Below are 72,089 nucleotides of genomic sequence, written 5' to 3'. Positions count from 1 at the left end.
GAATGAGACTAAATGAATCCAGGAAAATGTGCCAGCGTCCACTTATTAGGAATGAATGGGAATGCTAAATAATGTCAGCATGTCCAGAGGCAAAAGTGTCAAAGCACAAGACTGTGTCATTGCAAGTGTGTGTGTGTTTGAAATGAAGGGTGCTGGTGAGTAACTTAAACTAGACACAATTCTTAAACATTCATGAGCACCGCCATGTTGACATCATATGAACAGACAAGTAATGCTTGCTTTATCTAAATATTTCCATAAAATCAGATGTTTTCAAGCTGCTGAATAAATGAATCAAGGCTGATGCCAATAGTACATTTTTACAAAGACATCGATATCAGAGAAGTTGAGTTTTTGCATGATGCTGCATCTACGCTCTTAGGTGTTTGCAAATGTAAACACAAAATTTACTCAGTGCACCTCTAACCAGCGCAACCAGGTAACCAATATCTTAGCCAAGGTAGCCAAACTTTGCATTGTGCAGAACATTCTGGAATAATGTTTAACAATAGTAACAGTCACTTCTTTGCAGCCTGAACTTGATCAAAACGTTGAATCTTTGTGACACCTGTGCAACGAATGAAATAGAATGCAGGTGTCTGCGTTTTTGAAAATGTTATGTTCCTTTTAGCTTGACACGGTGTTTAAAAATGTACTGGTCCTGCACGAGACACTGTAGAAACCACTTCACTACAAATAGTGAAGCTATTAGCTTAACTACATTTCTCAGTAGCAAGGTGGTAGCTTCACTAGTTTTTAAATCAAGTAGCTTTTCAGTAGCGAAGCAATATTTTTGACTAGGTAGCGCGTAGCTTTGACAAAAGCTACACCACTACATCATATATCACACAGGTGTTTACAATCGGCAGTTTTGAATCAGAACTAAAGATGTCCGACTCACAAATGAATCGCTCATCTGAGTCGGTTCTTTACAATGAATTGGTCACACATTATAGCAAAGCGGTCTGAATTGGTTTGCAATTCAGTCTGAAAGCCACAGAAAGCTCACATGCGTGCTGCTGAATCATTTGGTGCACGCTCTCACTTGCCACTCATGGAATATTTTAAAACACGCTTGTTGCAGTGGATCTACAATCAATTGAAATGTCCTATCATTTGTCATTGATGAAGAAGGTCTTTATTAAGTTCAACACATGTACAGCTTGGATGGTACTGCAGGTAAAGATTTTACCATCAAAAGAGTATCAAAAGACTTTGTAGCCTACACGAAAACACATAAAAAAGTACCATGGCATTATCATGTTTTTTGGACATGTACCATTACCTGGGAGCACCATGTTAATACATTGGTATCCGAATAAGGTAGTCATATAGTGAAGTACTATGGTAGTACCAGGGTATTCTCTGCAGTACTTTGAAGCACCATGTAAATACAGAATAGTACATAAATATGGTAATTGTATCTCAAAGTAACATGGTATTACCATCTGATTCCATCAGATATCTCCCCAGTTATCAGATATGATCAGTTATTGCCCAGGTGTGCAAACACACAAGAAATTTGGCCTCTGATCAGAAGTTTCCAGTACATACAGAAATACAACAGCAAGACACAGAACTACAGGACAAGATGAATAGTATATGAACAGAGTTTTTATACAGGAATGTGCAAAGAAATGTATGTTGAAATGGGTATGGGTTTGTAGAGGTAGTGGTATAAATATGAAAAATAAAAATGTAAAAAATTGTCATTATTGATTTTGAACACGTGTTTGTTGAGGTTGTAGTATAAATATGAAAAAATGTAAAAACAGTGATTTTTTTCACTCTCTGGTTGAAAAAAAATATGTAGTAGCTTAAATGTAGCAAGCTACTTTTGGTGTGTAGCTTGTAGTGTAACTTGCTACTTTCTCTGAAGTGTAGCTTTTAGCTTAGTGTAACAAATTTTTCTGTTGAGTAGTTGGTAGCTTAGCTTGCTAAATTGTTTGAGTAGCTTGCCCAACACTAGTAGAAACAGCGAGACATGGTGCAACAGTCAAAGACATTCATCCAGCATGTGTTTACCTAGGAAAACAATGGGAAAATAGAACAGACGCATGCAAAAACATGTTCAGTGTGAACGACCCATAACTCGTCTGTTCGCACGTCTGTGAAAATCTATCTATTCAGAGCCCAGAATGGAGCGAGGATTTAGAAGGGGGAAAGGGCACCAAACTAGTCATTCCCAGACCTTCAGTTCTGAGCTGGATCAGGCCACCACAGGACACAAGTCAAATACTCCTGTCATCTCTCTCTCCTCCTGAAAAATTCAGTTTCATTCTACTAGTTCGGTCAAATACTCCACTTCCCCTGTCTTTTCAATTTACTCATCTTTAAACCATTAAAGAAAAACAATCAACTGCCTTATTATAAGCACAACAATGTCTAACTGTTCATGTATTTTACATGTGCTTCTGTTTAGAGGAACATCGCACTGATAACATAAAACTCCACAGAAGGATTTTTTCCTACCTTCAAACGCACCTGTATTTTAAGTTGGAAAACAAAAATGCCAAACCATCAAAAAACTTTGTTGTTGAGAGTGTTCTAACGAAAGGCCTATTAAATGGTGATGCATTAAAGGCTCCAGAGTGTCTCTCAAACCTCAGCAGATTATTGATTTACGGGATGAGGGATTCTGCGGTGCTCCTGTTCCGTCTCAATGAAGTGTCCTGAGGACCGCACTCTGTGTTAATGCCTCAGACCACTAACAGCCCCCTGAACAAACAGAGCACAGCGAGAGAGGATGAAAGAGAGAGAGACTGAAGGAAAAGGGAGAGAGGAGGAGATGAGTGCTATCAAAAAAGAAAAGAGTGGACTGGAGATTGGATTTAAGACAACAAAACTAGACTCCCGGAAATGTGCCCACAGTTTTTCTGATAAACGTTTGGAGCGGTGGACTGACACATTCTGATCTGTTGCTACTCTTCTCACGTCCACATAAACAGAGGATCAAGCCGCTGTATGAAACACATTTCGCTCAGCTCACAGCTGGTCTGTTTACCTGCTTGACACACATACAGATTAATACTCCCTTCCTTTCTCTGCCTATCTTATCTCATAAACACATGCACACACACAGAGATTAATGCGCTCTGTTTTAATATCTCAGCTACACACAGAGTTCACACTAATATTACATTTGGTTTAATGTCTTGGGTGTTAGAATGATTCTTAAGGTGTTAAGTCACAGCTGTTGGCTCTGCACTCTTACAACTGTTGTGGGAGCAACTTGTAAAAATGCTTCATCCAATATAAACCATAATGACAGTAACATCAGGTCTGACTTGAGACCAGGTAGAGCAAAAAACTGGTTTGACGTCTGTGTCAGGGGTGTGTGGTTTGACCTCATGACCAACAGATTGAACAGGATATCAGTGATTGATTAGCTATTGGTGTAAATTTGACAAGCAATGACTCTTTACTCTTCACCTCTTGGATTTACAAACATAAAGGCTGCGAACATAAAAGGTTCGGCTCCAAATTGTTGTAACCAGGGAATAAAGGATGGGACGTGTTTGAGATCAAAATCAACATATTCTCTCATAAAATAAATAAATAAATAAATAAATAAATAAATAAATAAAAAGAGTCTGCTTAATTAGCAAGAAACAGCTAAATCAAAAGCCAATAATCCTGATATGTGTCTTAACCCATGTTTTCTGGGTTTAGTCTGCTGCTGGATTTACATCCCTTTAGGATTAGTTTTAATTCCCATAATTTATTGTTGTGTCAAAAATAAATCTAACTGGGGCTAAATATGAACTAGAAGCTGATTGGACACAGCTGACCAAAATGGCAGGAAAATGAGATCTAAAATGTAGAATAGACATCTAGAATATCCATTACTCACAGAGCTGCTGGTAACATTTGCTTACCATTAAGGCCGATACACAATATACAGTATACCTTGTAGGGGAGACAGGGGAAAGTTGTCACACAGGAAAGTTGTAGGGCTGTAACGATACACAAAATCCACGGTTTGGTTCACACCTCGATTTTTGAGCCACGGTTCGGTTCATACCTCGATATGTTTTTTCATTTATTAATTTTTTTTTTTTTGGGGGGGGGGGGGGTGATAGAATAATAGGGTTCAAAACAGTGTTACTATGAATGCAAACTTTAATACAGTGAAAAAGACACTCTATTAGCATAACATAAATATATATATAAATAAATAACAATTTCCAACATTATTTTGAATGTCCATGTACTAAAATAAAATATTTGATGCCATGAGTGTACCTTCATTTACTATTACTATTACTTTGAATGGCCATGGAAAATGAAGCAATGTGATAACAATTTTACCTAGTCGCAAAAAGTAGTCCGTTAATTTACCTGATGAACTTTCACCTTTTGCTAATGTGTGCTTCTAAATCACTTGTGTCTTTGTTAGCAACTGACACAGAAGTGCCAGCTTTACATGTCATACATTCTGCTTCCCACGGATCTCGACCTGGACGAAAGCATGAGAATTTTTTGTGCAAATCTTCTGTAAATTTGCACTTTCGTTTGGGCATTGTTTGATGCCGAACACAACAGCGGAGAGATTGACAGGCAGGAATTTGGCCAAAGAGGACATGTCCGGGAAAAAGAGGACGTATGGTCACCCTAATTTTACTGTAGTGTGTGTAAAGAGCTCAAGGGGCTGCATCTGTAACCGATGGCAGGTTGCTGGGGTTGGAGTGGGGCGTGTGTCATGGTTCGGTCTTCTCGAACCGCGACTCGGGATCGTGGATGTTTGTATAGTGATTTCGGTTGCGGTTCGCGTATCGTTACAGCCCTAGAAAGTTGTTATAAGTGCTGTTTCTCAGTAACAATATGAGATGCCATCAGAAATGTGTCTTTTCTCTAGCAGTGGTTTTCTATGTTGGTTTCATAAAATGTTCACATGAAACCTACGCCACTGGTTTAATGGCAGGTTCCATTGTGAACTTCATTAGTGTGTCAACATGCCCCAACATGTCCGATTACTGTTGTGGTGTCATTTTCATCACACCAAACATATTAGCCTCTAACAAAGGTTTTTATTTTTTTATTTTTTAAAAAAAGTTAGTGTACTTAACTAAGTCAACAAAGTGTCAGTGGAGAGCATATTTGAGATGACTAATGATACTGTTTGAAGTAATGTTTGAAGAAAACAAAGAAAATTCAAGGTAAATATCACTTGTGATTATTTTTATTGGGTGTCAATTCCAATCACGCTATAAATTTGAAGTTTGAAAATATTATATGTATTTAGGATACATACAGTGAAACTATCAAATTAGCCTTGGCAAGACAAAGGAGGCAGCCATTTTCGTTCAAAAAAACTTTACAGTCTACACTTACACTTTACAGTAAGGTTTCATTCATTAACATTAGTTAATGTATCATGAACAAACAATGAACAATATATTTTTACAACATTTGTTCATCATAGTTAATGTTAGTTAATAAAAAATACAATTGTTCATTGTTAGTTCATGTTAGCTCATAGTGCATTAAATAATGTTAATACAACATTTTATTTTAAAAATGTATATGTATATGTTGAAACTAACATTAACCAAGATTAGTAAGTGTTTACATCCTGTTCTTACCAGTTCTCATTATGCATATACATTAGTGCACAACCTGTCTACATTAAAGTTTATCATTACTGTACACCTGCATATAATCTTACCACTGTATTATATTCAATTTTATTACTATATTTTAATTTATGCACTATTTTATGTCTTAGATTTTTTTTTTTACTTAACTTGCACGTTTCTCTTTTCTATACATATTGTTTAAGCATTGTTGGAGGGAGCCTGAGATTTAAGATTTTCTGCTTCACTGTAATCGTTGTGCTCATGACTAATAAAGAACTTAAGTAATGATTTCATATATATATATATATATATATATATATATATATATATATATATATATATATATATATATTTTTTGTTTTTTGTTTTTTTTTTGTTTTTTTTTTAAATTTATTTATTTTATTTTATTTATTATTTTTTTACTGGCGTGAAAACTTCACCCCAAACTGCAACTCTAGGGTATGCAGCTGGTATTTCCCCAATGGCAAAGCTACTGGGCCATCGTGATTTGCATGGAACAAGGGGAAGATTTACCTTCGCCAGTGACCTGTATGGTGGGAGTGCCTCAGACAAGGCAATAACAGCTGACTGTGGACTTCTCCAACATCTACAACCAGATGATATGGTTATGGCAGACAAGGGCTTCACAATTCGGGACATTTTGCCAGAGAGATTTTGCTGAACATCCCACCTTTCCTTGTCAGTGGACAGTTCACACAGAAGGAAGTGAACAATAACAGTCTAATCTCCAGTGCTAGGATACACGTGGAGCATTCCATTCAGAGGCTGAAATTGTTTTGCATTTTGGACCACATCCCATACCAGTTCTAAAAAGCATCAACAAGAAACTGAAAGTATGTGAGTGTCTTACAAATTTACAAACACCCATTCTCCACTAAATTGAATGAATGAACTGACTGTCAATGTGTGCTGAACATTGTTGATTAACACTGATTCATGTCTATTAAGGGAGAGAGAGGTGTGATTTGCCCCCTTGAGGATATCTTCCCATCTTCTGACTGATTTATTCGTATTTGTTTTGCAGAAAACTTTTATTTAAAAGTTGTTTAAAAATGTTTTACTCTTTTTTTTTTTTTTTTTATTTCCAGAAAAAAATAAAATGTTTTTGTCATAAAACATGTTATTTTGTGAAGTGCCAAAACTTCATTTATTATAACTGTCACAATTAATTCAAAGGACATTAGTACAGATCATGAATGCAGGGTAATTACAAGTGCAGATATTAACTTACAACTGTGACAGAATGTTTGGTAGGAAACAATCTTTATAAAATGTTTCCAGAGTGTCTTACACCTAGTTTCTTTCCACTTTTTAGCTGTTTTGTTTTCGACAAAGTAAAAATGCGTAAAAAAATGTTTGCGAAATTTGCCGTCTTCTGCTCATTTCCAATCAAATGGCCTTTTATCAGTAAAAATGGTGTGCGTGATGACGTCATGCTTAAAAAAACACTTTGTCGCATAAGTTTTGGTTTATCGCAAAAAAAATTTGCCCTTAAGCTGTTTCCATGCAGAAATGTGTGTATATCACCTTTCGCTTCCCAGATGTCCCTAATTTTTTTTCCCCAAAGTTTCTGGTAAAATGGGGAGAGTATTGAGACACTTCACTGAAATTAGCCAGCTTACTGTCATTTTAATTTCACAAATAAATGCAATCAGAAGATGCGGAACTGCAATCAAAAGGGAGCAGTTGCTCTTCTGACAGGACTTTAATATTGGTCCTGATGTTGCGCCTATGGCAGGTTGCCCCCGGTTCCGACCCGAAAGCGAATAGTCATGGCCCTGTTCAAGCTGGCAACCTGCACCAAGTACTGGGGGAACATTCGGTCTTAGTATAAGGACCATCCATCGATGTGTATATGCTGTGTGCACAGCTATTAAAGAAACACTGATGCAGTGTAATATCAGGGTTTACATACTGTATGATACATTCCTGATATTCAATAGGCTATTTTGAACAATCATCTAATCTAAAGCATTGCCATCACAACTGCATTATGTCCCGTATATTTGTCCAGCAACTTTTAACAACCAACTGAACTTGATTTTAGCATCATAATGCAATTTACATTTTCTGAAGAAGCTCAGCAATTGTGATCCAAGGTAAAGAGGGTTAGATTTAAAATATTTAACATTTTTAACATTTTCAAAAGCTAGTTTTCTGAAAGTGAACTCTGCATTGGACAAATAGTTCTGATAGTTTATAGTCTTGAAAAAAAGTGTAGAACATTCTGAGAATGTCATTCAGCCAACTTTTTTCGTCTACAGAACAGGGTAAGGCTAATTTAAGTTTGTGTAAAGAAAAGGCATGTATATAGGTCTAACAATATTATTTTTTCGTTCTGTACTTTATTTTTTTAATTAAATGCTTTATTCGTTTGGTAATTTATTTAATTTAATACAGGGAATTTTGCCAGCATTTTTTCAAAAGTAAACTAAATAATTTAATAGAATTTGGCTGTTAGTGTTCATAAAAAGCACACTGAAGCTTTTCTCTTAGTATTGTGTATTTATTTTTAATTTAAAACATCTTTGTGGACAGAAACGTTTTGTTTTTTGTATTGTGGGCTAATTTCATGACTGTTGACTATTATTTTGAATGGTGTGGTAAAGCAGCTTTAATAAATAAACGGATGGCTATTGCGTTTAAATTAATCACAAAGAGTGGCCATTCATTTGTTCTCCGTGCACTTGTCGATGACAGGAGCATGAGAGATATTTGTGTTGGCACTCCTGGAAGTGTCATGACGCAGATGTGTTTGCAGCATCGGATCTGTGCAGGTATGCCGTTAAGACCAATCCATAACAGTGTGAGTATTGCTTCATGTACAATAAATTGGCTTTCAATGATGTATACCTTGTCATCATGATTAACACAGGCTAACGATTGGGGTAAATTCTGTCATGTGACACTACATTTTTGTGTTAATGCCCATTTTCTCGACAAAATGTGTTTCCAAACCAGTTTTCACAACATTTGAAGTATCGACATAGAGTTTATGTGCTAAAGTTATACAGAAAAATATTATGTGAAATTTGAGCAACAATTTGCGTTTCCATCAGCTATATCGGTAAACTTTTTGATTCGCAATAAAAAACCGTGGATGGAAACAGTTAATGTTAACACCACATTTTTGGGCGGGGGACGTGACGCCATGCAAGGAGCGGACGTGTGAGCGACGAGCTCTGCGCACTTTGCTGAATTTTCGATTATTCTCATGTTATAATCTGGTGAAATTTGATACACCCAGTTACACATTTGCCCTTTGTTGCAAAACATGGCAAAGAAGTCAAAATTCTCGGGCTCTGGAGACATTAAAAGACACTTACATGTTCAGGATGAAAGGTCCGACAGGCCTACAGACTGGGGAATCGATTTGGATGGCGCGGCGGGAGAGGAGATCCAGCGTCTGTTGTCCAACATGTCGGTGATGTTAACGAAGATTCTTGCTGACTTGGAGGATCTCGCTGTAATATGTCGATCGATTACGGCGATGGAAACAAAATTCTCTGAGTTAGCTACAAGAGTGACTGATGTTGAAAAATGAATCGATTTTCTGGAATCTTCAGAGAGGGAATTAACCGCTAATCCGCCCGCGACCAAAGTTGATTTGGAACATCTCCTTGAAAAGCTTGAAGATCTTGAGAATAGAAGCCGCAGGAATAATGTTCGAATTGTTGGAATTCCTGAGCATGAGGAGGGCAGAGATTTGGTGAAATTCCTAGAGAAGTTTTTCCCGAGTCTGCTCGACATAACAGGCAACAAGCTGGAAATCGAGCGAGCTCACAGAGTGCCGGCTCGGAGATCTGCTGAGGGAGACAGGCCCTGATCAATTCTGGCCAGATTTCTAAGATCATCCGATAAAGATCTTGTGTTGCGCCAGGCGAGGAGCAAAGGGAAGCTTTCTTGGAAGAACCATAATATTTTCTTGTTCCCGGACTTTGCGAGTTCGACAAGAGAGAAACGCGATCGGTTCAAGGAATGCAAAAAACTCTTACATCAGAAAAAGATCTCGTTTGCTCTGTTTCCTGCCAAACTGAGAATAGAACATGTCCAAATCTGGCAATGTCTTTTATAGAATCAATGTCTGAGTAAACCACTGGCTGTTTCTCATGTGAGTGGGCCAGACTCACTATACTTACTCTTGAGGAAGCTGGGCGACATTTTAGGTTTTTTGCGTTGGCTCCACCTAGCGGCTGGAGCTTGTTTTGTGAATAACACTTTCCTTAAAGAAACTTTTGCATTGAAGTTCCCGGACAGATTGAGAGTGGACACTATGGATGACCGCAAAATATCTACATGCTCACACAAAGGATGACTTTTATAAAGCTGACAGATTGTGTAAGTCATGGTATATACTTTTATGCAGCCTCTGAGTGAACTGACTCGATCATCTGGAGAACCGGGATGCCGGTTTTGTTTCTTTTTGTATTGGTTCTGCCTAGCGGCTGGAGCTTGTTCTGTTGAATAACACTCCTTTGGAACAGCTGTTGATTCATCTGTTTATTCTTCGTGCTTATTCCTCCTGCTGGCTGTAGTTTGTTTTGTTGAGTTTTTTTTTTTTTTTTTTTTGTTTTTTTACAAGACATTGGAATTATTACGTCATCCGTTGAACTCATAACAGCCGGCTCACTGAACATTCATTTGTCTGTCCAAGGAATCTGAACGGTTTTATATCAGCTGGAATTTGTTTTGTGGAAGATCACACCTTTGAGACAGTTCTGTAAATGAATCTACACATTCTTAGTGTTCATTCTTCCTATTGACTGGGTTTATTTTACAAACTATTTTCTGTAATGTAATTAAATTGAGCAATCCGATGGCAAAGTTGTCGTGGGCTCTCGTGGGCGTTCATGGGCCTTTTGAGTTTAGAGGGATTGTCGCCGGATGGTGCTGTCGTGTGTGGGGTTAATGCGCACGTTTTTCTTTTTCTGTTTGTTTTGTTCGGGGGTTGATTTTTTCACTAATGGGGAATGTGGTCTTCATAATTTTGTTTTTGGCACACAATTTATTTTTTCTATTATATCAATATGTCATTGTTAATATAAATGTACTATCTCTCTCCACATGGAATGTAAATGGGTTGGGGCACCCCATAAAAAGAAGGAAGGTTATTTCTTTTCTTAAACGTAAGAAATATGATATAGTGTTTCCTCAAGAAACACATCTCTCCCCGCAGGAAGCTGAAAAATTGGGGAAGATATGGGGTGGACATGCTTTCTTTAGTGCTGGCACATGTAAGAGCAAGGGAGTCATTATATTGTTTAATAAACATTTACAATTCAAATGTCTCAAACAGATTAAAGATAAATTAGGGCAAATTCAAGGGCGAAGGTTGATTTTGGCTAATATTTACACACCTAACGCTGATGATCAGGGCATTTTTATAGATCTTGAAGGGATGTTGCAAGCCGCTGGCACCCCTCATGATATAATATTGGGAGGAGACTTCAGTCTTTTGATGGTTTCAGTCCCTGATCATAGTGAAGCAAAAATGTGTAAGCCCCCTAGAGCAACACTGACACTTCACAGGATGTGTAAATATCTTGGTCTTTCGGATATTTGGAGACTTTTGAACCCATCTGGTAGGGACTATACATTTTTTTCATCAGTCCATAAGATTTATTCTAGAATAGACTTTTTTTTATATCCAAATCCCTCATTTCATCTGTTGTTGATTGCTCAATTGGAAATATCTTAGTCTCAGATCATGCCCTGGTGAGTTTAGAGGTGATGCCACATATAGAGAAAAAGAAATCATATGGTTGGCACCTTAATGTGTCCCTTCTGCAAAATCCTGATTTCCAACAAATGTTAAAGACTGAAATCAATGTTTATATGGAGACCAACTGGTCCTCAGTATCCTCTGTGGGTGTGGCTTGAGAGGCACTTAAAGCAGTTCTTAGGGGCCGGATCATACAGTATGCCTCATTCATCAAAAAATCCAAAGCACAAGAACTCTTGGAGATGGAAGGAAATATTAAAAGTGCAGAGGCAGAGCTGAAGTGCTGTATGTCAGCTGATGGCCTCAGAGAATTGACCCGATTGAAATATAGATATAATACTATTTTGTCACGGAAAGCGGAGTTTTGGTTATTCAGGGCAAGACAGTCATACTTTGAGTCGGGGGACAAAGCAGGGAAGCTTTTGGCTAGATATATAATTCCCTCAGTGAAATCTGCTGGTGGTGAAATATTTACCTCAGCCATTGATATTAATAATGCTTGAAAAGAATTCTATATTGATCTTTATAGTTCCACGTCTTCGTCTACTGATGAAGATATTAGAAACTTTGTGGAACCATTAGATCTTCCTAAACTGACGATTGAGCAAAAAAAACTCTCTTGATTCTGAGATAACCTTGGAGGAGCTTGACGAGGTAATTAAGTACCTACCTACTAGCAAGGCTCCGGGGCCAAATGGTTTTGCCGCAGAATTTTTTAGATCCTATGCTACAGAACTGGCTCCAGTTTTGTTAGAAGTTTATACTGAATCATTAAAGAATGGAAAGCTTCCTCCAACCATGACACAAGCCCAGATCAGTCTGATTCTTAAAAAGGACGTAGATCCAAGCGAGTGTAAAAGTTACCGTCCAATTTCCTGATCCAACTAGATGTAAAAATATTGTCAAAAATTTTGGCTAATCAATTAAGTAAAGTTATGACATCTCTTATACATATAGATCAGGTGGGGTTTATTCGGGCCGCAGCTCTTCTGATAACATTAGGCGTCTCATCAATATCATTTGGTCGGTGGCGAATGATCAATCTCCAATCGCTGCCATCTCACTTGATGCTGAAAAGGCATTTGATATGGTAGAATGGGATTATCTTTTTAAGATTTTGGAAATGTATGGGTTCGGGAGTACATTTATTGGTTGGATTAAGTTACTTTATAGACACCCTGTAGCAGCAGTACAAACAAATGGATTAATCTCAGATTATTTTACTTTGAATAGGGGCACTCGGCAGGGTTGCCCTCTTTCCCCATTATTGTTCTGTCTTGCCCTGGAACCATTAGCAGCTGCGATAAGAAAGGAGGATGATTTTCCAGGGGTGGTGGCAGGAGGTGTGCCGCATAAGCTTCTGCTTTACGCAGATTATATTTTATTATGTGTCTCTGAACCTACTAGATCTTTGCCTTGCCTCCACAGAATTATTAATTCCTTTTCCAAGTTCTCAGGATACAAAGTCAATTGGGCTAAATCCGAAGCTTTGGCTTTGACAGTGTACTGCCCAGTAATGGCTTTTCAGCTGGGCGCCTTCCAGAGGCCCAAACAGGGCATTAAATATTTGGGGATTTTATTCCCAGCAAATTTGTCTGATTTAGTTAGTATTACTTTTATCCCTTTAATAAAAAGGTTTTTGAGTGATGTCAGCAGGTGGGCTTCATTACATTTATCGATGATTGGCAAGGTTAATGATATTAAAATGAATTTTATTCCAAAACTTAACTACCTGCTACAATCTCTCCCTATAGATTTCCCCCTCTCTTATTTCAAGGAATTTGATAGCATAGCGAAGTCCTTCATTTGGAATGGTAAACATCCCAGATTGCATTTTAATAAGTTACATAGGCCGATAGACAAAAGAGGGCTAGGCCTACCCAAGATTTTGTTTTATTACTATGCGTTCAGTCTTAGACATTTGGCTCATTGGTCACTTCCACCTGAGAGAGCCCTTCCCTGGTTTGTTACTGAACAGGCAGTTCTTGCCCCTATTTCGCCATTATAAAGCATCTCTATCAAACTAATTGGAAAAGTTAAGTTACACCCCATTATTTTGCATTTACACTCGGTATGGACTAAAGTGTCCAGATTGTTTAAATTGGACACTTATTTAAATGTTGCCTCGAGTATATGGCAGAACCCAAGATTACGTATTGGCAAGTCCCCTTTCTGCTGGCCAGAGTGGATTGTGAGGGGGGTTGCTACACTCGGTGACCTATATGAAAGTGGAGTGTTGAGATCATTTGAAAACTTGGTCCAACATTTTGGGATCCCCAGACCTCAGTTTTATAGATATTTACAATTGCGCCATCTACTTTGTACTATATTTGGGAGTAGCACACATCCCCTATGGAGGCAGATGCTTTGCGTGAGGTAATTGCGGCTTTTGGAAAAGGTCATGAGGCATCAGTGTACTACTCCCTGTTAATTCAGAGTATGGGGACGGAGCCTTAACTTCTATTAAGAGATTATGGGAGAAAAATTTGGATTTGGTATTGGAGGATGGAGTGTTGACTAAGATTCTGAAAAATGTCAAGTCTGTATCTAGAGATGCAAGAGTTCGCCTTATTCAGTTCAAGATTTTACATAGATTCTATGGACCCCCTCTAGACTGTATAGGCTTGGTCTTAAAGACACACCTACCTGTTGGCGATGCCAATTGGAGGATGGAAATATAACCCATGTTTTTTGGAGGTGCGTTGAGATCCAGGGGTTTTGGTTGAGAGTTCAGAATTTTGTATGTGAGGTCTCGGGCACTCGGGTTTCATTTTGCCCCAGACTCTGTATTTTGGGAGATGGGGCAGAAATTAATGTGGAGAATAAACATGTGGAGGATTGGGTCCTGACCTGTGTTATGGTCGCCAGGCCGGTGATTTTGAGGGGTTGGAAGTCGGTTGGAGCACCCCCGTTTCAGGAATGGTGCTCGGAGATGGGGAGAGTGGCAGCCTTAGAGGAGGGGTCTTATAGAAGACTGGGGAATCCGGATCTGTTTGTGGGAAAATGGGGTGGATATTTAGCATTCTTGGAGGGTTCTCGGGTGGAATAGTGGAGAGAGAGGGGTAACTGTCAGTGTGTGTGTTTTTTATATTTGTATATATATATGTATTTTTATTATTATTATTATTATTATCTTTTTTCCTCTTTTAGTTGTTTGGTTTTTGTTTTTGTATTATTCTATATGTGTTCATCTAAGACCACAGAGATGTTTGTTGAGGTTTGGGGTTGGGGTTGGGGAGGAGGAGGGGTGGTAGTGGGTGTTAGCACGACTGTTAGCTCTGGTCAGGTGTAGGTTGCCCTGGATCTGATGCCAGTAGTTATGAGTTTGTTTTAGTGTCAGGGAACCAGCCACTTCATCCAACTCCAGAAAAAAGTCCCTACTCTCTGCTGCCTGCAGGATAGTCTTGGTTCTGGCTGACAATGGACACTTCACCTCAACAATGCAGTCACCAGATACTGTCACATCTGGACATCCACCGAGCAGGCCGCTGTCAGACAGGAACAGTCCCCTCTCCTGGATAACTACACCAGTGTGCACCATGTATTGCTGCTTTGCCCTCATCTTGGGCATAACCTGGGCTAGTCACCAGCCCATCAAATGTCTTGATAGGAAAGTCTAGATTTGAAGTTAAGCACATAGTGTCAGATATTTACAAAAAAAAATTTTTTGATTTCCTTGTAAGTCAATGAGGTTTCAGTAGGTGTCCACATACTTTTGGCCACATAGTGTATACAAAATTCCTTTAAATTAAAACGGACAGTCAGATGTCTGTGATTTGCAAGGGTTTACATACATATATGTGTAGTTTACATCACGTGTCAAACCACATTTGTCATGGGCCTAAACTAATGTTTGTTTTTAACTACACATTACACCAGTTTGAATCCCCTTGTTCAAATTATGAGAAATTATGAAACTTTTGACATTGTACAAAATTGTTGAGTGTGGGATGACTTTAACCTAGCTGAATTGTCACTTATTAATTGTTGTTTAATTGTGATGTTTCTGGTAACATGGAGGGCACATCAAAGTACAAAAGTCGTACCTGAGGTGTTCATGGACTCAAAATCCACCTCATCCCAGTAAAACGCCCAAGTTGTGACAAGGATGCCGATTTTATGGCAGGTCTTTTGGAATCAAAAGACCTGTCACCCAGGAGGACAAGGAGCATTCACTTATAGCACACCTTTAAGCTAAGCTTTTAAAAACTCGCAGTGTACAATACAGCCTCCGGGCTCACGGTATCCTAGATGCCAATATTTTAACACTTCAGAAAAGATGAATCACTGTCTGGCCATCTAAGATTTCAGTAAGGAGATAAAGCTTAGGATCATGATTTTTCGATAGTACTACAGCACACTATGAGTGTATGTTAGCACCATTTGATAAATACGAATCATCTTCACATAATACAATGGCTTTAAACCACATAACGTTAAGCAAATAATTCAAACCACGCAACAACATCAGCATCAATTGCAAATTATTTATTAACCTCGTGTTGTGGATGGTGTCATCTCAGACACCCTCTTGGCTGCAATTTCTGCCATTTTCGGTATCTTCGCCCTCTTCCACACGCATTTCACATCACGCAGGACACATTCCAGCTAGCTTAGTGCTAACTTCTAACTCACCTCAACCTCATAAATCCTCTTTTTCATGGATGCCTGGACTCTATCTATGCCTTGATTAAACCACCTGAGAGAACAGCTACACTAATCACTCTATTGGAGTTGAAAGAATTTAGACCATTTTTTACCCTCAATGGTGCCTCACTAAAAGTTCACAGGTTCTACATTGTTGTTTGCTTTTGGGATCTGAAGGAGCGTTTGGACCCGGAAATGGCTATTATGTCACGTGTGACATCAGACATAACAACCGGATTCTAAAGTGGTACCAAATTGTAATTTCCATCACAATCATTTCCACCACGTAATTCTATTAAACACAATACAGAACATGATATTTGGTGGAAATGACACTGCTTTGGGAATTTTTTTGAATGAATCTTAGCATAAATCTCCAGTGATATATATACTGTACATACACTACTGGACATTGTTAGTAGACAAATTAAAAAATATATATTGTGAGTGTGGAAAATGTTTTAATGAGACTTTAATGCCTGAAATACAAGAAATCCACAGTGCTAAAAATACCTGCAGTTGAAAAAACACCTATACATTCATAAATATACAACTTGTGCCTTACCTTCATCATCCCAGTGCACATTTTCACACTAAGTATGAAGGGGTCTATATAGGAAATCAACAATGTGCAAGAGCTCAGCGTGTCAATCTACAGATGCCAAAAGCACCTTCTGGCGTCAGTTTTACAACGTATCCGGCAAGTGTGTTCTTTTCAACGAGAAACCTTTGAATGATGCGATGGGCATCAGAATTTTAGCATCGTTTAATTATACAGTGGCATAAAATTTTATCATCATGACATATGTTGGAGGTATGATTTTCATTTAATTTGAAATCAGCAACATTAATTCACAGTGGTTAATATTTAATCTGTTGTTTATCTGTCTATTTAATCTGTCTGTACACATCCTGCACTGCTGAAATGACCCGTTTAATTCCTGGAGTATTCAGAGGCTTACAATAATTTTATGTGAAGAACAAACCTAAATGTACGTTTTTTTGTCACCGATCGCAGTCACCCAGCATTCACTGTAACACAAGTTTCGTTATAACACATAAAAAATTTGCTGTCTCAAGCATAATGACATGGGTTTGACGCCAGAGACTCCAGAGATTACGCCATTGGCTCTAGCTTGTCTTGTTACCGATTGTCACGAGCAAGTATTTACCATTGGCTCTTGTGTGCCTTGTGACCGATTACAATGACCTCAAGTTCGGATGTACATATATTTTTTGAATCAGATGTGCTGGTAGAATCAAGATGATACAGGATCAGGATGTCTTCAAGGAGGGGGAATATTTTTACCGATTAAAACCTTCAGTTTCACTCTGCTACTCACACAATGCCATCGTATTGTTTGGAATATTATTATAGTGTATTTTTTATAAATAACTGATTGTGACTACTTTATCTGCTTGTTACGTCTTTTCTATTGTTGAGAACTGGTTGAGTTTAGGCATGAATGTGTGGTTGGGTGCTTAAAAATATCTATAATAGTGTAATATATATCAAATTATGAATATCTAAGTGTCTAATGTTTTATATTGTAATTATCGGTTAGGTTTAGAAATGGGGTTGGGTTAGGGGATCTAAAATATTTGATTGTATACTGTAATATCACACTAATATATTTATAAGTATTATAAAACACTGAGGTTAAGCACACAAAATAATATTAAAAGATTGATAACTGACGACAAAGTTTTCTCATTGAAAACAATGGGGTTTCTCACTGCGTCAATGAGAGGACGCCAGGGGGCACCTTTGGCATCATCATGCAGATGCAGACGGCTTCTGCACAAGCGTCAAAATTGGAAGCTTAGGGAGTGAGAACGGGCTGAGGGAATACATAGGTCTTGTGTTAACAGCATTCTCTTTAAGTACCTCTTTTAAGACACCAACATAACAGGAGGATAGAGCTCTGGCAATTACATATTTCCTTCAAAAGTGATGGTGTATGTGTGTGAACCTACAGAGAGACCACTAAAAAAAAACAGAAAATAAAGCACCAGCAGAAAAGAGCTGTGTGGAGCCCCGAGCACAAAGCGAGGGAAACCACTGTGAGACAGATAGGATAAGACCTGAAAAAATTTCACAATGCCTGTTACAGGAAAAAACTAAATGTCAGAGGTCATGTGATGAGACATGATTTGGGTGTTCTACATTCTACTGAAAACTGCATCCAAATGTCACAGTATGCACTCATATATAATCAGTGTTCAAATTGTGTCAGAGCTATTGGGGAGTCTCCTTAACCCCTAATTTCCTTCTTCCCTATCATTAGGGATGGAGCCAGGAGTTTTTCACAGGGGTGGTCAGCGATCAGTCTGTGGTGGGGGGTGGTGGTGGGGGTTGTTCATATCGTGGGATGAGGGGTGGGGTATGGTGGTTGTTGGTGTACAAAGACTAACTAAATTGTGCCCAAGACAAAAATGATGAAAATGGCAATTGGGAGTGGGGTGGCCAATGGGGGGGCCACCCCTGGCCACCCCCAGCTCCACCCATACCTATCATATGTTCCAATACACTGCTTTTCTTTTGTCGCTGTCGTTTATCAACATGGCCTGCATATTTAAAGATACTGAGGGAGGGCACATTTGTCACAGGCACAGCGAAATAGATGGACAAAGATATTTGGGCTACAACAGCAGAAGACCATGTCGGGTTCTACTTCTGTCAGCCAAAAAAATAAATCTGAGGCTACAGTGGGCACAGGCTCACCAAAACTGGACAGTTGAAGACTGGAAAAACACAGCCTGGTCTGATGAATCTCGATTTCTGTTGAGGTACACAGAGGGTAGGCCCACTGCAGTCTCAGTTATCTGTTCTTGGCTGACCGAAGTGGAACTCGACATGGTCTTCAGCTGTTGTAGACCATCCACCACAAGGTTCGACATGTTGTGCATTCTGAGATGCTATTCTGCTCACTACAATTGTACAGAGTTGTTAACTGAGTTACCGTATCCTTTCTGTCAGCTCAAACCAGTCTGGCCATTCTCCGTTGACCTCTCTAATCAACAAGGCATTTCCATCCACAGAACTGCTGCTCACTGGATGTTTTTTGTTTTTGGCACCATTCTGAGTAAACTTTAGAGACTGTTGTGCATGAAAATCCCAGGCAGGGGCAGACTGGGAAGAAAATTCGGCCCGGGATTTTACATAGAAACTGGCCCAAAAGTTGTTGAGCGCTGCCCCCTTCCGCGCCGTTTTGTGGCGCATTCTGCATAACGTGGCAGCCCATGCGGCCCCATTTCACGGCTGGCCCACCGGAAAAAGTCCCGGTTCTACCAATGGCCAGTCCGCACCTGATCCCAGGAGATCAGCAGTTACAGAAATACTCAAACCAGCCGTCTGGCACCAACAATCATACCACGGTCAAAATCACTGAGATCACATTTTTTTTCTCCCCATTCGGATGGTTGATGTGAACATTAATTGAAGCTCCTGACCCATATCTACATGATTTTATGCACTGCACTGCTGCCACACAATTGGCTGATTAGATAACTGCATGAATAAGTAGGTGTACAAGTGTACCTAATAAAGTGGTCAGTGGGTGTACAGGTGCATCTCAATAAATTAGAATGTCGTGGAAAAGTTCATTTATTTCAGTAATTCAACTTAAATTGTGAAACTTGTGTATTAAATAAATTCAATGCATACAGACTGAAGTAGTTTAAGTCTTTGGTTCTTTTAATTGTGATGATTTTGGCTCACATTTAACAAAAACCCACCACTTCACTATCTCAAAAAATTAGAATACATCATAAGACCAATACAAAAAACATTTGTAGTGAATTGTTGGCCTTCTGGAAAGTATGTTTATTTACTGTATATGTACTCAATACTTGGTAGGGGCTCCTTTTGCTTTAATTACTGCCTCAATTCGGCGTGGCATGGAGGTGATCAGTTTGTGGCACTGCTGAGGTGGTATGGAAGCCCGGGTTTCTTTGACTGTGGCCTTCAGCATCTGCATTTTTTGGTCTCATGTTTCTCATTTTCCTCTTGACAAGATTGACAGATTCTCTATGGGGTTCAGGTCTGGTGAGTTTGCTGGCCAGTCAAGCACACCAACACCATGGTCATTTAACCAACTTTTGGTGCTTTTGGCAGTGTGGGCAGGTGCCAAATCCTGCTAGAAAATGAAATCAGCATCTTTAAAAAGCTGGTCAGCAGAAGGAAGCATGAAGTGCTCCAAAATTTCTTGGTAAACGGGTACAGTGACTTTGGTTTTCAAAAAACACAATGGACCAACACCAGCAGATGACATTGGACCCCAGATCATCACAGACTGTGGAAACTTAACACTGGACTTCAAGCAACTTGGGCTATGAGCTTCTCCACCCCTCCTCCAGACTCTAGGACCTTGGTTTCCAAATGAAATACAAAACATGCTCTCATCTGAAAAGAGGACTTTGGACCACTGGGCAACAGTCCAGTTCTTCTTCTCCTTAGCCCAGGTAAGATGCCTCTGACGTTGTCTGTGGTTCAGGAGTGGCTTAACAAGAGGAATACGACAACTGTAGCCAAATTCCTTGACATATCTGTGTGTGGTGGCTCTTGATGCCTTGACCCCAGCCTCAGTCCATTCCTTGTGAAGTTCAACCAAATTCTTGAATCGATTTTGCTTGACAATCATAAGGCTGCGGTTCTCTCGGTTGAATCGTTTAGTCGACTAGTCTCGCACATCCCTAATGAAAACTGGGACAGATAATGTTGTGTTATGTCACCGCAATAATATGGAAAGAATTTTAGTTTTCTGTTTCTAGTATTTTAGATTTGATGAAACACCAGGGGACCCACCCCCCAAGTGTTTGGCCTTAAACAGGGTCCCTCAACTCTTTTGGGGGGTCCTACACTGTACATAATAAAGTATTCCTATGATATTTTTGTGCTGTTATTCGTCTCTGGTTTCTCCAGATTTTCAAGAATGGATGAATGTCCATGAGGAAGTGTCAAGTGAGGTGATTTTCTGAATGAAAATGAGATGAGATACATTCTATAGGTTGGGGACCCACATTAGAGGTGTTGGTGTAAAAATTACACTCCTTTATCTGTGTTTGACATACTGTAATAAAGAGAGTCAGGCTGTTTATGAGACAGCAGCATCCTGTGAGACAGTTGTGTCCTGGATATAAAAAAAAAAAACAGTGTGCCTTTTCTTTGTCCTTTAATCTGATTTCTGCTCAGCTTCGAATAAGAAATATCAAGTAAATTATGTTCTTATTTAGCTTTTTTAACTACATAATTAATGATAAATATTTTGATACCATCCAGCTCAGGGGATAATATTTGTTCAAACTCATCTCTATATATTCATTAAACATCTTACAGTAGCAGCTTGAATATTATCTGTACGAATGAATAACCGAAGTCAAGTGTGTATTCTAACACTTTTAACCATAGTAATAGTGACTGAAGTAAATCAAAGATGGTGACGTCCATAACATTAGCAAGTTCTCTCACAATTGACACCACGTTATTAAATAAAGAAGTCCAATCGAGGCGCGAGTTCATCCATTAGATCTGAAATTAACAATCAGCGGCTTTGAATGCTTTTTTTACCAATTGTGCATCTCGCTCCCAGACTATAAAACTTATGCCAGCAACTCCGGTGGAAGACAGCAACTGGATCATCAAGTGACACAGAAAAACTCATATCTCAGTCTCTGTGAGTTAACTCAATCCCATATCCGATATGATTAACACAAAACATGTGCTTGTACAGTGCAGTGTAGCTCTTGCATTATATGACATGACTGACAACCGTTTACACAGCACTAAACCCTAAACCCTATATGACAAGGAGGAGGGCGGGGTCAGGCCCCGACTACACACGCTCGGCCCCCAATCGGGCTAATCAGCCGAGGAGAGGGATAAGTGCAACGAGATGCAGCAGTTCGGGAGAGAGAAAGCTAAAGGCAGCTGCCCTGTATGCGTTTATGTTTGTGTGTTTTTGTGTTTGAGTTTATTAAAACATTACTTGGACGCTTTGTCTGGTTCCCGCCTCCTCCTTTCCATTGAAACCTGTTACACCCTATTTAGGATTCTAAAACATGTCTGACAACCGTGTTCTGCTGATGCGTGAATGTGGTAATTTTGAAAATGAATCACAGCAGTTACTTGCTTTGATTGGCTGGTGAAAAGGGATTTCTGTCAACACAACCATGTGCAATATTCAATCCAACCATCCCTACTTATATCTATATCTCATTTATATTTTTTAACATATCCTACCTCTTCTTCAATACATTACATCACTTGCACATAAATGTATATCTGTTTATAAAATATTCAAACAACATTATTGCTCTATTGTATATTTCTCTTTTTATTTATCTGTTATTTCTTATTTTTTATTTTTATGTCACTATATGTATATATGTTTAAATGTATATGTTTGTATTTATGTATATATGGTTGCATTCTCTTTGCACTGGAAGCTTCTGTCACCATGACAAATTCCTTGTGTGTGTAAGCATACTTGGTAATAAAGCTCATTCTGATTCTGATTCTGAAAAGTAATGTCAAGCAACCACAGCCCCCTTAAGCCTGATCCTCTGTTCCTATTAAAAGAAATTTTTGGTTTATGTTATTTGTGCATTAGCATTTTACAGGTGTGCGATTATCAAAACAAGCTAAATAAGGTTTATGTTCATCAAAGTCATTGATACATATTATTTAGATGAAGTGTATGTTTATTATTAACTTTGTCAATCTCCCTCGGTTCGGACATGTTTGCATGACATCATGCACACCTGCATCTCAGCAAAATTCTGATTTTCCACCCTAGTTTTTAAGTTGAAAGTCTGACTTCAAGTGGCGTTCCATTGCATATTTCCAAGTAGGAAGCTGGAATTTACGACTTTGAGTTGAATGGAACGCAGCATTAAGGGGTGGTCACACTAGGCTTTGAGCACAAAATTTTTTTTTGTACAATGCAACAGACCAGGATATGATGTCACGCAGGAGGTCTTCTGGTGTAAGTAAATAATACATCACAAATAACAAATAATATTATATTGTAAATGTTAAAATATATTGTCTACTCACTTTCCTACAACAATAAAACACACGGCTTTAAAATATGTATTCTTTGTATTGAGCCAAGAGGTCAGCGTGTGACGTTTCGATCTTCTATTGTTCACGCGTCCTTTCATCGTACGAATTCACGGTTCGGAGTTCACCAAGCATGAACTTTGGTACGCAGCGTCGTACAAAATGTATTTGCATGAGGTTGCGTTTCCAGTCTCCCATACTCGGATACATTTGAATGGGAATGAATGGAGCATGAAGTGTAGTGTGACACCTAGGTATGGATGCAGCATCACCCAAAAACAATAGTTTTCAGTAACAGGTGTATTGTAGAAATGCATGATTCTCAAGATAAAACGAGTAATATTCGGCTGCTCATGTTATCTCAACATGGCAGCCTCCAATACAATCTTGTATTAGGCTACTGAAATGACTGGACTCATGTATACTCAATCTTATGTGAGTGTACATGATTTTTTTAAAATGTACTATTAAAAGTATTCTTCATTTCCTTAGGGGTAAAACTTTTTAATGAGGAAATAATTACTGAATGCACCTTTAAACTGGGCCATCTTGCAACACATAAGAGCCCAATTTCCATCAGGCGATGCACACAATGATTCTGTTGATGATTTGTGCAGCATACATATACAACTCCACACCTTCATCACAATGCTCTTCACCCACCACACAAACTTTTTTCAGCATGTTTCATCACCTCTTCTCTACACCTCTTCCAATGTCTTTTTCTTTGCCTTCCTTTGCTTTTTTTTTTTTTTTCTAATTCCAACTGAATGTAGGAGTCTGGATTGCCTGTCTGCTTGTCTCTGTGTAGAAGGAAAGTCTTACAGCTCTGTTCAATCAGTGCTCATTCTCCTTCTCCTCCTCCTCCTCCTCTCTCTCTCTCTCTCTCTCTCTCGCTCTCTCTCCCCCATTTCTGTGAAAAGGCTCTCTGAAGACAGGTAGAAAGTACATATTGAGACAACCTTTTTTTTCTACTCACAGGCTAGTCCGAGCACATAAACGTGTTTATTGCCTGACAGCACCAAATTAAAGGCTGTGTTCTGAAATAAGGATGGACATTCAATTTCGCATGACAATTACACCAGTACAGCAATACTTGGTAGCACCCTGAGTCATAAATAACATATCTGGGCCCATTTTTCAGGATAAGTGGGTACAACATCAGGCCCAAATAAATAACTAAGGACCTGGATCAAGTGATCAGTCGTCTATATCTTAGTTTTGTAATTTTTTATTTTATATTTTTGGATATTTATTTTTGTAATAAAGATTTCTTCTATTTGCCATATTCCTGTCTGCCACTGAGTCCTGTTCCCCAATCTTTGATACAAACGTCCCATTGGTATTATCCATACAAGTCTTCCATTCCTCCATTACCCAAGCTAGGATCAAACCTGTAAGATGGAAGCATTTCTACCTTCACCTCCTCTATAACAGTCCTTTTTAATTACCCATCAATCACTTGCTGGACTTTAATCATTCTTTGTTAAAGGTGATATTTGTTTTTTCAACGTTGAAATACATTCTCCTTTCCCACTTAAGGTGGACAGACAACTAAGTAAGACATGTTTAGTTTGATTTAACCAAAAAAGTGTAACACTGTAACTCTATGGTGCTTTCCAAACATTGCATTGTTAGTTTAGCATACCGACCAGCCCGACACACAAACACTGGCTCAAACAATGACATGATTGTGTCTCACCAATGGTAGACAGGGAGAGTTCAGAAAGCACTGTTTGAAAACAGTCATTATTTTTGCAATTACATATGATGACATTACTGGTGCAGAAATGGCACCATGAACTGAAGCAGTGATTTAGGTTATTTGTCACATGTTAAAGGGGTGGCACTGAATTTTTTTTCTACCAAATTAGAGAGAGCAGGAAGACATCTGGATATAGCCACACCACTATGGATTATGGGAATTGTTTAGGGACTTACAGGAAACTTAAGTGTCCCTAATTTTTTCTATTGTGTTGATCTCGCTGGTAGCTATTGACTCAGAGTTAGGCAAGAACTTGGTTTTGAGGACAGATTTTTAAATGAGGAAACCTCAGAAGGATACCTTTATAAAAGTTAATAAAGTCAATATATTAAACTAACAGAAGAACTGAACAGGAGAAAAACTGTGTTCTGGTCTATGGAGGAGATTTTTGCCTGATATCACAATACTACAATGGAAATAGAAATGGTAACCGTGTCAACATGCCTGAATCTGTATGTATTAAGTTACTGTTTACAAACAAACGCTCAGCGACATCTCTTCCAGGTTCTTTTGGCAGCACAGAAAAGAACAGTTGTCAGTGAGCACTCAGATTCCTTGCTGTTTGTGTGGTTGAAACACCCCGTTTCCTACAATTTATTGGAGATTTGGGCTTCTTTATCTTTTCATCAGGGTCAGTGGATCAGGACAAACTCAGGATTTTACATAAATTATGATATTTCACAGATCACTGTCATTGTTATCGTGTCTCCTACATTAGACAAAATTGACCTAGGACTGCTGTTGGTAAATGTTAACTTTTTTCAAAGTAATCGCAAATACTCTGATTGCAAACGGCTCTTTTTAATTTCCAAGTGCAACCGCTGAGATAGATATGAGGTCAATATGATCTAACGATGATCCTATATGAAAAAGGCCACCACAGAAGATCTTACAGGATGAACAGGACCCTGTCTTTACCACTGCAGCACATAGGATACTGTACTCAAAAAAAGGATTTTTGCAGGTTGCTCAGTTTACTAAAAATTAACTAAAGCAACACAATTCTAGAACATTTTGTCACAATGAAATGATTTCATTGCATTCTATCCAATTATATTTGTTAAATTTAAGGGTAATTAATCCATTTGAGTTGGGACTACATGAATACTTTTTGTAGCATTGATGAAATTGGGCAGGGGATATCCATTTCCCAGCATGTTTTGCATGGGGCTGGACAGGGTAAACAAATGTTGAAATTAAGTGTTATTTCATGCATTTTTGAGCAAAATGAGAATAGGAGAAGATTTATTAATGTACTGTTATATTGGTATTTAAAAAGAATGTCTGTTAGGCTGGATTTTTGGGGGGTTACCATTGTGGTGAAGATTGACGCTTGTGCTTAGGTTGAGGATGGACTTTAAAATTCAAGTCATGTTTGATTTGAATGCTGCTTAGCTCCATAAACACCAAACTGACAGTGCAACAGTTTCACTGTCCTTATGCTTGCTCATCCGGCATATTCTTATGATTAGTAAAACAAATTATGTTGGACCAACATAAGAAAATGAATTAGATTAAACATTATTATATTGAGTTTAACTAACCTAATAAAGTTGAGTTAAAACTACTATAGTACATTTATTTGCCCTAATTAAACTAGATTATGTTGGCTCAATGAAAATGACTTATCTGAATGAAATTAAATTGCTTGTAAACACTTTCTCAAATTCAATAAAGAGTAATGACTTCATTTCTTGAGTTTTTTGTGAAAGGATATGGAAATAAAAATAATTTAATACTGTTTAAAATATGTCTTTGCATTTATTTTGAATGCAGTAACTTGTTCAATCAAAACCGATGGTATAAAGTTTGAATATGGAATATGATGACATTGAAGTCAAATATTAATATTTACTGTATGTGGGTTAGTAATTTAAGCAGTGAAGATGCTTATTGCATGTATCATTGTAGTTTTAATTTTTATAAGCCACATTTATCAGTCTTTATAAGTGTGTTAAGAATGTAAGGATGTGTATTCATCAACCTGTAACATGTCCGACATTGAGGCATATTTAACCAAGTTAAAATTTGTTTAGCCGATAGTTCAGAAAAAACCTACATAATTACTTTACTGTAAACCATAGATATCCCTTTATAATACATTTTATTAACAGACATAATTGCATTACATAATGCTTAAAAGATTATTACTGGAGTACTGCTTATATCCACCATTGAAAGTTGTTGCTCCAAAGAACCCAGAAGCATGGTTGCGTTCGGTGTGATGTCACAGCAATTTAATCTATTGAACAGCTTGATTCAGCAACAGTAAGCATTCGGCTTGATGATTGAAAGACGCTTTTAAGTGGAATCAGGACCAGAATCATTCAATTCCTTACAATTCCCATCACTAATAACAGCCCAAACCATTAACCACTAGTCTACACCAAAGAATGCTGCACAGAGCAGTAAAAACAGTTATTATGTCACCATGAAATAAATGTACAGGATGTAGTACAAAGTGAAGCACCATACCAATAATGGTGTTTTTTAGAACTGAGTCAAGAAACAAAAGAAGAAAAAAAGATTTTATATAGTGCACTGTGTTGACACATGTTGCTCAAGACAAGGCAAGCATACATTTTTCATGACTACCCCATCTGGAGTGCTTTAAAGCACACTTATCTTTTCAAGGAAGGTGTGAAGACTGTATTTAATTTACAGTAGATCCGATCTACAAAATCCCAAATGTAATCCTATTTTGTGAGATGACTGAAAAAAAGGATCATTAAGAAAACCAAAGCACACAGTTGGATCAGCCTACCTCACCCTCAGGGAAAGGATATTCAAACAATGCTAATGTAGGTGAAGATTTTGACATAGCACTTATTATTCCAAAACAAACGGCCAATAGAATAGCTAAACTCAGCTGGATGAGGAGAGTATGTTTAGAGATGTTCCTTTGAGCTGGATGCAGTTTGACAGACAGTCATAATCTTTATCCAATCAGTGGAGACGTGGTCATCAAAGGCTAATCCGAGCTCCAATCACATGCATACACACAATGGGACACGGAACAAACACTTGCATATATGAAACTACTGCCATGACAATTTTACTGCCACAGGGCATAACTTTGCCTGAAGCATTCCTGTAAAATTATTGAGAACATAAGAAACTCACACTCAAAAAAATGATTCCTTGCTTCAGCAAATATTGCTTATTAAAATAAACAGATTTTACTCAAAACGTAATGCTGTCAACTTTCTTTAATTATATGCTATATTTGTGACACAAGATATTGAGATTATGCTGTACTCATTATAATAAAGAAACTTTGCTAATTATTTTGAGAGAAGCAACAATAATCTGAATTTCAGTAAGGCCAGCCTAATGTTTTAAGATTCCATGGGAAACCATGTGATGCAGAATGTGATTGAATTTTAAGCAAGTTTATTTGGGGCTGGCTGCCATTTTGGATGAGGAGAGCTCGTGGTGGACAACACAAAGTTTTTGCCAAAATAAATTACATTAAACATAGTTGAAATCAGTAGAGTTTTTTTTTTTTCTTTCTGTTGCTATCAATTTTCTGTGTATTCAAGTTTCTATTCGCTTAAAGAAGTTGTTAACTTACGTTACGTTTGCAAATCTACAGTATATTAAACGTTTGTCTGCATGAGGCTAATTAGATGTGTACATTCACTCGAACAAACACAAAGGAGCCCGCGCATTTTTTCACCAGGCAGATACTCTTCATCTTCAACCGCTGCTCAGGGCCTTCACCTACAACTCCTCACTCGCATCGCAGAAACTCAGCAAACAACAGGTAATTCCAGTAAGTTAATCGCATTTCTACACCAGTTTAAAATAATTAATGCACACTTCAAATTGTACATCTTGAAACCAGCTAACATTTTCTGAGTGTTGGTTTATATTCAGCTTCATCAATTGCATCTACAGTTTTAGCGTTCAGTTAGTGTTTGAGATTTCATGAATAAATACATCAATATCATGTGAAGCATAAATTTCGGTCTCTGTAATGAGTTTCACTGTTGTGGTTGCCGCTTGCCTTAAATGACATTGAGGTTGTCAATGGCAATAATTAATATTCTGTATGTGGCGCTTACACCATACTTTTCTCATGGGAAAATACTGTGCTTTCTCATTGTCGGGCAGTGGCAGAGAATTCCCGTGGACTTTTTCACCGGAGAGACAGTTCATATTCAACTGCTGCTCAGGCGTCACTCACACGGCAGAAACTCAGCAGGCAACAGGTAACTCCAACAAGTCAAACGCTTTTCTACATGTTTCATTGCAAATGTCTCATTGAACCCCTTCCTCTTAAACTGAAACCAGCTTGCATTAGCTGAGTGTTGGTTTATGTTCACTTTACAGCTTAATCAATTGATTTTAGTAGTTCACCCCAAAATGCTATTTCTCTTGTCATTTGGCCTTCTCACCCCTTATGCTTTCTCAAACTCGTATGACTTTCTGTCTTCTGTGGAACACAAACCAAAAAACCAAAAAAGTCATATGGATTACATTGATGCTGCCTTTATGGATCTTGAAAGTTTTTAACCTCACTGACTTCCACTATATGGACAAACACACATCATATATCCTTCAAAAATCTTTGTTTGTGTTCCCCTGAAGAAAGTCAAATGAGTTTGACATGGTATAAGACTGCATAAATGATTAGAGAATTATCATTTTTGGTTTGCCTCAAGGAGACACCCTGATATCAACATGTGTAAGTTTGTTTGTGAAAAAGAGTCACATTATAAGTATAATACTGTTGCAATATGTCGCAGGGTTTGCAGCGGTTGAAAATTGTCTCAACATGAATCTTGTTCAAATGTAAACTAGCCATACATGTTGCTTATCTTGTCATTTACAAAAAAAAAATTTGTCTAACAGGATAGGGTCATTTAAATTATAGTCCTGGCAGGTCTACAACTATAACTGAAAGAAGAGTCATCAGAGGTTTTCAAGGCAAAAAAAAGAAAAAATAGAAAAAGGTAGGAAACACATTTGGATGACATTATTCATATTTATATAGCACCATTTTAACATATCCACTGACATTCATATAAAAATATGCATTTGGTACAGTGGATGAATAGCTGTGTGCTTCAAATGAAAATTCTCTCATCATTTACTCACCCTCATGCCATCCCAGATGTGTATGACTTTCTTTCTTCTGCAGAACACAAACAAAGATTTTTAGAATAATATTTCAGCTCTGTAAGTCCTCACAATGCAAGGGAATGGTGATCAGAACTTTGAAAGTACAAAAAGCACATAAAGGTAGCATTAAAGATATGAATATGACTCCAGTGGTTTAATCCATGTCTTCAGAAGATAAATTATAGGTGTGGGTGAGAAACAGATCAAAAGTCATTTTTAATATGAATTTCCCTCCCTGCCCAGTAGGTGGTGAAATGCACAAAGAATGTGAATCCCCAAAGACAAGAGAAGACAAATATGAAAGTCAAAGTGGAGATTGATAGTAAAAAAAGTATTTAAATATTGATCTGTTTCTCACTCACACTTATCATATCACTTCTGAAGACATGGATTCAACCACTGGAGTCTTATGGATTACTTTATGCCACCTTAATGTGCTTTTTGACCACCATTCACTTGCATTGAATGTACCAACAGAGCTGAGATATTCTTCTAAAAATCTTTGTTTGTGTTCAACAGAAGAAAGTTCTACACATCTGGGATGGCATGGTGGTGAGTAAATGAGATATGTTTTATTTTTGGGTGAACTATCCCTTTAAGCATCACTTTTCTTTTTACTCTGTAATTATTGATTTTGAGGATATTTAATTGTGCAAATAAATACAATTCAAAAGAATATTTCTTTGCATTTAGGAAGAGGAGCTTGACCAAGCACAGAAAGGAGCAGATGCCATCAATGTTTTGGAGCAGGAAGAGCGAAAGTTGCCTTTCAACGCCTTGGATATATTGATTGTCCTTGAAAATGAGCTGGGGACATTTGTCAAAACTTAGGTCAGTGTACTGACTTTTTGGGCTACTTTATGCCCTTCACATCAGCTACTCAAAATGCTGACACTTTATATTTTTGAGGTCATACAGTAAATAGCGTTGCATCTTGATGATGGCAATGTCTGGCCAAGTTGAAAAGATCTTTTGAAAGAATAGTTTCATTTATAAATACAAATTGTTTCTGGTGTTTTTGTTACAGTATTAGTTCAGAGAGGTTTCTCCTACCTGCATATATTTCTGCAGTGTGCAGTCAATTAAAATGCATTTTGAATTGCGTTTATTTAGATTTACTGAAATTCTTTAAGTCATTGCATAGCCCACTTGTTTTTATGTTTTTTTGTTTATCATCATGATTTTGTTACTATTTTTGTATTTGAAAACATATTTTGGTTCTAGGAGAGCATGAATATCTATGTTAGATTGTAAATTTGTAAACAACAATAAAAACCTTTGACATTCACCAGTTGTCTGTTATTTCTTCAGGTCATTTTATTTCAATTAAGTTAATTAAAAGTAAATGAACAGAACCTAGAATTTGAAGCACCTAATAGCACTTACAATTGAGCTAAATGAGCTTAAAATGCATAGTTGGTTAAACAGAGACTCTTAGGGTTAAAAAACCTTAAATGTAGTAGCTGGCATGGCATAGTATTTTAAGTAAAAATTTTTGAGTGGAAGCTCATTAATTTGGCCATAGCCAGCTACATTTTTTTTTAGGTAACATTGCTTAATATTCCTAGTGGAATTTGCTTAAAAAGTGGGATGCAAAAATGATGCACTATATTTTTAAGCAAATCCAGTACATAATTTTTTTCAGTGCAGAGGAGCAATACATTTCATTTCAGTAGCCCTTCGTCCTCCGCAGTTAAATTTAATCTTGCTCTGAATGCATTTAGTTTCTTTCACAGCAAACAACCCCACCCCCACTCCACCCTACACACAAGCATGCACACACGCATTTATGCGATACATGTAAATTCCTAAACAGTATAGTGCTGTCTATCCCATACTGCCCTCATATCCATTCATTGCTGTGTAATCCTACCTCTTTCACCCCTAAACATCTCCCTCTACACAGACACAGGCATGTCTATTATTTAGATTACTTAGGTCACTCTTTACATGGATGTCATATTACCATGTTATTACATTTTAATTACTATGTAATACCAATGAACAACATTTACTTATTGTGTAATTTTGTGAAATGCTTGAAATTAATAAGGGTAATTATAGTAACATACAACATATAGACACTGTATTTTATGATTTATTATGTAACCATACACATGCACACACTAAACCACCACACACTGCCTTTACAAAAAAGTACTATGGTGGTGCCATGGAACCATGATGGTTAAAGACAGTAAATACCATAGAACTGAATAGCCACTTTTCCACTATCGGGTCAGTGCAAGCCAGGGCTATCAACTGGCCAGCTGGGGCAAATAGCCTACGACCTCGAGCCACGAGACCAAAATAAATCAGCGTTCCCACCATCGGGCCAATAGCCCCGCAGCATTGCCCTAAAATCTGCCCTTAACTTACAGCCCTGGTGCCAACGTCACACACCCCGCTCATTTCACAAGAGGAAAGCTGATGTATCATATTACCTAGTTATCTAGAATATTGAGTTTATATTGTTTGTAAATACTATCTAGCTTGCAATCCCCAGTTGGCCTTGTTTGGCCCAAGGGTAATTGGCGGGCCAAAGGCCATTGGCCCCAAGAAAGCCCAGAGGCACGATGAAGCCCCAGAAGTGACAGTGGGAATGCAACTGGCCCTGGCACGCACTAGCACACCCTCATTTGGACTGATAGTGGAAACGCAGCTAATAATTCCTATATTCAAATATCACAGTATTTCAGACTGATCTCAAAGTGAAATCGAAAACAGTAGGTTGACTTTTCATTAGCTAAAATAGGTCTGTACTTACACAGTAGCCAAAGCGGTAAGTGTTGTTGGGCTTATTGGCATGTGTGAGCTCAATTTACCGGATGTAATGTCTACGGAGGTGCACCAAAAGTGAGTTGTGAAGCGTGTTGTTTTCAGCTGAACAGGCTGTAACACAGTGAAGCATATTTTACAAACTGTACCCCTCAACCCAAACACCAAAAAAATAAAAATATTTCTATGGTACAAAAAAAAGTTGTAGTACCATGGTAATTTTGGGTGCTTTTTTGTTAGTGACATTTATCAGTACATTGACATATCCATGTATGACACAATGCATATTTGAATTTTTGATGGAAGGACGTCAGCTGAGCAAATGTTAAAAACACGTTGCACAGCACCTCTGTCTTTCGAAGCAAGTGCACAACAGCAAGGCCAACAGTGTTCCAATTAACGTGCTGGACGAAGTCGAGCTACTGATCACGTTATCTAGGTCTGTTAGTCCGATTTCGCAAAAATTTAACTTGTACGATTTTAGTTGGAATAAAGCATTTCTTACATGAAAAAAAACATTATTGTTTTAGTCTGACTGAAATCAAACTTTTAAAGTGCATGTAAATATACTGAATAAGATTCTCATACACACTCACAACTGGCACACAACTCTGGTCACAGTCTATCTACCTCTCTTTTCCACTGCCACTCCTCAGCACAGTTGTTATTTTGGAAAAGCAAAACATGCAGAGTCCTGTCTCAAATGAAGACAAAAATGAATGTTTTTGTGTCCCGAACAGGAGTATGAGAGGCACAGAACAAGAGAGAAAGAGAGAGAACTGAGGAAAAGAATAAAGACATAATAAGAAATTCTTCACTTTTAAAAGTATCAAACAGGAAGTAATTGAGTCAGTGCAGCAGGGGAGAATGTCTGCAGGTGGCTCCTGAGAGCACAAAATCTTTAGATGAAAATCTAACTTTCTTAACCCAGACAATTGTCTTATCGTAGATTTCTGACTTAAATAATCCATAAATGCAGCCCTGAGCTTCCTTCCCGGGCTATCTTCACCAGTCCTCTTTGCTTTTTAAAGATTAGAAGCCCCTTAGCAATTATTTGAGAGGATCAAAATAAAATTCAGGGTATAAAAGCAGTAATGCTTTTCTCTTGTTTTACAGAAAGAAAAAGCCATAAATTTAGTCAGCTCTTAAATCCCAAAGAGTCAGTTAAACAAAACTTTTTCGGTTACATAAACAAAACCATTCTAAGAAAACAACACCTTTTCAAACCGACAGCATCACGCAGGAGTGAACGCCAAAGAACAGGGTCATTCAGGGATGTAAGTGAAGACTCAGAGCACATGCACACTACAAATGAGTCACAGCAAAGAGGAAGCCAGGACTCCAGAGAGAGGTGAGGACACAGATCCACATTTGAATCAAAATCCCAGACAGTGCCATAGGGAACCATTGTGACTTACCATATCAGAGATACACAAACAAAACTGTATGATTACTAAGTATTGTGTGGTCAATACACAATCATGCAGAGTGTTAAAGAGAGAGAAATGTTTACCAACACTACAGAGCAATGACTGTCCTCTTTCATGCTCTGTTGCAAAAAGCTTAGGAGCTTTTCGAAGGCTCTGTTCGGAATAAAAAACTACCGTACTACTTACTGGATACTGCGCAGTATGCACTGTATGATGCTTACTAGCCTGTTTATAAGAATATTAAGTGAAACAGTAGGCATTAGTCCATGATAAATGTTTCAAATACTAGAATGCTACAGTGTTCTTTACACATGTTTAATTCAGTTTTACAGTTATTTTGCACTTTTTATCAAATTATGGGTCCAATGTATTTGGGTCAAATAGAGTAAGAACAGAGATGTTAAAATTTTTGTCTATATTCAATGTTGGATAGATTACTTCTGAAATATAAACTAGGGTCCCACTTTATATTAGGTAACTACTATATACTAACATAAAATACATACAATACAATGTATTTATTGTGTAACTACATGATGTTTTGTAAAATTCTTACAAGATTCACATTTGTTGCTACTGAGGTTGAGGTATGGGTAGGATTAGGAGTAGGGGTAGGGTTAGGGTTTAGGTTAGGGTTTAGGTAAGGTTTGGGTTTAGGTTATATTTAGAGTTAAGGGTAAGGTTAACACTGTAACTACATATGTAATTAAATGCAGGTACTTTAAATATAAGTACAATGCAACAACACATATGTACTTAATAAGTACATAGTAGTTAAAGACACCCAGGGCTTGACATTAACACCCTCCCACCCGCCAAATGTGGGTAGAAATCGGTAGTGGCGGGTAACTCCATCACCCTTACTTGCCACTGTGGCAGGTGGCTGCAGAGGAAGCAAAGCTAATTGTATTCATCTCACATCCAGCGTTTTATAAGCAGTAAATATGCTCCTCATATCTGACACGCACATCTCAGCGGGGAGACTGAGGCGTGGTTTCACGCAACCGCCACAGCGCACATCAGCTTGCTCCAGAGATAGAGCAAGAGCTTTGGGACAGCACAGAGCAAAGCTTGCATGATTCAGGCAGGCTTCGATATCGTGGCGGCTGGCAGAGACCACAAAACTTATAAGACCCATTTAAATTCTCCAAAGAACGTTCTAATAAAAAGCTCTATATGGAGGAATTCGAACCTCTCAAACTGCTAGACAGTCCTGACAATATAAACAGCACTGACAAGGTAAAGAGATAACAGTGCACCCTGCATCAATATAGATTACAAGTTTTTTTTAAATACACATCATCATCCAAACTAAAATGTGTTTACTGCAGCAACACTAACTGGTAACTGGTATAGATTCATATTAAATCTATTAGGACGAATCTATAAGACTTAATTTTTATTATTAATAATTATTCTGTCATCATTCAGTCACCTTTATCTTGATTCAAACCCTTAGCCCATCCATAGTCTTACCTGTGGCAATGGCTTTATCATTACAAATGCCACTGTTAAAAAATGGAAAAACTGTGGCATGTGGTGCCACTGGACAAGCCGCCTCCGCCCTGCACGCCATGGCTCTCCTGCAATTACACCAAGCCTAAGCGCTAAAAGAACTGCACGAGGGTAGTTCTGACCCGGGATTGATGCAGGAACTGCGCTCGGTTTAGCTCTCCAGGCGACGAAGGTCACGGCGCGGTCTCTCGGGCAGACGATGTCCACCCTGGTGGTCCAGGAGTGCCACTTTGGCTCAACTTGGTCGAGACGGGAGAGGCGGACAAGGCATGGTTCCTTGATGCCCCCATTTCCCAGGATGGCCTGTTTGGCGACGCCGTCGAGGACTTTGCCCTGCAGTTCTCAGCGGTGAAGAAGCAGATGGAGGTCTTACAACATATCCTGCCCCGGCGTAACTTAAGACCCAGCACCCTGTCTGCTCGACACCAAGGGCGTCCTCTTGCAGCAGCAACACCGGCTACGCCGCAGCCCGTCCCCGTGGCCCGGCTCCAGCGTGGAACCCTCCGCAGGAAGCAGGCCCCACCCGTCTCACAGCCGGCTGCTAAGAACCCGAGGAAGGCTTCAAAGAGCCCCCGAGACAGGCGCCACAGGGGCGAGGAGACCTGCTTCTCTGGAGCTGGTCGACAGACCACTCCATCCCCCGGTGGAGGGCCGGGAGGAGAATCTTTTGTGGCCGCATGCCCAGGAGGCTGCGGCAACCAAAAGCCTGACAAAAGAATGGTTTCCTCGTCTCCTGGGTCACATGTCTGGTGTGCACGGCCGTTGTCACAACCACCGTCCACTGTCCCATTTTTGCAGGTATGGTGCTCCAGCGGCGGACCCCCCACCCCTGTGCGCCCAGCTGTGGCACAAACACACCCACACGGGATTGGTTCCGGTGGACTACGGGGACGAGATTCCTCCTACCCCCTCCTTGGCCAATCTTATGGTGGGTGGCAGGAGCCAGGTAAGTGCTTCGATGTCCCTGGACTCAGCAAGGCCACGGGGCTCAAGTCCCCTTGACGTGGCACCTTGAGCTACGCCCTGCCGCGAGGCCACCCGCCAGTATGTCCAACGTGATCATTCCCTTGGTCCCCCTTGCCCGGAGTTTGGGCGCGTGGCTCGCGCTTTCCAACCCAGGTTCCAGGTTCAGCGGCGTCTGCTTCACCTCGGTGAAGGGTGAGAACACCGCTACCTTGCGTGCGGAGATCGTTACCCTTCTGCGCAAGGGCGCGATAGAGCCTGTCCCTCCAGCCGAGATGAAGAAAGGGTTCTACAGCCCTTCATCATACCAAAGAAAGGCGGTGGGTTGCGGACAATCTTGGACCTGCGAGTTCTGAACTGGGCCTTGCACAGACTCCCGTTCAAGATGCTGACGCAAAAACGCATTCTAGAGAGCGTCCGGCATCAAGATTGGTTTGTGGCGGTAGACATGAAGGACGCGTACTTCCACATCTCGGTCTTACCTCGACACAGACCATTGCTGTGGTTTGCCTTCGAAGGCCAGTCATACCAGTACAAATGTCCTCCCCTTCGGCCTGTCCTTGTCCCCTCGCGGCTTCGCGAAGGTCGCAGAGGCAGCCCTTGCCCCGCTAAGGGATGTGGGCATCCGCATCCTCAACTATCTTGATGACTGGCTAATCCTAGCTCACTCTCGAGAGTTGCTGTGCACACACAGGGACCTCGTGCTCCGGCACCTCAGCCAACTGGGGCTTCGGGTCAACTGGGAAAAGAGCAAGCTCTCCCTGGTTCAGAGCATCTCTTTTCTCAGTTTGGAGTTGGACTCAGTCTCGATGACAGCGTGCCTCACGAACGAGCGTGCACAGTCAGTGCTGAACTGTCTGAAGGCGTTCAGACAGAGGACAGCGGTTCCACTGAAACATTTTCAGAGCCTCCTGGTCATATGGCATCCTCAGCGGTGGCCACACCGCTCAGGTTGATGCATATGAGACCGCTTTAGCACTGGCTTCAGACTCCAGTCCTGAGATGGGCATGGCGCCACGGGACATATCACGTGGCCATCACGCCGATCTGTCGTTGCCTCTTCAGTCCTCAACTGCCTAGATTTGTTGGCAGGTCTGCTCACCCTGCGGAGGTTTCTGCCGTTGATCCAGAGAAAGCACGTGTTGGTCCGGACGGACAACACAGCGACGGTAGCGTACATCAACCGTCAAGGCGGTCTATGCTCCCGTTGCATGTCAAAACTCATCCGTCATCTCCTCCTCTGGAGTCAGCAGTGCCTCAAGTCGCTACGAGCCACTCACATCCTGGGCGACCTCAACACCACAGCGGACGTGCTGTCACATCAGGTTACCCTCAGGGGAGAGTGGAGACTCCACCCTCAGGTGGTCCAGCTGATTTGGAGTTGATTCGGTCGAGCACAGGTAGACCTGTTTGCTTCTCGGGAATCCTCCCACTGCCCGCTTTGGTACGCCCTGACCGAGGCACCCCTCGGTATAGATGCGCTGGCACACAGCTGGCCCCCTGTACTACGCAAATACGCGTTTCCCCCAGTGAGCCTACTTGCACAGACCCTGTGCAAGGTCAGGGAGGACGAGGAGCAGATCATCCTAGTAGCACCCTACTGGCCCACCCACACATGGTTCTCGGATCTCACGCTCCTCGCAGCGAATTCCCCTGAGGAAGGACCTTCTTTCTCAGGGACGGGGCACCATCTGGCACCCGCGACCAGACCTCTGGAATCTCCACGTCTGGCCCTTGGAAGGGATGCGGAAGACCTAAGTGGCCTAACACACGCAGTGGTAGACATGATCACTCAGGCAAGGGCACCCTCTACGAGGCGCCTGTATGCCTTTAGGTGGCATCTGTTCACTAAGTGGTGTTCTTCCCGACGCAAAGACCCCCAGAGATGCGCAGTCGGATCGGTGCTTTCCTTCCTTCAGGAGAGGCTGGAGGGGCGGCTGTCCCCCTCCACCTTCAAGGTGTATGTAGCCGCTATTTCGGCTCATCACGATGCAGTAGATGGTAAGTACTTGGGGAAGCATGACTTGATCATCAGGTTCCTGAGAGGCACTAGGAGGTTGAATCCCTCCAGACAGCACCTCGTCCCCTAGTGGGACCTCTCTGTAGTCCTTTGAGTTCTACAAGGAGCAACTTTTAGCCCTTGGAGTCAGCTGAGCTTAAGGCACTCTCTTTGAAGACTGCCCTCTTGACTGAGTTCACTTCCAAAAGAGTAGGGGACCTGCAGGCGTTCTCTGTCAGCGAATCATGCCTGGAGTTTGGTCCAAGGTTCCCACAACCCCTTTTAGGGATCAGGTGGTGAACCTGCAAGCGCTGCCCCAGGAGGAGGCAGACCCAGCCTTGGCGTTGCTGTGTCCAGTATGAGATTTACGCATCTATTTGGATCGCACGCAGAGCTTTAGAAGCTCTGAGCAGCTCTTTGTCTGCTTTAGTGGACAGCGGAAATGAAGCGCTGTCTCCAAACAGAGGATCGCCCACTGGGTCATCGATGCCATTGCGAGGGCATATCAGGCTCAGGACATGCCACCCCCTGCGGGGTTACGTGCCCACTCTACCAGGAGTGTGGTGGCCTCCTGGGCCCTGGCCAGTGGCGCCTCTTTGGCAGACATCTGCAGAGCATCATGCTGGGCAGCACCCAACACCTTTGTGAGGTTCTACAATCTCCGGGTTGAGCCGGTCTCGTCCCGTGTATTGGCAGGCACGAGCAGGTAAGTTCCGGGACAGCTGGCCGGGTGTACTGCTTGAGCATAGCGCCTTTCCCCTCCCTTGAGGTGAAGACGTGCGCTCTTGACTCCCAGTCGTGTTCACAGACTGTGATCCCTGGATGACTTTCCTCCTTAGCCCTCTGGCAGTTGAGTTTGCGGAGAAACTCGCTGCCGGCCCAGAAAGTGCACTAATGAGACCCTGTACTGAGGTAGGCGCTCCACATGTGCTGGTTCCCCGAAGGCGACCCCATATGATATCTTCCGCAAAATCGTTTCCCTGTCAGTAAACTGCGTCTTCTTTGGGCAGAGGCCCCTCTGCCCCCAGTCGCCATGCTTTGTAGAAACTCCTCCCCCTTTGGGCAGGACCTACCATGGGACCTCTCCACATGACATACTTCCGACAAGACTCGGTAAGACCATGTGATGTATTCCACTCAAAATACCCCTCCCCCTCTTCTTGGGTGGGGTGTGGTCTCCACGGTGTCTTCCCATTGGGAGGGACACCCCCCACCGTAGACACTTATGGCTCCCAGTCGGTTAACAAATTCCACTCTTTTTGGGGAGAAAAGAGAGGAAAAGAGGCCTCGGCTGGGCTAGCCTGTCCCAATTGTTGGGCAGTCGACTTGTTTCTATAGGACCGTTTGACGCTCATAAGAGCGTTGGGGGAGGTTACGTGATGGCCTGGTGCGCTGGCTACGAGGCAAACAGCGGTCTACTCGTCACACACCGCCAGTTCACGTAACACAGTTCAGATAGTTGTGGCGTTTTGTATAGGGACCCCTAATGTCACTACATCGACACAACGTCGAGTGAGTGACAGATAGGGAACGTCATGGTTACTTTCGTAACCTCCGTTCCCTGATGGAGGGAATGAGACGTTGTGTCCCTCTTGCCACAACGCTGAACTACCCGCTGAAATGGCCGGGACCTGGTCTCAGCTCCACAGCACAAAACCTGAATGAGTGGTTGCATACCAGCTCCTTTTATACCTGTATGTCCGGGGGAGTGGCATGCAAATTCCACTCGCCAATTCTCATTGGCCTTTTTAAAAAAAAAGCAGAGGTGTTTGGGGCTCCCAAGAGTGACCCCTAGTGTCACTACATCGACACAACGTCTCGTTCCCTCCATCAGGGATTGGAGGTTACGAAAGTAACCATGACGTTTCCTTGGTAACAGAACATTGTGGACACCAGTTGTTATATATATACTGAAATGTATTAGCCTCAAAATAGATAAACCAAGACTTGCTTTACAGTAACTATGACACCTACTCTTAACACACACAAAAAAAAAGAAAAAAAAGAAAAAATTGCTGACAGACATTTTCATTTTGATTCCATCCTATCTAAGGAATAGCAGATGCAGGCCAATGTTTGAGCATAGAAAGCACTGAATTGTTAAAAAACAACATGTTTTCCTCCACAATTGCTGAATCAGAATGCATGTTTCTATATTCTATATCTAGACTATCAGCGTACATTAACACCTACTGAAACAGCCCACACATATTACAGTATAAACATGTAGACACAATATACACAATATCCTGTTAATTGCTGGCTGTCATTGCACACAGCACAGGCTGCATGTGAAGAGTTTTATTAGGTCATGCCAGATCAGACTAGCTTCTGCCTTTGATATCTGCTCCCTACATTGAAAGCACTTATCTTTAAAATTGAGGGAATCTTCTAAGTAATTCGCATTGCACAACCATTTGATGTGCTGGCCTCTCAGTGTGTGATAATACACATTCTGCCACGAGGAAAGAGGTGCTGCACCGTATACAGGTCATGACAATACAGAAAGGCCAATTCAGTAATATAGACAATGTAAATTTCACTTATGGAATAATGCTCTTGAAATACATAAAGAGAAGACTCAATCATTCTGGCTTGAATATAAAGTGATCAAGGAGTTCTAATATACCTGGAGAAAGCATTTTCATTCAGCAATCTATTTTAAAGTTGGTAAATAAGGACTACAAAAGGACTACAACTACTATACAGTAAACATGCAAGTTTGTGTGTTTGATGAATCGAACAACCGCTGTAGTTCCTATTTAGCAACTTGTTAGCACCATAAGTTTTTAAAGTACATAATGGTTTTTAAAATTCTAATTTAAAGCTACGTAACTTTGTGCTCTCTAGCGACATCTGTGGTTGAAAATTAAAATTGCGAACAATTTGCAGAAGAACACTACATCAGTCATGTTTCAGCACTGCTCTTCTGGCGGATGAATCACATAACTGTGAATGTGAAAACATTAACGGAGTAGTTTTCATCGAATCAGGCTTAAGACAAAGAGCAAATGTGTGTATATAAAGGAATTGAATGAATGTGGTTATCTGAAGTACCTTTTTGGAAAATTCACTTGATATTGTCTTTGAAAATGATCTATAACACAAAGTTGAGTGTTTTCACCCTTAGATTAGAACTAGAACATCAGACCTGTGACTTATGGCTTCAACTGAGTTTTTAGGTTGTGGCAAGGACAGTGTCATATATTTGAAATGCAAATATTATTAGGTAATAATTTAAAATAAATTTAAGATTTTCTAAATAATTTCTTTATGTCTTCAATTAATTCTGAATTGTGTACAGCATCTCCTAAGAGTCCTCTTTTAAAAGAGACCATTTTATTTTGAGGATGAGCCACCAGTTAAAGGAGTAGTTCACCTAAAAATGGAAAATGTACTTTTACTCACTCATTTACTCACCCTTATGCAGGACTCCAGACTGCGACAAAAATGGTTGCAATTGCGACCAAAAATAATTTATTGCGACTTTAATTTAAAATCTAGTCTCCATTGGCGACAGTCTGGTTGTGTGCATGCACATGCAGTTTCGTCAGATATCATCTTGTGAGTTATTGAATACATTTTAGAGCGTGCACCAGTGTGTCTCACGCCGCTTTTCACCCGTTCTATTGTGATGCCGAGCTCGCTGCACGCACGCAACAACAACAAATCCAGCGCGAGAGAGTCGTGACCAAATGACTCTTTTGAACCGGATCTTTTTAATGAATCACCAGAAAAGAACTGAGGGTTTGAACTCAGGAGCTCAAGTTAGCAGTTTGAATCAGATTCACTTTCTCAGCGAATCAGCCATCAGTGAACTCACAACTGAATTGCAGACATTTCAAAATAAGTAGTCCCATGCATATTTTGGGCTTCTTTATAATTAAAAGTCCCATATTGTGTACCACAATTTTTTCTTGATTGGGATTAGAGTAGCACAATAAACTGCATCTGGGATTTCATTATATTTGAACTCTTGTGATCTTTGTGTCTGGGCCATCTGGTAACAGTAAAAGACTAAGGCAATATTGTAAAACAATTTATATACTGTGTGTGTGTGTGTGTGTGTGTGTGTGTGTGTGTGATATATATATATATATATATATATATATATATATATATATATATATATATATATATATATATATATATATATATATATATATGAGATCAAACTTTTGACACTTAGGACAATTGAGGGACTTGTTCACAACTATTACACAAGGTGTAAACATTCATTGATGCTCAAGAAGACAACAAACTACTATATGCATATTATACTTTATGTAAATATCTGTAATGTAGATTGTGAAGAGCATTATTAAATAAAAAAACATATTTTATCTCTTATATTTGTATAAATTATGAAAGGGGTGTGAACATTTATGAGACAAAAGGGAATGCAAACTTATCTTCTCAACTATATACTGTATACTGTTTATTAATACTTAAATGGGTTTATTAAAATTAATGTTTATTAAATGGGCTATCAGCTGTCTTTTCTTCTGCTTTCTATCTTGCTTCTGAACAGCAATCTAAATCGAGCAATTCTGTGATTTGGCGACTAAAAACAGCCATTTGGCTCCTTAATGTTTCAGTTTAGGAGCCAATGGCTCCTTAGTGGTTTTTTTAGTCTGGAGCCCTGTTATGTTGTTCAAAATCCATATGCTGGGTTTTTTCTTGGAACATAAAAATAGATATTTTAAGCAGTTCTATTCCATAGAATAACAGTTTATAGTGAGCAGGAGCGGCTGAGCTTCAAAAGGGACAAGTACTATAAAGTACTATTAAAGGTTCAGTATAAAGACATCATAACTGTAGTCCATATGTCAAGTGCACAATATTTCAAGCTATTTCTGGACTTCTTTTATGGTATAATAATAATTTTAATTTTTTTCTCTCTTTGGACCTCAACAGTAGTGCTCAATATGAGCTGTTTTTGAATGGAAAAGAGCAGCGTTTGGGTTCTTGAAGAAAAGGTTGTGTTAATATTCTACTGGGGGGAAAAAAAACACAACTTGATGGCAGTAAATAATTTTGTGTATTTTCTTTTTTCTAGCCAGCTGACACAGTAATTTCATTTTACAGATACATTAATGATGAAAAGAAATTCAAATTATATTCACCTTTTCTTTGATACAGCACAAAAAAGAAAGAAAAGATGACAAAAACAGGCAAATTGCTAGCAATTTAGACACAGTGGTAGTCTTGTACTGTGTGAACTGTGTGAAAAAAAATTTTATCTTTTAAAACCAAAAATTATAAAATTTTGGGCCTTTATCACATTTAAAGCCTTTATTCAGAAAATGACTGCATTCAGAGCCTTTACTATTTTAAAGGACCAAAGAGGACAATTATATTTGTGACCTCAACAACTGTGACCCCCCCACCCCCAAAATGGTTTGGTCCCCCCCAATGTTCAAGACATGGTTACGACTTGGGGGTAAGGTATGGACATTGTTTTGAACACTGATTGATTATATACTCAATCAATAATGGCAATTTGTTAATTTTTAACCAAAAAAATCTTACGTAGTCCAGCTTTAAAGTATGATTGTGTGTATTTACACAAAACATGAAAGTCTCTTTAAGTAATGTTAACTTTGGACTTTATTTTCCTGAGGGAACCCCTGTCAAATTAACCTTCAAGGTTGGCCTACAAATGAACAGCATGGCTGAACAGCTCTATTGCAAAATACTGTATATTTTATATAATCTTAGGGTTATAATTTTACAAATATATTTGCCATTTAAGTACCTTTAATGTAGTTAGCTACTTTTGGTTAGTAATTTGTAGAGTAGCTAACAATAGCAGCACTATTTAATCAGGAAATGTAACACCAAGAGCACTGCTATGCCTGCCTACCATACACACTGTACTGTACACATGACCAATGAAAATAAGAAGAGACAGCACAAAGCAAAAGAAAGGAAGCTGTTTTATAGAGTGTATATGTGTGAGTTTGTTTATAATGTGTGTATGTGTGTGCAGTTAGAAGCACACGTGTAGCAACTGAGGGTGTATAAACAGACCACAAACCCTGAGGAGAATAGCAGCACTCCAACTGAGAATCACACCAGCTATCAACCCTCATCATCTTAGCTCTCAGTGGTGAGAAAAACATATTTTTCACACACAGCTGTGGCCAGCCATGAAAACCTCTTTCAGAGGATAACAGTCAGAGGATATTCCAGAATTATGGAGTGTTCTTGAAATATAGATATTTAGAGCATACAAACTATTCAATTCCATTTTTGATGTTTAAAAACAAATGACTCTGTCTCACAGCCAAGTGAGAGTTTTTGTTGCATCACATGCATGCTGCTGACAAATTTCTAATTGTAGTCAGCAAATAATGCTTCTAAAAATACTTCACAAAATCTGAAGCAGTACTTCAGTATGTTTTGTGGATATGGCTGAAATGCAATGCATGAAGCTCAGCAAAAAAATAGGGCAGTGTAGAAGGAGATATTGATAATACATAAAAGATTTTTTTGCTGTTGTTGTTTTAAAATTTTAAATAGCTGGCTACATGCAAACATCAGAAACAGCTTTGAGCATCGGGCAAGTCTCTTGTGAGGTTCACGCAAGGATCACTATTTGCAAGCCACGCATGAGTGGTTGTTAACGAAGTTGCAGTCTATGAAGAGAGTTTCAGATCACAATGTAACTTTTGGCCCTCTAGCGGTTGAAGCACAAAACTGCAAGTAACTTGCGGAGGAACACTTTACATCTGTTGTGATTCGCCACTGCTCTTCTGGTGGATGAATCTCATGGTTCAAGACTCGAAAACTACCTGCAGAGCGGAGTCATGGCGAGCTATTTACATGTTGATATTTTGTTATTAGCTTAAAAATGTATAACCGATATATTGCTTACTTTTAGGAATATAAACAACACATGATTATTAAAGCGTTTTATCCACTACACAATACACAATGTTTGTATTGTACTACACATACACTATATTGCCAAAAGTATTCGCTCATCTGCCTTTAGACGCATATGAACTTAAGTGACATCCCATTCTTAATCCATAGGGTTTAATATGACGTCGGCCCACCCTTTGCAGCTATAACAGCTTCAACTCATCTGGGAAGGCTTTCCACAAGGTTTAGGGAATTTTTGACTATTCTTCCAGAAGCGCATTTGTGAGGTCAGACACTGATGTTGGACAAGAAGGCCTGGCTCGCAGTCTTCGCACTAATTCATCCCAAAGTTGCTCTATCGGGTTGAGGTCAGAACTCTGTGCAGGCCAGTCAAGTTCTTCCACACCAAACTCACTCATCCATGTCTTTATGGACCTTGCTTTGTGCACTGGTGCGCAGTCATGTTGGAACAGGAAGGGGCCATCCCCAAACTGTTCCCACAAAGTTGGGAGCATGGAATTATCCAAAATCTCTTGGTATGCTGAAGCATTCAGAGCCCCTTTCACTGGAACTAAGGGGCCAAGCCCAGCTCCTGAAAAACAACCCCACACCATAATCCCCCCTCCACCAAACTTCACAGTTGGCACAATGCAGTTAGACAAGTACCGTTCTCCTGGCAACCGCCAAACCCAGACTCATCCATCAGATTGCCAGATGGAGAAGTGTGATTCGTCACTCCAGAGAACGCGTCTCCACTGCTCTAGAGTCCAGTGGAGGCGTGCTTTACACCACTGCATCCGACGCTTTGCATTGCACTTGGTGATGTATGGCTTGGATGCAGCTGCTCGGTCATGGAAACCCATTCCATGAAGCTCTCTACGCACTGTTCTTGAGCTAATCTGAAGGCCACATGAACTTTGGAGGTCTGTAGCGATTGACTCTGCAGAAAGTTGGCGACCTCTGCGCCACTGACCCCACTCTGTCATTTTACGTGGCCTATCACTTCGTGGCTGAGTTGCTGTCATTCCCAATCGCTTCCACTTTGTTATAATACCACTGGCAGTTGACTGTGGAATATTTAGTAGCGAGGAAATTTCACGACTGGACTTGTTGCACAGGTGGCATCCTATCACAGTACCATGCTGGAATTCATTGAGCTCTGAGAGTGGCCCATTCTTTCATAAATGTTTGTAGAAGCAGTCTGCATGCCTAGGTGCTTCATTTTATACACCTGTGGCCATGGAAGTGATTGGAACACCTGAATTCAATTATTTGGATGGGTGAGCGAATACTTTTGGCAATATAGTGTATCATATTAAGAGGTGAAAAATGGCTGACATGAGTCCAACTGAAGAAACTGACTATTTTTATATTACAATCTACAGCCTCAGTGGACAATGCAAGTTAACCGTCATACTACAACAGTATGTCTATGCAAGGCAAACAACAAGACTGTTATATAAAAATGCAAAACAAGGATTTAATAATGATGAAATACTTTATTGAACATGAAAATAATATGCTGAAATATGCAATATAGCAATTACAATAATAACTTTTTAATTGTTTATTTTGAAGTTGTATCAGAAACATGGTTACACGCTAAACAAATTAATAAACATTAGGCCACTGTACTATGAAATCGGTACATTATAGACAACTTGAGAGGAGCGTAAATTCATGGGGAACCTCTTTGTACCTATAGTGGCTTTTTAGGTCTGTTTAAACATCTGCTAAAAGGATAAAATGGTCCATACACGGATTTATTGCTCCAAAAATACTTTATTGGCCTACACACAATCGGTACACATGAGTAATGTTTGATTCATTAAAGCATGACTAACAATATAAGCTTCAACAACCCTACCAGAAAACTTATCCAAGCAGTATAGCAGGTAAACAACTTCACCAAACAGTAAAAAAAAAAAAAAAACAGTTAAATCCATTAGGAGAGTGATTTCACTCCACTGCTGTCCTGACTCCTGAAACTTCGAATGGACTGACTGAACGGCTGTTGCTCTCGCTTCCTGTTTCTTACGACACAGCCGGAGCTTCTTTTTCAGCTTACGGATATGACGTAAACACGCAAGGACGAATGACATATGTCTGCTATTTTGCACCACATCCGACCCAACAACTGAAATTTCCTCAAAATAACAATTATAATTGTAGGCTTACTGTAGTGAATCGGGGTAAGACAAGGGCATGTTTTGAACATGGATTTTTTTATGTACTCACTCAATGATGAATTTTTGTTCATTGTAACCCAAAAAATCTTACATAGTGTAGCTTTAAGAGATTTTATTTCATTAGGATGTTGTTTATGTTGACAGTATAGACAGTGACACTAGGTTTGGAGACAGAGCCACTATGTCACAAACTTATTGACAAACATACACTACCAGTCAAACGTTTTGAAACACTTACTCATTCTTTATTATAATTATTATAATTTATTTATTTATTTATTTATTTATTTCACATTTTAGAATAATAGTAAAGTCATCAAAACTATGGAATAACATAAATGGAACTATGGGAATTATGTTATGACTAAACAAAATAAATCATATTTTAGCATCTTCAAAGTAGTCACCCTTTGCCTAGAATTTGCAGACATGTACTCTTGACATTTTCTCAACCAACTTCTTGAGGTATCACCCTGGGATGCTTTTTAAACAGTATTGAAGGAGTTCCCATCTATATGCTGGGCACTTATTAGCTGCTTTTCTTTATTATTTGGTCCAAGTCATCAATTTAAAAAAATAAAAAAATTAATTAATTAATTAAATTACATTTTAGTTTTATAATGAAATAAATGAATATGGTAGCATAATTATATTTTTGTCTACAAAACTAATTTCAAACATTTAAGCATACGCCTTCAGATCAAAAGATTTTTAAGATCATAAGAAACATTTCAGTCAAGTGTTTCAAAACTTTTGACCGTTAGTTTATATACAGTTCATTTAATGTCAGAATATCTTAGAATTTGGCTTGTCTACCTTTAGCTTTAATGACAACATATAGTTGAGCTGGCATGGACTCTACAATTGTGTGCAAAACCTAATGATACAGCATGAGAATGTTTCAAAGAGCAAAGGAAATCTGACCTTTTGTACAAAGCTGCTTACATGGTCAGTGTCAACAATTTGCCTACATTTGATTAGTAACCAAGAAATAGTGCAGAATATTAAATATTTCTTAGTAATTTTACATCATAGCTTTTTTTTTTTTTTTTTTTTTTCAAAATTCTACAACCTAATTCTTTCTTTCTGGGTTTAAATTAAAAACACAGATTTTCAATGTGGTCTCAGACTCTGGACCCTGTTATATATGCAAACATAAATATATCAGTAAACTTACTAAGGTACAATTTGTTAATTATTCTTGCAATATTTTGGCAAAAAGCACATTAAATCACAAACATCCAACAAATCATCAGCCCATCACATTGCAGAAGAGCAGAAACACAGTTAGGGAGCAAAAAGCTGTCAGCACCCTCAGAGCGAAAACAATCTCTTCCAGCCAAACACAGATTTAGAGAGTAGCTTAAGGGAGTAGTGAAACTCCTCGCTCCACAGCATAGCATCCAGAACTACACCATAAGCAACAATTAATAACTTAATTCCTTAGAAACAACTCTATGAAACTCAACAACGAGTATAAACTTTAGTGCACACAACGCTGAGCCCATAATACTTTGGTCCACAGCAGTGAAACACACTGCTTCCAGGAATATCAAGCTTTGTCAAATAAGCATCTTCCTGGTACTCACCGTTTTGAAGTCCTGATGGCTGCACTCCTGGCCCTGGAAACGGCAATAAAGCATCATGTCCTTCAGGTCATGGCCCACTCTCTCTGTGAATTCCCGCATGCTGAAAGGCTTTGGCCGGTAGTTAGTAAAGTTGGATTTATCAGTGAGAAAGGCCAGCACGTGGGGCTCGGTCAGGTGCGGCTCAGGAATCTGCAGGTGCACATCCAGCAGGGCCAACAGTTCCCCGGCGTGGTAGAGGTCATTCTGTGTGAGATGCGTAAAACGGAAGGCGTTCAGATTACAGACGGTGATGGCGGGAAAGACAAGGCTGCCAGAAACTACAGCGTCCACGCTGGTGACATGGGGGTAGGACAGGAAGTAGGCCAGCCGCTCTGTGCTCTCCAGGACCAGTAGCACCAGGCTGGCCAGCAGGGCTGCGCTCCAGAGCAGACGGCGTGAAGCAGAGCGGCGAGGGGAGGAAGAAGAGGAGGAAGAGAAGGGAAAGATGTAGCGTAGACCATGTAGGGTACTTCGTTGGGCAAAGGACTGCCAAGACGAGGGGCCTCTCATGCTTCCCATGCCGCCACTCTCGGTCTCACGACTGGCCTCGCTTCCACAGCTCTCTTTCAGGTCCATGACTGACACGCACACACCTGCAGGCAGATCAGCACACAGCATTTGTCAGCTTAAGCCCAGGCACCTTCTGGCATCTTATTGTGGCTGTATTTCACTTCATTAGAGTTTCACAGCCTCATCAATAATAGATCATGCAATACAGAGATTTTCTTGAAGCAGCTGGGTTTGACACAAACATGGAGAGACACTGTGACACTTTAAGGCTATGTAAAAAACGTAAACTGAATTTAGACATCAGTGTGAGAGCAGATTTATGTAACATGAATCCCACTGACCAACAAAAGCTGTAACAGTTTTAGACATTCAGACAGAGGAAGGAAGAAAGAAGTAAAAAAGAATGGAAGGAAGAAAGGAAGAAAAAAGGAAGGATGGAAGGAAGGATGGAAGAAAGGAAAGAAGGATGGATGGATGAAATTAAATAAGTATGGAAGGAATGAAGGAAATAAAAAAGAATGGATGGAAGGGAGGGAAAGAGGGAGGGAGGAAGGAGGGAAGGAGGAAAAAAGGAAGGATGGATGGATGGATGGAAAAAATGATGAATGGAAGAAAGGCAGAAAAAATGTACAGACACATAAACTCCAACAGAGAGACAAACAGGCACACACACCTCCTTTGACCATAGCCAAACTGTCTCCTAACCAATCAGAGAGAGCAACAAACATACAGAGATAAAGAGAGAGACAGGGTCCATTGGACATTTGAAGTCAGAGCTGTTCCTATAAATAAATATCAGGGTGGACAAGATCACACACACATATAAGAGCACTGGGTGAAGGATGAACAGCACAGATCTTGCTCCAGTTAAGCAGTGTGAGAGGGTGGAGATGGAGTAAAAGATGCTGCCCGAGGGTTTCCCCCCATCTCTCTCTCCGCCCACTTCTTTGGTTCAACCCCTCCAAATTCCAGGATCATCCTCCTCTCTCTCTCTGTACACAAACATCCTCCTCTATTTCCTCCTCTTCACATCTCTCTCCATCTCTCCTTGCTACTCTCTTCATCACAGCATCTCTTTCTCTTCACATGGCTCTAACTTTCTCTCACACTTGTTTGTGAAATGTTTTGAAAATGCCTGGAGCAAACACTGTAATGATTTCACAGAGAATGAGTGAGAGAATTCTGACCAAAAATATTACAAAAAGCTTAAAACTAACCCTTCTCCTATAAATAAAAAATTCATGCACATGCACACACAAATACACAAGGTCACTGGACAACCAATGGCAATTTTAAGCACCTCACGTGCAGCCTAACGACACAACATCCAGCCGAGCATGAGTGTGTGTGAGTGTGAGAGAGAGAGAGAGAGAGAGAGAGAGAGAGAGAAAGAGACGTAGAGAGCGAGAGAGAGACAGACAGAAGGAGGCGGGTCAGAGAGGGCCGGAGAAGATGCTGTCGTTGATCCCGAGTCGACGGGGTGTGTGAGCTTCTCCCAGTCCCAATGCTTCCCGCTCTAGTCCAGCCAGACCAACATCACACGCCTTTTTGCTCCTCTCCCCATATCCACACCAACAGCGAACAACAGCTGAGACGGTACAGATGTGAGCTACACACACATTCACTTGTAGCGATGCAAGCACTGTGAAACAGAGAGAGAGAGAGAGAGAGAGTGAGAGGGGGCACAGAGCATTGCTCACACTCTCTTGCTCTCCAGGAGTTGCTTACTGAATCCCCGTCTGTGCTGTCTTCCCTCTCTCACGCTCTCTTGTCTCTCCTCTCCTGCTGCATGCGTTCATACTCCACTTCTCTCCGTTTAGAGGGTGATGGATGGATACAAGAAGCAGATTGTAGGTACAGAATGGAGAAAAGATGGAGGAGATGGGTAAGAATCTCACATAAATAGGGGAGAGGAGGGGGAGGCACAGTAAGAAAAACAGGGAGAACAGAGGGGAGGAGAGTCGCTACTTTTGTACAAATGACAGATACTGTATTTCGTGCCCCGCGGGCAGCTACCACACTGCACTGATGTGTAATATAAACTGTGTATGTGGGTGTGTAAGAGAGATGCCTTTGTGTTTAATGCTTGCGTCTGAACAACATTCGTCACAAACACTTTTGGGGTGGGTGGGGTGGGATAGCACTGAGAAAAGATCAAAGAGATAAGGAGCGAGAGAGAGAGAGAGAGAGAGAGAGAGAGAGAGGAAGAGAAGCTACAAGTGTGTGTTGTAATGGAAGCTGACAGGAATAAAGGAGGAGAAAGGAGAGGAAGAGAGAGCTAGATGAGAGCAGAGGCTGCAAAGTCAAAAATAAAATTACAGCGAGAGCAGAATTTTTAGGAAAGTAATGATTTGCCAGAGGGGGATAAAAATAACATTTAAATGGATGAGACCAGCTGGTGAAAAATCTTACATAAAATAAATGTCATTCCTCTTTCTACGTACACAACTGTAGATCATTCTACAATACTTTTCACATTTATTTCTGCTTCCATCTCTCCTCCTGACAGTCTTGCAGTGAATGACATTCTCTGCGCCTGCTCTCCACCAAATATTTCACGCCTCATCTAGCTGTAGACGCCAGACCGTATTAAGACAGAAGAGCCTGAAGAACTGGACGGCTCCTTGAGCTCTCTTCACCCCTCAAAAACGTCCACGTATCAACCAGACGATGTGTGTTGCTTTTATCTTTCACAACAGACCGTAAACGTCTTCCTCTGTTTTTTTTGGTAAGGTAAGGTGAGGTTGATAAAATGTTCCACATTTACTCTCTCTCTCTCTCTCTCTCTCTCTCTCTCTATTTCATTGCCCTTGACACCCATTTCATTCTGCCTCTCTCTCCTGCACAATTTCATTTCCTCATTCCAGTCCCCTGATTTTCTCATCCGTTTCGGCCCTGGGTACGCAGATGTGAGGAACAGACAGGAGAACGAGCAGAGGTAATTTATGAACCTCTGCAAATACATTTACGCAAAATGGCAGTACGGGACACACACACTGCTCTGATTCAAGGCGGAGTTCGTTTGGCACACAGATCAATAGGCAAGACTGGAACTTTCCAGTGGAGCTCTGACAGCCTGTAATGACATGAGTGCAGCCAGAGCCACTGGGAAGAGTAAAGGGCATATAAGACATTTGGTCATGACCTGAGGGAAAATGCTTATTGCCAAATGATCCACAAAAAATGAGAACACACTGACATTACACTTCACATTTTAACCCCCATATCAGGTGCAGTTGCTACAGGTTTTGCGATCTACTACTCTTATGGTGGGGTAAATGACAGCTTATTTTACAGCTGATATTTTAAAATGAGTATTTGCTGAATATAAGCAACTTGTGCTTGGTTAAAATATTATATAAAATTTAAATATAATATTTAACACTTTATATAATTTTATTGAAAAACCCCCTTTAAAATCCATGTATCAAATATGATACAATAGACTTTTGAGGTATGTCTCTCAATCACCATTACATTCCATTCATGCCCACCACAAAAAAAATAAAATAAATAAAAATAAAAATACCCCAAGATTTACCAATAGCATGTATGGGCTAAGAAAAACGTAAATAAAAAAACATCCTGCACAAAAATTAATTGTTGGGCCTCAGTTGGATAATGACCTTTAAAGTCTAATGTATCAAATATGATACATAAAAAAAAAAACAAAATTTAATTATAAACTATATATATATATATATATATATATATATATATATATATATAAAACACTTTTTATAGTTTGTCTAATGGAACTAAAAACAGTTTAATGTCAAAAAATTGTATGACAATTGCACAACTGTCAAAGACGTCTGTTCAGCGCATGTTTACATTCACTGTAAAAAACAATTCCCTAATTTTAATGATAAAAAATGTAAAAACGCTACAGTAAAAAAAAAAACGTTAATTGGTTAACTGGTATTGGTACAGTAAAAAATGATAATATATTTAACATCCAATTTTACAGTACATTTTCTTTTTATTTTTTTTATGTAAAAGTATAATTTTACCTTATAATTAGTGTTTAACGAGAATACTTCTGCTTTTACTAGGGCCGTTTCTAAGCATAGGCGAACTTGGCGGTCGCCTAGGCGGTCGCATGCTGTCACATTTCGCCTATGTTGCCAAAATGGTCAGAAATGGCCCTGGCTTTTTTGGTAAACTATTGTTAAAATTACAGTGAAAAACAGTAACTGGGCGTCCTTGCTTGACCCATCATATTTCATTACATTTTTATGGGAATAGTTATGTTTCTTCTTATTTCAAATATCAGTAATGTACATTAGGGTGTTCTGTGTTATATTTTATGTAGTTTAGTTCATGTTTATTGCAATATTATAGTATCTCATATTATTTGTGTTTGTGTGAATAACACTTTTCACTGTCTCAGCATGTGTATGAACTATTGCTCCTGGAAGGGCCACTCTTGATTCACTTTAAGTCATCATGTGGTCTTTTGTAGTCACTACAGTAATTAACAATACATTTTAAAGTGAAAAGCAGACTTTTGCAGTTCCAGAAGATTAATATTAATATATGATGATAATCCTGATAATCCTGATCAATTTCAGACTTGTCTGGGATTTCCAGAATTTTGCAGAACAAAATGAAAAGTTGACAGCAGGCAGATCTTTGCCTCTCACTGCTCATCACTGAGACCTGTAGTAACGTTACCAAAAAAGCAGTGTCAGACACTGTGTATTTAAAATAATGATTTAACCACAAGCGCTTCTTCCAGCCAGATGAGAAAGCTCACAATTCGGGTTAAGGAAAATCACGAAAGTCAAACTGACAGATTTTTAAAACTTTGTGCTTTCAAAGAGGCAATATTGAAGCTAAAATGGTGAAAGTAGTCTAATCAATGCTGAAGGGTTGGACTATTGATTGTTAAAATGTCTCAACATATAACAATAGATGCCTTTTCTAAGTGACAGAAGTAGTAATGTATTTATGGGTCAAAGCTAAAGACTCTGCAGAAGCACATTAGGCACAGTATTGACTAACTAAACGTGCTTAATTAGTGTTCATGTCGCCCCCTTGCGACTGCTTTGTTTCTGCGTACAAGAGATAATTGGGCCGGGGTTTGTTTTGTTATGACAGAAGCAATACAAGCTATGAGTGCTGCAGACGACTGAACAAATCGCTCATCTTATAAGAGAATAAAGTATTATGCCTAGTGGATCTCTTTTGTAAAGAAATTACTGTTGATTAACAGTGACCTTAGGGAAAAGAGTACAAATTACAGAGGACATGTTTGAAAAGATGAATGCCATATCATTGATCATTCCACTCATTTATCACTAACATATGCCATTCAAAGCTCGTCACTCACTAATCTCAGTGGAACTCACCAATATTTCTGACAGCTGTAGGGCTTCCAGACTGTTAATGAATTAATGAAGCGACTAAGGCAAGGTCCCCGTGCCCTCTGAGCTGCAGTAATGAGCAAAGTTTAAACATGGATTACTTCTCCTCTGGGCCCCAGATAAAGCTCACACATGAATTCTCCAAGTAAAAAGTGACGTGTGACATGCTGACAGATTGGATCCCTTTTTTGTTCTGAGCTGCATATTCAAAATAGGCACTGTAAAACTGCTCCATGATTTCATGAACATGTTTTTTAAAGGTGCACTTTGTAACTTTTGTCTTGGTGTCATCTTGGACTTACACTGACACCTAGTGGCTTGGATGCAGCATCATTTAAAATCATTAGTTTTTAGTATCAGATGCCATTGTAGAAATTTAGTATTCACAGTCAGCCATGATTACTATAATCATGACAGTAGTCTTAATTTTAATGTGAGTGCTCATGATATATTGCAAAATTAGAATTCATGTCTTTAGGAGTTAAACATTTTTAATGAGAAAAAAAAAAAAAACACTGAGTGTGCCTTTAAGCTCTGGGAATATCTATTTAACTGCAAAAAAAAAAATATATATATATATATATATATAATAATCTTATTAAAATTAAGCTGTTAATAGTGCATTCAAAGATGGTTAGTGACTGAACCTGTTGATACACCCATTTGTTTGGGATATAGGTTGTTTGCAATAGAAAATACTAGGCAAGTATACACAAATATAAATGCACTCAAATAAATGACAGCAATAGGACTGCCATAATCAAAAATCTGCTAGCACAGAACCATATGCCCCACAACTACTTGATCTTACCCTCCTGCAAACCAAATGATGAGTTATGCAGGGACGACAGGAGATTTAATATTTAATCAATTAATTATAAGACAAGAGATAATATGCCAGGGGACACAGTCATGACTTTATAATGACTCATGAAAACACCTCAACTATAAATCAATTATACACACGGTGACACACTGTTGAGACAGCAAGACCAAAAAAGCATTATTACTGAGCAATTCATAAAATATTAATATTGAAACAAGTAAAAATGTTAATTGGGAGGGGGTAAAATGGAGAAAGTAGCAGGCAGAAACGTACTATTATAATAAAAAAAATAAAAAATAAAAAAAGTCAACCATTTAAGACATAATCCATTAAGATATGGAAAAGCTTTTAAACAGAATGATTAAACCCCATTACGCAAACCACTGCTTGCACATCAGAAATGACTGATTATGCCATTCGAGTACTTTAAGGGTGAATCCAGCTGGCAAATTTTAGCCTTAATGGCTGATTTAAATTCACAACCCAAAGCTTGCAACAAAAAAGGGCACACCAGACTACCAGTTAATTTCAGCATTAAATTAACATTTTAACAAAAGACACATTCTTTTAATACAAGCTACAAAAGCATGCCACATTTGTCCACAAGAAAAACAGCCACTCAAGAACTGAACATAATGCTGTGTATTTGCAATATTGATTCAATTTTTGCAAGAAACAAGGGATTTATGTACATATTTTCAAAGGTTTACACAAAACCTGAACAAACGTAATGAGGACATTGGTTAGTGGGTGTTGTTGTTTTGCCATGTTGTTTAATTATTGGTATAGTCATAGCATCTATTAATATCAGTCATGGTCTACTGCTAAATCATGCATTTGAAGTGAGTGTGTGATTAATGTAATCCGCCATATGACTCCACAGGTAACTCCCCGAGCAGCTCATCAAGACCATCTTAGGAAAAGAAACAGTCACACACAAACATGAAAACAGATTAATACTCATTTCAGACACACAATGCAGTTTGTCAAAGACTTCAGAGGATCTGAAAATAAATTCTCTTCCATATTATTTCAAACAAATATAGTAAAATGAGGCTTAGCATACCACCCACTGTTTGAAAGACAAAACACTATTTGCTGAAATTTAATAGAGTCTGATGATTTGTGTGATAAAGGCCATTAAGATAATTGCATTAATCTTATCTGAAATATTTATATCTTAAATTCAAATAAAAGAACACATGATGTGAAAAATTAATGATATCTTAAATACAGCAGCAAAACAGGGTTGTCAATCCTGTTGCGGAATGCTAAATATGGTTACGTTCACACACAGTCCAGTTATAAATGTGTGACACCTGCATTCTATTAATTTTCGGAACTCAAACTCACATTTTGACAGTGGTCCCAACAGTTTTGTGGTATGGTTACAACACAAATGCTGCACTATATGCTCAGTTAAATATATAAAAAGCATTCACACACATTGTCTGTTAAATGAAGATTTGACGCATGAACTTGTATCTCAATTGTACTAATTTATTAAATAACATCATTCAGTGTTTCCTATATATGCATTCGTGCAGCTGCTGGAATTTTATATGGTTCATTAATATTCTAGACGCAACATAACGCTTGCTTGCCCCAGTCAGCTGTGAGCTTTCTACAATGCGCGCATTAGTGATGTAACGTTCGTGAACGAATCGGTCTTTGTGAACAAATTATTTAAGCAAACGTATCGTTCTTGTTCACCTCCATACACTGACTCATTTCTCATTCACTGACGTCCCTGCTTTTTGAAACCAATGAGCTCTAGTTTGAAGCGTGAGACTGCTTTGGTAGACTACAGCACGAGCCAATAGCATTCGAGTGCGGGCTGTGAAGTAGCATATCATTGGTTTAACCCACTGAAAAAGCAAGGATCGGGATCTGTTGACCGACTGAAGGAGAAGAGGTGGTATGTCATTCGTTTACTTCAGCAGTCTCGTTCAACAAAGAGAGAACATGATAGGATTAATTATTATGAGTAAAAGTGACTGATGAAATTACAATAATGCACACACAACAGCACCGCTGCTGAAAAAATCCTAGGGGAATCACTGGTCATGTTAATTGTTAAAAGACTTCCAAGTGTTAAGGAAATCATCATCTAATTACTTTCATCACTCTCACAATGGTTACAGGCATTATTCACAGCTATCCCACGAAAAAAAGGGGACAATTCGAGAATAACAAATTTAGAGCCATTGTGATTTTAAAATACTTCAGACATGCAAGACACACTCACACACAGACACACCTGTGTCCCATGCTGTGTCCTCGGTTGGCCCAGACCCTGTTGGTGCTTGACAGAGATCATTAGAGACAGCTGCAGCGTGATCTAAACCAGCAGAAGCCCCACTTTTCTGAACTGCATTTTCACCCTCATCTTCATCATCAAAATGGAGCTCCATCTGAGAGACGGGGCCCCCTGCAGGTATGGTGGGTTCACAATGCAATGCAAGCTGTGTACACACACAACAACAAGGGAAAAATTAATACAAAACAAATAATAAAGACAATAAGGAACACACTGGAAGGCGAGTATCTCCTCAAGGCTTCTACTTCAGCAATTTGACAGAAACCACTATATTAGATTAATTAAAAGGCAATTGCAATGTCATAGCTAGGTGGATATCTGGAGGAAAGCCAATTTCAGAGGATGTCTTAAAGAAATACACTGGAGAATAGAACAGGGTGACTTACCAATGGAGGATGGGATAGCTGGGAGTTATGCAGGACTTCATCAGGTGAGTATATCCTGAGAAGGTTATTAGGCGTGACGTTCAGGTAGTGATTCCGATGTGTTGGTGAAAACACGCCCACCTTTAAAATAAGTGATGAAAAACAGTAAATAAGTTTTATCTTTTGCCCTTTTGTTGGATAGACACACAGCAGAGAGGACAAGAAATGATGGAGAAGAGTGGGGAACGGGATTAGGGAATGTTGCAAGCCAGACTGAAATTTGCTTTACCAGCTTGAGTGCCACGGCTCAACGTTTCCGATAACATGCCCAAATGCAAGGCAACGACTCTGACATAATAAATCTTACACAGTAAGGAGGTGTTAATGTCTAAAAGGTAGTTACTTGTTTGAGTAGTAGCACAGCTCCTGTCTTGAGCTCTTCCTGTCTGTCTTCCACCAGGCGACGATGAACAGTGCCCTGCATCTCACCTTCAGAGTGCAAAAACACAGAAAAGAGTTGACAGTCCAAAAAAAAAAACCTCTTTGAGTAGAGGCTTTTCACTAACAAGTGTATGAGTGTAGAATCAGACCAAGAACAGAAAATCAGCCTTACACACCAGCTCAGTCAGGGACTCTCTGATTTCAAGCTAAACTTTGTGTGTGTGTGTGTGTAAGACATTGATAGCATAGTCAACAACACCATGGAATATGTGTGGAATGTCTGTAATGCATTTATCATATTATAACCTTATTATTATTTTTACCTGTGGGGTCTCTGAAGATGACCTTCGCATCTGCATGTGTGTGTGTGATACTCTTCAAGACAACAGCCATGTTAGGAACCTTATTTTTAGCCAACTGCCTGAGAGCAGCCTGGAGGGAGGAGTGAGAGACAGATAACAAGTCACAAATAAGCACCATAGAAAAACAAGAGAATAAAAGAAAGAAAAAAAACATAAGTTACAGCACAGCCCCAAGGCCTCGGGTAATGAATCAAGTGAGAAGTTAATCATCATTTGTCAGCCTAATGAATATTTAACACAAGTGTGCCATTAGCAGAGGATCATTATGACGCACTGGGCAAAAAATGTTAAAATTACATTAATAATCACTTTAAAGTGACTGATGACATCAGTGATTATGGTCGTGTTAATCATTAAGAGAGCTGCGGTGACTCATTAGTCCTGATTATAGTCCTGGACTTCCACTCTAGGCACAAAATATGTACTGGTAATACAAATATTTATTTTCAGACTTGGCTAAACAGAAAAAAAAATATTCTACGTCCTGATAAAGATCTACCCATAACAATCCTGTTAGAGCAAAAGTGTAGTTCACCTTGCGTAGCACCATGACAACACTGTAAGAGTTCAGGAAACAAGAAGGGTTCTTCTCATCCAATCCCATTTCAGACTTCATCACTGCCCACGGCCCCTTACTGAACTCCTCTTCTTCACTCATCTGAGAGCTTGAGACCTGTTGAGAAAATGGACACACCACCAACATTCAGTCTGATGACTGGAAGTTTGAGAGCATGCTTTTACATAAGAGTGAAAGTGGATTGTCTATCCACAGAATTGTTTAGGTTATAAAGGGCAAGCAAAAAACAAACAATAAACAAAATGCTGTTTAAAATAATATTTTAATTATGTACTTATGTATAGCGTTCCCTTATACAGTATAAGAGAACCTAGTGCTTAAAAACTAATCAAAGACACTGAAACCGACTAAACTCTTTGGGGAATCATAGACTGAGAAGAAATGGCACATTAGAATGCTGTACGAATAGCCTTAAGGCCATTTACTATATTTTCCACGGCTGGGGAATAATGGAATACATGTAACGGGATTACGTATTTGAAACACAAAATATTAGTAACTATTCCACTACAGTTACAATTTACTTTGTTGGTACTCAGAATACAATTACATACTGCAAAAATTTTATTCTTCATGAGAATTTTTGTATTGTTTTTTCTGTAAATATATCTGAAACTCCTTAAAACAAGATAAATTTGCTTTATCTTGTTTAGAAGCAACACTGCATATGTTAATAAGGCTTTTTCAGCCTAATATGTGTCTTACTGAAATGGCAGTCTTTTTTACTTATTAAATTATTTGTAGCCAAAACAAGTTAAAAAAAAAAAAAACATCTGCTACTGCTGAAGTAGTAATCCAAAGTATTTAGATTAAGTTACTGACCTTGAGTATTCTAACGGAATATGTTACAAATTAAAATTTCAGCAGGTATTCTGTAAACTGTAGTGGAATACATTTTAAAAGTAACCCTCCCAACCCTGGTAGTTTCATATGGACAATCCCACATTTAATTACCTCAAACCCACATTTACTTACCTCACTACTACGCAGGCGAGCAACAGCTCCATGTGCAGGTGTCTGAGGAACTGACACAATAATGTCATCAATACTCCGCCCACTGACCTGCAAGACCATAGCACAAGACAATTAAGCCCCTTTCACACACAGATCCAGTGATTAATCACGGGAAAAGTCGTTCTGGCAACTGTTCTGGGACTGCAAAATGTGTTCTTTCACACTGCAAGACCTTTCCCATAATCTGTGCTCGCATTCACACACATCCCGGGACAATCCCATAAAGACAAAAGTGACATCACGGTGTGACGTCTAATGTACAGCATCTTAAGTTTACTGATAACAGCGTCTTTTCTCTCGAGAAGTCCGCTCTTTCATTCTTTTGTAAATAAATAAATTGTGTATGGTACAACTAAACAGATGGTTAATTTCATCATCTACCAACTGAACAAACCCAAAAACAATAAAGATTGAAAGTGAAAGTAAAAAAAAAAATAAAAAAAAGAAAATGCTCGGTATCTAGTTGCATTGCAATATTATTCATATTAAACAGAAAAATTATATTAAACAAACTAATAATTTTCAGTGATACCTGCAACAGTTGTTCATTTGATTCAGTAATCGTGTTTGTAATTTAGTTTTATTCTAAATGCGTCTACCTTCCTAAAAATAAAGAAAATTAACTAGCTTACACCGACAAGGTAAGATTATGCTTTTTTCTCTTCAGACATTACCATTTATTACAATCAAAAAAGATTATTCATTTGTCGTTTATTTGTTGGTGTTTCTTTTTTCTTTTTTGCACTAGCACTGCCATTTTGTATGTATGCCTGAATCACTTTTTAATTAACAAATAAAATGTATTAGTAATATACACATTGTATGCTAACTGTTGCGCTGCAAATCGATTAAGCATTGAGAAGCATCGAGGCAAATGTCATCTTTATAATCATGATTTCTACCAACATTAAAATAAAATAAAAATAAATTTAAAAAAAAGCTATATTTGGGAGAAAAACTAATTTATTATTTGGAACCTAATGTTTTAGAAAATAGCAATAAATGAATTTTCAGTATCGTTATGTTCTTGCCCTTTCAGGGTTAAGAAAATAAACGTGTGAACAAACAGTTGTCAGCCTGTTGTAATGTTGCAAGCAGCGAGTTAGTCTACCTAAAAGCTATATTGAGTCATTACAAAACTGGTAAAAGTGTATCTTTATCTGGTTGTGTTTCTTATGTATGCAGGTCTATAATTAATTAGCCTATACCTACCGTATTTTCACTTACATTCATCTTCGCAAATTCTGTAAAATGTTGTTCACGGAGATTTTACTTCTGGTTTGAAATGTTCCCTGCATGAGACTGCACTTTTTTCCACTGGCATTGATTCCGCTAATATCCTGGGATCAGAGCCCAGTGTGAATGAGGTTTTACACTTCCAAGTGCTTGACATTACATTTCGGTCTGTTCTCACCCAAAACCCATTAGATCACTTCAAAAAAACTTGGATTACACCACAGTAGTCTTATGGATTACCCTTATGCAACCTGAAATTAAAATTTGGTCAATATTCACTTGCATTGTATGGACAAAAATACATATGTCCATTAAAATATCTTTGTTTGTGTTCCGCGGAAGAAAGTTATGAGTTTGAGGCGACGTACTGGTGAGTATATGATGAAAGAATTCTCATTTTTGGATGAACTATTCCTTTAAACAATACAAACACACATAAATTACAAACTGCAAATGTGGAGTGAATGTGTGGATCCAGAAAAACAAACTGCAATATAAAACAGTTAAGGAAAAATTGTCTTGCAAAACACATTAATATATATATATATATATTACAGCTGTCAAAAATACTGCGTTAAATCATGTGATTAATTAAAACAATTTTAACATGTAAATTTTTCTTAAAAGGTGCTGTAAGAAATGTTAGCCATTCTAGAATTACCACAAGCTGTCAAGCTGAGCTGTTGGACTAGCCACTCCCCATTTTTCCAAAACCCCGCACTCCAAAGATACCAAATTAGCTTCGAGACCGACACGAGCAGAAACGGTTGTCCAAAACAACAGTAGCAAATTAGCACCCTCAACTGACAACTTATGAGCAACATGGCATAAAGATGGTATTATGCCTCAATAATTCACTGAAACTACAATACTATGAGAATGTGCAAAATGATTGACAAGCAGAACGCATCATTGCCCACGGCCCACAGACACATTTTTGTTTGCCATTTACAGATTCTAGAGCTGTCACAGAGACCGGTGAGATTTCTCAGGAAACTTATTTCATTAATAACTTTCAGGGAGTAGTAAAAAAAAGTTTGCATACCTTTCCATGAAAAAAAATTTCTTACAGGACCATTATCGCAATTAACGCATTTACCATCAATAAAGCATAAACCAGCAAAAATACTTGTGGGACTAGGGCGGAACCTTTGCGATGTGTCCATCCAGAGTCATTACACTGACAGACACACCACAAACACACACACACACACAGCAGCTATGGGAAAGGACCTCTTAATGCTATTTGTACAGTTGAAGTCAGAAGTTTATATACACTTAGGTTGAAGTCATTAAAACTCATTTTTTAACCACTCCACAGATTTAATATTAGCAAACTATAGTTTTGGCAAGTCGTTTAAGACATCTACTTTGTGCATGACAAGTAATTTTTCCAACAATTGTTTACAGACAGATTGTTTCACTCTAATTGACTATATCACAATTCCAGTTGGTCAGAAGTTTACATCCACTAAGTTAACTGTGCCTTTAAGCAGCTTGGAAATGCCAGAAAATTATATAAATCCTTAAGGCAATTAGCTTCTGATAGGCTAATTGGAGTCAATTGGAGGTGTACCTGTGGATGTATTTTAAGGCCTACCTTCAAACTTAGTGCCTCTTTACTTGACATCATGGGAAATTCAAAAGAAATCAGCCAAGACTTCAGGAAAAAAAAGGTGGACCTCCAAAAGTCTGGTTCATCCTTGGGAGCAATTTCCAAACGCCTGAAGGCACCACGTTCATCTGTACAAACAATAGTATGCAAGTATAAACACCATGGGACCACGCAGCCATCATACCGCTCAGGAAGGAGGCGCATTCTGTCACCTAAAGATGAACGTAGTTTGGTGCTAAAGTGCAAATCTATCCCAGAACAACAGCAAAGGACCTTGTGAAGATGCTGGAGGAAACAGGTAGACAAGTATCTATATCCACAGTAAAACGAGTCCTAGATCAACATAACCTGAAAGGCTGCTCAGCAAGGAAGAAGCCACTGCTCCAAAACCATCATAAAAAAAAGTCAGACTACAGTTTGCAAGTGCACATGTGGACAAAGATCTTACTTTTTGAAGAAATGTCCTCTGGTCTGATGAAACAAAAATTTAACTGTTTGGCCATAATGACCATCGTTATCTTTGGAGGAAAAAGGGTGAGGACTGCAAGCTGAAGAACACCATCCCAACCGTGAAGCATGGGGGTGGCAGGGCTTTTGTGGGGGGGCTTTGCTGCAGGAGGGACTGGTGCACTTCACAAAATAGATGGCATCATGAGGAAGGAAAATTATGTGGATACATTGATGCAACATCTCAAGACATCAGCCAGGAAGTTAAAGCTCATCGCAAATGGGTCTTCCAAATGGACAATGACCCTAAGCATACCTCCGAAGTTGTGGCAAAATGGCTTAAGGACAACAAAGTCAAGGTATTGGAGTGGCCGTCACAAAGCCCTGACCTCAATACGATAGACAATTTGTGGGCAGAACTGAAAAAGCATGTACAAGCAAGGAGGCCTACAAACCTGACTCAGTTACACCAGTTCTGTCTGGAGGAAGGGGCCAAAATTCCAGCAACTTAGTGTGAGAAGCATGTGGAAGGCTATCCAAAACAACTGACCCAAGTTAAACAATTTAAAGGAAATGCTACGAAATACAAACAAAGTGCATGTAAACTTCTGACCCACTGTGAATGTGATGAAAGAAATAAAAGCTAAAATAAATCATTCTCTCTACTATTATCCTGACATTTCACATTCTTAAAATAAAGTATTGATCCTAACGGACCTAAGACAGGGAATGCTTTCTACGATTAAATGACAGGAATTGTGAAAAACTAAGTTTAAATGTATTTGGCTAAGTTGTTTATTAACTTCTGACTTCAACTGTATATACAAAACAAGCCCAGATGGGACTTGTGACAGAAAGCAAGAACATTAAAGCCTCTGTAAGAGCAATTTAATTTAAAATATATTGATTTCTGAACTCTTCCTAAGTTAAAACATTAGTATTGTGTTGTTTAAAAATGAGTATGAACTTGTTTTTTTTGCATTATTCGAGGTCTGAAAACACTGCATCTTTTTTGTTATTTTTACCATTTTTGGCAAATAAATGCTCTAAATTATAATATTTTTATTTGGAATTTGGAAGAAATGTTGTCAATACTTTATAGAATAAATAAATGTTAATTTTACTCAAAAATATACCTATAAATAGCAAATCCAGAGAAACTGATAATTTTGCAGTGGTCTCTTAATTTTTTCCAGAGCTGTGTATATACAGTATATATATATATATATATATATATATATATATATAGATACACACACACATACACATCTATATATATCCTACAAATTTGTGTCATAAACTACAAACTTTAACAGTAGCTGTCAAACCTGTTGTGGTAGTGCTCCTGCTGGGCCTGGGAAACGGCGAGCTTTGGTTCGCATCATACCACTTTGTGGTGTTTGAGGTGTCTTATTGGCTGCAGACACAAGCTGGACCAGATGATTAGTCAGGACAGGTGTGCTGAGGGGACGAGGTGTAAGAGGGAGATTGGGAGTTGAAGACACTGCATGGAAAAGAGACCCCCGGGACTGCAGTGGTGTTCTTGGTGTCGAAGGACCTGTACGCCCTTGAGGCGACACAATTGGAGGCCTAGGAGATACAGGTCTGGGGAATCGCGGGACTGGAGTAGCTGGGGCATGCATGTGACTTGAACTCTGTATAGAGGTAGACAGATGTATGGGCCTTTGTATGGTGGAAGTAAATGAGGTGTTAACAAAGGGTCGTGCAACTGCTGACACTGAGGCTGCTCCACTAGAGGCTAAAGGTCTCATTCGTTTGGCTGGTGAAATGCTATCCAATGGTGGATGTGATGCTGGATTCTTCTGTGGCTGAGAAACCACTGCAGAGATGCTTTCATCCAGTTCCTCCAAATCCACATCCCAGTCATCAAAGTCATCCTGAGGTGGGGAGTCTCTCTGCAGGACACTGAGAGATGCTGGGGAATGAGGGTGTATCTGGTAAGAGGAGGGATGCAGAGATGACGCAGGTGCACGAAGGGAAGGAATGGAAGAAGAGAGTGACTGATGGCCAGGGATGGAGAAGTCTCTTAAGGCTTTGACAGGACTACATGTTGGGGTACACAGAGGTGCTATGCAACCAGAGCCAAAAGATGAGCTAACAGAGCTTTGTTGAACATGGGAAGATGATGGGTCTGATGTGGAAACAGAAGAAGGCTCTGATTGACACGTCCAATCAGCTTCAAGCAAATCCTACAGGTGAAAAATCAAAGAAGTGACCGGATGCAAATGAACTTGATAAAAAGGCAAGCAAGATTAATTATGCAAGAAACTAAAAAGATGCCCACCATTGAATGTCACTGACACAATTTGTGATTAAAGGTGCACGAAGTAAAAAAAATATATATATTTTATGTCATCTTGGACTTGGACACCTACTGGCATTGATGCAGCATAATTCAAATGCAACAGTTTTTAGTTACTGAAGCAATTATAGAAATTCACTATTCACTGTCCAATAACAGGGCAGTTACTAAGATGAGTATTCGCTGGTCATGTGATGCTAACATGGCAGCCCCCATGAGGGGACCCTCTCCATGTAGAATAAAACAGCATAAATAAGGTTACTGATGTGACTTTAGTCTTCATTTCATGTGAGTGGTCATGATTTTATACATATGTTCCAAGTTTAATATTAATTTCTTTAGAATTAAAACTTTTTTAATGAGGAAAAAAATATGGTGTGTACCTTTAAAGCATCTAAAAATGCACAGCATGCTGAAATACACATTTATACTCAATGTCATATTACTACAAAAAAAAAACATTACGTGTAAAAAGGAATAAGCATTATTGAACAATATATCTTTTGCTGAGATGTACTAATTAGCAACAGCTGTGTCAGTTCTCAAAGTGAAGAAAAATTAGTTCTTTAAGCTAAAAATAATATAATGTATTTAAAAACTCAAAAGTAGACAAATACAATCCCAAACCTCATCATCCAACTCCTCTGCAACGCTGAATAAGACTTTCCACTTATTACAAGCCTGTAAAAACAAACCGCGATTAACATTAAGTCACATAAAAAAGAAATACTAAACAATCAGTTTGTATATTTATCAGTTTATGATAGCGTTGTCGTAAATGTCTTGTGATGTAATTTTACGCAAAAAGGTTAAAGGTCTACAATGTTTTCGAATAGCATGTACCAAGGCTAATGCAAAGTCTTACCGTAGCTGTCATGTCTGCTCTGTGAATCAAAGGAACAGATATATACCGCGTCAAGTATGAATCATGGATGCATTAAACAATTAATTGAATATTTTTGTGTTATTAGATATGTAAACATGAACACAAAAAGCTCAAGATACTGTATTCAATCTTCAAATTCCACACCTTAGCGCGGCCGCGTTCAAACAACACGCACAGCGTGCGTGACGTATGCAAATGACGTGTTATGTTTGAAGGCGTGTTTAGCGCTCAATGCAGTAGCACCATCTGCTGGATGTAAGTTACTGGTGCACACACATTTAATGTGGATTTTTTCATTGAACATAAACGAACTTTATGCTCCAACGTTTGACGTTCTCCTCGTGTTGTGCAATTAGTAATTTAAGACGTTGGAATAAACGTGGTAAACCAGAGAACAAAATTGTTCAGTTTATGACTTCATTGAGCATATAGCAAACTGCCAAGTACTTTCTATCAGAGAAATGAGGCGATGAACAGTTCTAAATGTGAGGGACATAATCCTCCCTTTTTAAACAAAATAATTTGGTCAGCAGGCAATAAATGTTCACAAGGGTAAAAAGAGGGGTGTGGGTGGGGCTAACCTTAAGAAAATGTTGACTGTCAACCTTGGATTAAACCAATAATCTTGTCAGCTATTATCTTTTCCTTTATTTTGTAAGTTGCCCAAATTTGTGAAGTTTTAAAAACTTATTTGCATTATTTTATTTTCTAGCATATTCAACTAAATTCAAGATATCACTCAGTAGGGGATGGCTAGCTTGGGACACAATGCTAAAATACACCAATATGATTTGTATATCAACTTCTATTTCCCAATTTGTTTGATCATTTATCATCTTTGGTAATACGGTTGAATGGTTTAGATGTACAAATAAAGTCAACCCTGTAAAATTGCACAGAAATTGAATAAAAAGGTCCAAATAATTTTACTATTTGGATGTGATTTTCATGAATGTCATATTGCAACAGGGTAGCAAGCAAACTGTGGAACAGCTAATTTTTGCACTTTAAAAAAAGTTGACAACTTGAAGGCAATTTGTCTCAGCCAACAACAATGGACTTATGCTAGTACCATTGGCGACCTTATGAACACAGAAATTTGTTTAGAGATCAAACACTTGACCAGTGTGATTCAATCCCTGCTCATGTTGTCACACTAAATTGCATCCAAAATGTGTTAACGGCCTCAAAGAGCAGGATGGTTTATCAAAGTGACTTAAAATACAGTAAAGTCAAGAGCTTACTGAATAGATGAAAAACCAATCTGAAGATTTTTATTTTATTTTTTCCTTTCCAACAATACAGGAGTCATATGGTTAAAATAACAGTTCTAGAACTTCTGGAACTGCTTCTTGGCTCCAGCTGCCTTGGTGACCTTCAGGACATTGAACCTCACTGTCTTGCTCAGAGGTCGGCATTCTCCTACTGTAACGATGTCACCGACAGTCACATCCCTGTAGAATGGAGAAAATTGAGACATTAGAAAAAAAACTGTATTCCACCTATTTCTGCAAAACACCAGTTTCAACAGGCCTGACAAACACATTTTCATTAGGAAGTTTATGCTGCATCAGTGATGCCGTTAAGGCATTGTCGTCAGAGCCTGATAGACTTGGAAGACCATCGTGAGAAAATACATCATTTGCAGCTTGTTGCCCATTTAGGTGTTAGCAAAAAAAAAAAAAAAAAAAGAAAAAAAAAATCTACAAAATGTCTTTTGGGTCTTTAAATAATGTACCACAGGAAAAGTGGCTTTACCTGAAGCATGGGGAGATGTGGACAGACATGTTTTTATGTCTCTTCTCAAAACGGTTGTACTTGCGGATGTAATGCAAGTAGTCCCGTCTGATGACGATGGTCCGCTGCATCTTCATCTTGGTCACCACACCTGGGAAAAAAGTAACAGCAAGTAAGCTCACTTGGTAACTCATGGAAATGTTGTGGACTAATGGACAGCATCTACAATACTATGCCACCTCCAAGGATAACAGATTTCTCAAGGGGATGAAAAAAAAATTGCATTGTTAAATAGGTTTAATTTACTAATGAAAGCAAAGATGAGATACTGGGAAGCATCAGTAAAGCCACTGGGCACTGTCCTCACAACCTAAAGGGTTCAGAAGACCATCGTGATAAGACATCATTTGCACCCCAATAAAATGAGTACAAGAAACAAACGAACCAGAAAGTGCACACTCACCAGAAAGAATACGGCCTCTGATGGACACATTTCCAGTAAAGGGGCATTTTTTGTCAATGTAAGTGCCATCAATAGCCTGTGGAAACAAAGAACTTTAGCTATTTGAAAGGTCACGGAGGTTACAACATGGAGGCATCTTCTACTGCATCAGTGTTGCCATAGGCGGTATCCTCAGAGCTCTCTTAAGAGCCTAGGAAGACCATCGTGAGAAAGACATCATCTACAATAAAAGGGTCACACTTGTGTTCAAACATATACTCACCTCTCTGGGGGTTTTGAAGCCCAAGCCAACGTTTTTATGGTAACGTGGGAGCTTCTCTTTGCCACCTCCTTCACTTGCCAGAACCCGCTTTTTGTTCTGGAAGACGGTCGGTTGTTTCTGATAAGCCCTCTCGTTCTGAAAAGGAGCACATTCACAGAGTGGCATTCATAATTCTTACAAATAAATAATGACTCCGTCTCAGTTTCCACAAGGCATAGTAGCCTGTAGTAGCTACAGCCACAATAATAGTGTATCTATAGTTAACTTAGATTTTAAGTGTCAAGTAATAAAGTATAATACTCAGCCAAAGAAAAACAAGCCTAGTCAATGGGTCGTTTTGGTCTGCGCCTCAGAGTTGCAAGGAAAACCTACACATGTGCTGCAGCTCCTGGCGGACGAATTCAGCTCTTATATCATAAGTAAGCCTAAACTTGCAAGTGTAATTTAACTTAAATCTAGTGCGAATAAACAGTTGCCAACAAAGATTGTGTTAAAGAAGTCACGTTTTGCTGGTGAGCTAAATAAGGCCGCTCGAGTTTCCGCTATTCAATGCTTTCTATCCCACTGTCGGCGATGAAAAAACACATATTTTACTTCTACATGTAATTGATTTGGGCATGTTTACCTCGATAATAGCATACGTTCTGATCAACGACCACATTTTGTGGATTACAAATGAAATTCAACGTAAAATTACACATTTTTGTAACCACGCCGTTTGGTCTAACATACCTGTGTGTCCGCCATCTTCGCCAGCCGAGTCGTAAAGAGAACTACACATGCGCGAGGCAGACGGAAGAGAGGTTTGCACGGATATGACGAAAGAGTGAGGGCGGAGCTAATCGGGATTTATTTTGCATTAATGATGGGAGGTTATTACTGAAGCTTAATTGTACACATGTGCTTAATCATATTAGGTTCAAAATGATCATAAATAATACAGAAAAATGTATAAAATATACAGCATAATATTAAGCTTTGTAAATAAAAATAGAGTGTGAAAGAGAAAAATGCAATGACAGTGATATACCTTGGTTAGTCAGCACTTTGCTTATATCCCTGTTCTGAAAAGGGCATTATTAAGTGTAATGCTAATGCTGTTAGAGGATCCTATTTGGATGTAACACATAAGGCACTATGTGAGTTCCGGAGTAAAGGAGTAGTTGAGCACTGCATGACTGTCTATCTCGTTATTATAAGATAGCTAACACAACATGGTGTCAGAAGCAACGGTGTAGTCACGACAAATTAAACCTGAAAGATCAATAATAAAAGGGGACGACGGCAAAGTACGGGGAACATGGAGAGAGAAGAGCCAGCCCCGTCACTGTTTGCCTCGCAGCTAGCTCCGACAGGCAAGTTCGATTTCACAAATGCCAGTGTATGGCCAAGATGGATGAAACGTTTTGAGCGTTACAGAATAGCATCAGGATTGGATAAGCAATCACAAGAATACCAGGTGAATACTTTTATGTTTGCTGCCGGAGATGACGGCAAAGATATTTGTATGTGTTACCTCTAACTGATGCGCAAAAGAAATCGTATGCTGCAGTAACAGAAGCTTTTAATAAGCACTGTGTTAGCAAGAGGAATATCATATTTGAAAGAGCCCGATTCACTAAGCGAAATCAAGAACTGGGGGAGAGTGTAGAGTCGTTCATTACGGCTGTTCATTCACTTGCCGAACAATGTGATTTCAGAGCCCTAAAAGAAGATTTAATAAGGGACCGAATAGTGGTCGGCATACGTGATGCTAAACTGTCAGAAAGCTTAGAGTTAGATGCTGACTTGATGTTAGAGAAAGCAATAACTAAAGTAAGACAGAGTGCAGCAGTGAAAAAGCAACAGCCAATACTGCACGGAGCAGAGCAGTCAACAGGACACGTCGAGACAATACACAAAATGGACAAAAGATGACAGAAGCCATCTAAAAATAAAACAGAGAACCATTTAACTGGATGTGGAAGATGCGGGAACTTAAAAAAAACACCACTGGAAAGACTGCCCAGCTCGTGAGGCTGACTGCAGGAGATGTCATCG

General features: G+C 39.2%; 3 protein-coding genes and 3 non-coding genes across 6 annotated transcripts; all 6 read right to left on the bottom strand.

Moving 5' to 3' along the window:
* Positions 1 to 49,230: 49,230 nt before the first annotated feature.
* On the bottom strand, positions 49,231 to 50,498 carry LOC127451552 (acid-sensing ion channel 2-like). The gene is made up of 2 exons (XM_051716298.1): positions 50,480 to 50,498; positions 49,231 to 49,889 (listed from the first exon to the last, which is right to left on the bottom strand). The coding sequence occupies exons 1-2, from the start codon at positions 50,490 to 50,492 to the stop codon at positions 49,231 to 49,233; spliced, it is 672 nt and encodes a 223-aa protein (XP_051572258.1). The 5' UTR covers positions 50,493 to 50,498.
* Positions 50,499 to 55,713: 5,215 nt separating this feature from the next.
* On the bottom strand, positions 55,714 to 67,764 carry LOC127451834 (homologous recombination OB-fold protein-like). Its single transcript, XM_051716803.1, has 10 exons — positions 67,567 to 67,764; positions 67,329 to 67,382; positions 65,707 to 66,588; positions 61,042 to 61,128; positions 60,025 to 60,162; positions 59,451 to 59,559; positions 59,090 to 59,175; positions 58,708 to 58,827; positions 58,262 to 58,466; positions 55,714 to 56,914 (listed from the first exon to the last, which is right to left on the bottom strand). The coding sequence occupies exons 1-10, from the start codon at positions 67,576 to 67,578 to the stop codon at positions 56,856 to 56,858; spliced, it is 1,752 nt and encodes a 583-aa protein (XP_051572763.1). The 5' UTR covers positions 67,579 to 67,764; the 3' UTR covers positions 55,714 to 56,855.
* Positions 67,765 to 68,852: 1,088 nt separating this feature from the next.
* On the bottom strand, positions 68,853 to 70,814 carry LOC127451844 (40S ribosomal protein S11-like). Its single transcript, XM_051716821.1, has 5 exons — positions 70,782 to 70,814; positions 70,050 to 70,184; positions 69,788 to 69,863; positions 69,346 to 69,475; positions 68,853 to 69,041 (listed from the first exon to the last, which is right to left on the bottom strand). Exons 1-5 carry the CDS (start codon positions 70,794 to 70,796, stop codon positions 68,918 to 68,920), a joined length of 480 nt encoding a protein of 159 aa, XP_051572781.1. The 5' UTR covers positions 70,797 to 70,814; the 3' UTR covers positions 68,853 to 68,917.
* LOC127452390 (small nucleolar RNA SNORD35) lies at positions 69,149 to 69,234 on the bottom strand. Its single transcript, XR_007899258.1, has one exon. It is a non-coding gene; the product is annotated as a small nucleolar RNA SNORD35 (small nucleolar RNA).
* Positions 69,654 to 69,736, bottom strand: LOC127452392 (small nucleolar RNA SNORD35). The gene has a single exon (XR_007899260.1). It is a non-coding gene; the product is annotated as a small nucleolar RNA SNORD35 (small nucleolar RNA).
* LOC127452391 (small nucleolar RNA SNORD35) lies at positions 69,926 to 70,012 on the bottom strand. The gene has a single exon (XR_007899259.1). It is a non-coding gene; the product is annotated as a small nucleolar RNA SNORD35 (small nucleolar RNA).
* Positions 70,815 to 72,089: the final 1,275 nt, after the last annotated feature.

The sequence above is a fragment of the Myxocyprinus asiaticus genome, chromosome 14 (assembly GCF_019703515.2).
Source record: "Myxocyprinus asiaticus isolate MX2 ecotype Aquarium Trade chromosome 14, UBuf_Myxa_2, whole genome shotgun sequence".
Taxonomy (NCBI): domain Eukaryota; kingdom Metazoa; phylum Chordata; class Actinopteri; order Cypriniformes; family Catostomidae; genus Myxocyprinus; species Myxocyprinus asiaticus.
The sequence above is the reverse complement of the archived record's forward strand: the minus strand, read 5'-3'. Positions and strand labels throughout refer to the sequence as shown.

What these genes read in the sequence shown, in the direction of transcription:
- LOC127451834 (XM_051716803.1), bottom strand. An exon ending in CTCGCCTGCGTAGTAGTGAG is followed by an intron (nt 60,163 to 61,041) that starts GTAAGTAAATGT and finishes TTTTCTCAACAG; the next exon opens with GTCTCAAGCTCTCAGATGAG. An exon ending in GGACACAGCATGGGACACAG is followed by an intron (nt 56,915 to 58,261) that starts GTGTGTCTGTGT and finishes TCTTTTCCTAAG; the next exon opens with ATGGTCTTGATGAGCTGCTC.
- LOC127451844 (XM_051716821.1), bottom strand. An exon ending in CAGAGGCCGTATTCTTTCTG is followed by an intron (nt 69,476 to 69,787) that starts GTGAGTGTGCAC and finishes CTTTTTTCCCAG; the next exon opens with GTGTGGTGACCAAGATGAAG. An exon ending in CACATCTCCCCATGCTTCAG is followed by an intron (nt 69,042 to 69,345) that starts GTAAAGCCACTT and finishes TCCATTCTACAG; the next exon opens with GGATGTGACTGTCGGTGACA.